Raw genomic sequence first — 72,089 nt, 5'->3', positions numbered from 1 at the left:
CTGGGTGGCACTTATAAATGCAATAGGATGTTTAAAACTTTTCCAGTGTGGTGTTACAGAAATGAAAAACCTGCTTGTTTTTTAAGCTTTTTTTTTGCCTCTTCCTGCACTGTAACATCTGTCTTTTTTAAGCTACTGTATATATTTAATGTGCAAAACAAAGCAAACAATGAAGAAATACAACTAATTTTTCCAACCACACTATCAGGAGCAACTGTCAGTTCATAAATGAAGGAAGCTGTCACTTTGTCATTTCTGTTATGTGTCACACCTAACTGATGCTTTCCTGACCTTAAAAAACAAAATATATATTTTAATAAGCAAAAAATGTAGAGCAGGGACGTCAAAAACCATTGTTCTATTGCTGGTGACATCCCATCTCCATGATAAATGAGGCATTAAAAGCCACAGCTACTTATTTGCCTTTCTTGTAAAACTCGCAGTTGATCAGCAAAAATCTGACAACGCCACATTTGAACGAGCTAACATTAGCTTCACTTATGCTAATGTTAGCTCAATGCACCTGATAGATCCAGATATAGGAACTAAAGTGACAGATATGTATCCAACTTGAAGCTTGAACTCTTCCTTGGATTACATACAAGCATCAACACATTTATAGAAGTCATTATGTCGAGGTATTTAGTGCATGAGTTCACATGTAAACTTCAAAAAACATGCAGTTTTGCACCTTTCATGCACATAAGCTTTTTCTCTTGTTTTCAACATCCCTTTCTCTGCTGGAAGGAAATTAGCCTGCAAAATTCATGTGACTGAAAACAAGCAATTGTGTAATGGACATGTTTGAACACAAGAGAGAAAAGAAGAGGAAAAGTAATATCTGCATGTCTTGATGTCAGTGTTTACTTTACCCAACTGTGCAAAAACAAGTCTGAATGACATTCAGGCACAAGAATGCAGCAAACTGTCCTTCTTTCTGCCAATGCCTTTAAATTTCTCCATTCCTTCTATCAGGCTCCTGCAGCATCTCATGCCAAACACTCACTCTGAACGCTGGCCATGTAATTCATTCCAGACCACTGCAGACCGATGCTGTGGGTTGCATGCCTGCATCGCCATTACCTTGGAGTATTACCAGCCACGGAATTAAAGTCTAATATAGCCTTGTCTGGAGAATGTGGCAGTCTGAGGAGTTTTAAAAAGCAAATCAAGACTGGAGAGCCTTGCTTGACGTGAGAAAATTACCCTTTACTGTAAGGTGCAATTAAATGGAGGAGAATTCTTACCTGCTGCTGGATGTCTGCAGGGAAATCTTCCATTAAGCTACACTTCTCCTTTTCACTCTGTTCGCCTCGTCTTTTCATTCATATCTCAGCGTTTGACAGGCAGTTGTTGACGTTAAATTGCTGCAGTGTTAAGATTTCGATCCAATGACAAAACATTTTTGAAAAAAAGGAAAATATAATCAGATGTTTACACTCTGCAAAGTCAGGATCTTTAACTTTCATTCATCTTCCCAGATATGACCCGCCCACTGCTCATTAGATTTTTTTATATTAGTAAACTATTCAATCATCTATTTTCTAGACTGCTTGGCCCAATTCAGGGTTGAGAGAAAACTAGTGGGTGGGAAGAAGCCAGAGTACCCACAGAGAACCTACACATGCTCCACACAGAAAGGCCACTGTTCAATCCCCCCACCCTCTACCCGAGGCTCCAACCGGCAACCTTCTTGCTGTGAGGCTGCAGTGTTGACCACTACGCCACCATGCAGCACATTGGCACAACAAGGCATGACACATGCCCCACTTCTTTGATAAAGGGATGATTTTTTTCCCAGGGGTGATTGTTGAGCTTCCGTATTGTAAAAATAAACGTGTCTTGCCAGTATCCAGTTACTTTTACATTGGCTTTATCACATCTTTTCATTGTTATTGTTTTCAGAAAAGCTCACAATGTCCCCCGAAGATCTATTTCAGTCTGGAGCTGACCCTGGATACTTCCCATCGGCCAACAAGTCTGGGACACAACTTTGATTTCATATTAATGACAAAGGAAATCTTAAATTTGGCAAAATGGAATGTAAATGAGCCCTTTCTTTAACTTAAAAATAGGACAACATTCATTAAAGAACATTTTGACCTCTCCAGATAATGAACTGGTCTGGCACGATTAACCCCAAACTGGTACGTCATTTCTTCCAATTACGTTTTAAGACCACCGATATTCAGAAGTCCCATAAGGATTAATATAAGTTGGCATTGAGGCATCTCGTTTAATGAAAGATAATACCACTGTCTGGTTTTCACAGAGACCCAGGTGTTTTGCTTCCTCATGCCCGAGTCCTTCACTTAGCCGATTCATATCAAGATGCAGGGGCTTATTATTTATTCAACGAAGGACTTTTTCTTCCTTGCCGTACGTTAAGGCCACAGTCCTGCTGATCTTCACACAACAGGAAGTGGACATGTAAAAGTAGTCTGAGTTTTTTGAAGACACAACTATCCCAATCCCTTACAATATCTGGGACCATGGAGAAGAAAGAAGCAAAAATCTCTCTCCTCAGTAGGTCGCAGTCTATTGATAGACGGAAAGTGTTTCTTTTATGCACATCTCACATTGTCTAGAAAGTACATGACTGTTGAAATGAATCAGGTCCTTGATGGTTCCATGTCAAAGTTTCTACAGCTCCACTTTGGAATTACGTGACAGGAAATGTGAGAGTTTCAGCTTGGAGGCAAGTCCCTTATGTCGAGGTGTTGATCACCTTAACGCTCGCCACGTGTTAGCATGTAATTTATTCTTGTGTGGCCTGAAGGTAATAACAAGATCGTCTGATCTCTCCATCTGTAGTTCTTCGGGCTCTTGTAGCTTTAATCGCTGCAGGCACGACTCGGCCTCGACATCCACCCACGTCTTAAAATGACTCTTAAATCATACTTAGACTCTGCCTCAGTCAGAACTATGTTTAGCCAAAGTACAGTGGTTATTTCCATCTACTTACATGATACATCCTCATTCTCACACACACACACACACACACACACCTCATGACTCAGGCAGCTAGATTTTTTTTTTGTGTGTGTGTGTGTAAGTCTATAATTCTTCCTCTCGTAAGTCCAGAGAAGAAACATCACCAGAATCAGGAATCATCTGTGATCCAGGAAGAGTGATAAAAAGGAGGCTATATATAGACGATGAATTGCTATCCCAGAGAAAAAAAAAACATCTTTTTGAATATTTCATGTGCCAGACCTTCATTTCTGTGATGGAGGAAAAGGAAGAACTGCTTTCCCATCTTCTAGAAAGGATCCAATATAGATAAGTTAATTATTTCATCATCCTTTTTATGTGCCCGCTATGGAGCTATTAGCTCCATACAGTGTGCATACAGTTTAATCATTTTATCTGATGAGTACCCCTACATGTCCCTTGAGCTGATATTTTTGGGGGTTTCCAGATTGAAATGAGCGCAAATTTGAGGCAAAACATCAAAACATAAACAGGTGTTTGGAAATCTGCCGTCTCTTGGCTCAGAGCCTAATTTCCATAATATGATGCATTAACATTTTCTCTGAATATTCAGGCTCTTTCTACAAGCCCCCACTTGTTGGCATTCAGATGAAACTAGGAGAGCAAGTCCACGAGATGGCTGGGGGTCCGACATAGACAAGCAGACAGTGTCAGGAATAGTTCTCATTCATGTGGTTGATTGATTGGTGCACCATTGTCATCTCGCTGTCAGTCACATTTTCCCCCCAATAATATGAGACCAGCAGAGTCAGAGAGTTGTAAGTATAAATATTCATGACAAAGCCATGTGTTTTAAATAGTTTTACTTTGTTTTCTTTATTTGTGGCACTCAGAATAACTTACAGTTTCACTTATTTTTCCTATAATTTATCCCAAAACACAGCGTCTTTGTTAAAGCTTGAATAGACGGCTGGGCGAATGTCGCCCCACTGTAACACACTCTTCATCAGTCTGGCAGAGTAGCCTGCAGTGCAGGTACCACAGCATGAGGCAACCTGTGGAAAGAAAGCTTCATATTCAAGCTCCTTTGATTACACAGCGCTGCTTTAGCACAGCATTACGCAAGAAGTGTATTCTCCTTCACTGCCATGTCGCGTTGGCAGAAGAGCAGTTCACCTGGTGGGCAGCAGCTGGAGGTGTTGTTTGATTAAAACAGCTCCCGTCTCTGTGCATTTCCCTTCACCCACACGGCATGCATGTGTTGAGCATATGGGCTGATGACGGGCTTTTGTAATCCAGCATGATGTAACCAGTAAAGCCCACTCTGCCAACTCGTCTTGTGAGGAAGTTTTAGAGTAAAATAAGGTAAAGGCTGGATATAATATGTCACTTCACAAATAACATTAAGACCCCCAACAGCTGCATTCCCTGCCGGTTGGTTATTAAATGTCACTCAGGAGGCTTTTTGGACATGGATGGGATTCACTATGTGGTTTTGCTCGGCTTGAGGTTAACCAGTGTTCTTGAGTGCACTTAAAAATAACTGCATACATTAAATTAAGGGTTTTAAACCCTGCAGCTGTGCATCCTCAAAGTAGATGACTCACTAATGTCTGGAACTCTAACATCTGGGGGATAGAATTCAAGTCAGGATTAGATGCAATCTGTTTTCCTTTGCTAGGCTATTATTTATTCATACTGATTAGATGATGAGGAATTGGCTGGAAACTATATGTTTAAGGTGTCCTGCGATGACGTTTTAAACTTGGTGCTATACCAGAGGTGCCCAAGTTAGTCTTCGAGCTCTACCATTCTGCTGCATCTAAAAGCACACCCGAATCAAATGAATGATTTGTTAGCAGGCCTCTGCAGAGCTGGATGACATGCAGAAGTTCAGCTATTCGACTCAGACGTGTTGGAGAAGAGATGCATCTGAAAGTCGCAGGATGGTAGATCTTGAGATCCGGACTTGGGCAAACCAGTTCTGTACAAATACAGCTGAATTGGAGTGGCATCACATGAAAACTTGGGTACTCTGCTAGTTTAAAAAAATGCTAACAGCAGTTGAGAGTCCATTCATAGAAGCCCTTCCTAATGGAATTTCAGTTCTTTTACTTGGATTGTGCAGGTCATTGGCTTCTTTAATGCACATCAGAGTATGATTGCTCAGTCTGACTTGCATTGCAAAAAATGCATTGTCTGATATTTAAATAATTAATTGGAAGAATATGCTTTTGATTAGTACACTGCCAGCTACTGATGCTGAACCTCCTGGACAATGCAGATGTTTGAGACTTCATGATGTTGGCGACATCATGGAGTTTCATGCTTCTGTGTTCTGTAGTTTCTGCTGAGCAAACACTTCATGAGAGAAAATAAACAACAACCAGAGCAGCTTCCCTGCTGCAATATATTGAGCTCCATTAAAGGTTGGCTTCAGAAGATGTGCAAAACTAAAGCAGTAACTTGTAGGGATGCAAGCAGTCGCTGCACCAGCGCTGATGTCAGCTGAGGGATAAGCTAGTAAAACGGCTGAGCCCATGTACGGGCAAATGCATTTCCCTTTCAAATACACTAGAACTAAAAAGGAATTTGTAGTATGAATTAAAATTATTTCAAACGAAGAGTATTGCATGATGTCTTTGCATGTGTTAAATGGCTTCATGGTGTTTACATATGAAGCATTTTCTTTACTGATGCATCAGAATATTAACTTTTAAAACTATATCACAGAAAAAGTTTCTACATGTTTAAATCTGAGATGCTTTTCACAGTTGAGGAAAGAAAATAATTCATTCAGTGCAAAGCCTCTCACCGATAGTTCTGAGGCTACACCGTGCTGTTATTTCACCATGCAGCATCACCACTTGTCACAGTGTGTAAAATGTAAATAAAACCAGAAAGCCATAGTTTGGAAAGCTTATAAAAGATATACTCAAAACAGAAAATGAAATATTCAACACTACACATTTTACTATTTCATATAAAATATTGAAAGAAAGCTGTTCCAGGTCCATGTTTCCAGCTGTGCAGCATCCTTCTTTTCCTTCGACAGTATATATGCATCTGGATGCTGGCTGTGGGACCCTTAGGAGAGACCCATTCTACTGTGACAGAAGACTCTAGCTGCTCCTTCATCTTCTTTGTTGTGTTTTGTTTCATGATGCTCCAAATGTTTGCAGTTGGTGAATGTTTTAGACAGCAGGCAGATCATTTCAGCATCCAGACTTTCTACTGCTGCAATCAGCCGGCATGAGGCTGGGTACATCCCGGACAGGCCCCCTGCACATTACAGGGCCGACACAGAGAGACAAACAACCATTCATGCTCATAAGGAGAATTTAAAGTAACTAATTGACCCAGGAAGCATGTTTGTTTGTACAGTAGGAAGAAGCTAGGATAACTAGAGCAAACATGCAAACTCCATCAGTACCCAGCCAAGATTCGAACCAGCGATCACCTCGCTGAGACAATCAGAACATAGACTGTTTATAAAACATGAATGGAGCCTCTGTGACATCACCTGTAGGTTTGTGAAGATCTGAATTGAAGCTCATTGGGTGGTTCCCACCATCACCATCTTGGCAGCGTCAAAGGTAATGTCTCCCGGAAAATACAAATATGAGGGGGGCTGTGAGCGTCATGGTGGATGATTGACGTCCAACAAACTCTGACCTGCCTGTAGCTAAGAGCTAACCCAGAGCTAACAGGAGCTAACCAGCTAACAAAGGCAAGCAGGCTAAAGCTAAATCACACTGGGCTAAAAACTGCAGTTGTTCTACATTCCTGCTTTTTGCAGTGGATATTGGGTACGTGTCAATCAAAAGGACACGCCCCTAACTGTGCAAAATTTTGAGATTAAATTACTTCTAAATGGAGAAAATATTTTCAAAAATTACAGTTGTCATGGAGGTAAACTTGGCCTATTAAAACATGTAAACATGTTTATTTCTGCTGTGAAGTTGGTCTTTTTAACATGGGAGTCAATGGGGATTTGCTCTGTTTTGCAGCCCCTGGTGGATGAAGGGGGTGACTGCAGTTTCTGACACAGGCTTCACTTTTAACCGCTGAAGTTTGCCGTTTGGTTCAGAAGCAAACCTTTAAAATGCTTGAGTACTGTTTCGCCCTCTGGTCACGACGGAGGCTCCACTTCCTCCTCTGTCTTTGGTTTCCACTTTTGTCAACTGTGAGCAGAACGAAACCTGGAACATTTCGTAGGAAAAGTTCTGTTGCCTTCAATGGTTAATGTGGGAATTGCCTCGAGAGCTGCAAAGACAAATGTTATCCATCACTTTGATTAAACTGCTCTTTGCTGGTGTCCTTGGTCAAGCAAGTCTGTGAGAGCGGCAGCGGTTCAACAGTCACACGGACAGTTAGTGGATTAATTAGTCTTGAAAAGTCAATCAGCCTCCAGTTACATAACATCACCATTTTCACTCAGCTGAAAACCTAAAACGCACTCAGCTTTTATTAATTTGTCTTACTCATATTCTGTAGAGAGGTTAAAAGAAAAGATTTCTATTGCAAGATTAATCTTTACATCAGTCCAACTGTTCCCAAGCCACATCTAATCGCAAGCACGATCTCCATCTTTATTGCCCTCGAGTTACATTCAAATTAAATTACTTCACATCAAAGTGATTCAACGTAACAAGCCTTTTAAGATTAAATGCACTTTATTCCTTGATTACAGAATAATTACTTCATTGAGACGCTGCAATCTAGATTAAAAATGACAAAAATCCTATTCATTACAAATATGTTTAATAATGTTCTCAACAGCTGGCAATGTCTTTCCTGAGATACAAAAATAAAAATGTTACAACAACTACAACAAGTGTCCTGTATGCCACAGATGCAAAGAGCTTTGCTTTCAGACACTATGTTATGATTCATGATTACAAAAGAGTAAGAATTTATAGAAAAACAAAAGCTAATAGCTTTTGTCAAAAGGCTAATGCTATTACCATTTTACAAGCAACAAATAAGGATGGATGCTACATGATAATGTTAGCTGTAAATGGATCGCTTAGCTTGATACGAGCCTTGAAAATTCATCCCGGATGGTGATAGAAGGGATCACTTGGGCAGTCAGCATCAGTTGTTGCAGGCATTCGGTGTGATTGATGCATTTTAAGAGAGAATTGGGCTCTACCCGTCGCCTAATCGTGAGAGATGTGACGGCTTTGGGGAAGCTGAAGAAAAGGGGCCCCAACAGATTCAAATGATGATTTCTTCCTTTACTGCTTCCATTATTGCAGATCAACAATCGAGGAGGTTGTAAACATACATTTTGGGAAAAATTACTTTGGGTTAGCCATGAAATGTTCCATCTCCTTTAGCGATCCTCTTCCCCTTTGTCATTAAACTGCCAATCAGAGTTAGGCAGTGGTTCGGGAGCCAATCAATCAAGCTGATTGGGAGTGTCAGGAAGTAGCTGCTTTAAGCAGGCAGAGGTTGCGCCTGTTGCAAACTTCATTTAACCAGCGCAGCATGTTTAGTCAGCATGATAATTAGAGCAGAGTCCTTGTTCATCTTCCCTCTTTAAGCTTTAGACTCAGAGCAATGCAAACTGCAAACAGATCAGGTTTTGGTTCCTCTCTGGTTTTCAAATTCTAACAATGATCCTTTGAACTGATATTTAATTTCAGATTACATGAAACCTGATCAGAATTACATTGTGAAGATCAGAAGGAGATTTGCAGATACAAAATGTTTATCATTGGATTGGATTTTCTATTATTTATCCTAAAAGCTCGACAAACATGCCAGCAAACAAAGCTGTTTCATACCGGTACACATGTCAGCATATCCAGACAAAAACAAGTGCAGTATAGAATTTTTCAAACTTATATGCCGAGTTAGTTTCTTTTAGAAAAAACAATTTGCAATCTAATACCATTTATAGTACAACAAATGGTTTATGTGCATTTCATTCATTTTGCATAACTATCCCATAACAGGAAGTCAGTAGTATTGACCAAGTAAAGCTAGAAAGACAATTTTTTTCCCTCACAAAATGTGTAAAAACAATGGCATAAATGGAAATATTCTTCGTGGGCAAATCATTCAAAAGCGTTGCTACATTTCACGGACTGTAGAGCTCATTTACGCTCAAGGTTAAGTACTCATACAGGTGGTGCCTTTCTGTCCATCCTCTGTTTTCATTTCACACACATTCTAGTTTGTTTTCAGAAAGCAAACAGCACAATACCACTGGAAGCTGTGGGGGCAGTGTTGGGCAGTATAGCTGACTAACAACTGGCCAAACAAACAAAGACGTTGTGATGCACTTAATGGCCTCACTGTGCGACACTATGTACCTTGCTGCCTCTTTTTGTGTTTTTCTGAGAACATACATCATCATGACATCCTTCCTCGCCATTTGCTGCAACACATCATAACTGATGTCATAAGAACTGCACTGTGCTGGATGGATTCCCCATCAATCACGTCAATTAAAAGCACACAGGGCAACGTTTGAAACAGACTTCTCTATTCAAAGGGAGCATACATGAGGCTTCAGATGTTAGACTGGTCTCTGGGACTTCTAAAATGCTAAAATATCTCCGCTTGAAGAGCAAGTGGTGGTTGTCAAAGTTCATTGTTGCAATAGCTTGCAAAAACTGTAATGTGCTTTAAATTTGATTATCAAAAAATGTTCTAGAGACTTCACAGTACAGGTAAGCTGAAAAATGGATGCCAAATTAGCCATTGCCGACATGCACCTCACGAAGAGAAACCTGCCAAAAGTTCTGTGGTACCTCTTTTACCTGTTCCTATGTGCGGTGGGCGGGGCTTAACTGATAAATATGCATTTTACTCTGTCTTTCCATGTAAAATGCATTCCGTGTTATTAAACCGTTTAATAACACGGAAAGTTAAGATTGTTGGGATGTACCTTATTCCATGCTACAATGTGAACTTTACGTTCTGTAAACACTTATTTCCAACCAGTCGCAAATGATGCCATGCTCTACACCAGCAGCAGATGATACTGCAACGATAACAGACTAGTACTGTCAAGACTGTTTTTCCTCATATAAACAGACCAGACCTCCTCTTGTATTTGCTGAAATATTGTCAAACCGCTTTTTCGCCAAGTTTAACATAGCGAGGATGGACAGGACATAGTGTAAATTCAAAGCAAGTTAAAAAAATAGAACAACAACAAAAAAAAACGTTGTCGATGTACTCAGTTGAGAAAACAAAGTGAAATAATTTCTGCCTTTATAATATTCACCTTTAATCACATATTTGGATTAAATCCAATGGGAAACTGTCCCTAAACATATGAGTCACAGTGTATATAGGAATGAATCTTGGAAATTATTTTAATTGGATGAAAACATGACTTTACAAGTTTTGTGTTGTGGTGTTCAGAAATTGCTCATCAAACCAGATACAGAGATTTCTCACTGCAGGTTTAATGTATATAATCGAAGGTCCAGCATCATCTATGGGACCCAAAAACCAAGACTTCGGTTTTAGATAAGTTACCAAGAGGAAAAAAAGTGTCTCAGGGTTTAGCACCTTTTTTCTTTTAACCCACACAAAACCCCTTAACTTTGTCAGTTCTGCTAAAATCATATTTCTGATTTCAACATTATGTAATCCTCTATATAGTATAATGCACCTAGTTTGCTTTGGCTTTTGGTAATTTCTTACAGATTGAAGTCTAACTGATGTATTTCACAGTTACAAGCAGAAATCCCTCTAAACCTGAACCACAAGGCTTCATATAAAACCATAGCCCACAGCCATGGTTTTAAGTGCTTTCTCATCACCTCGCGCTAGACATTTCTTCTTATCCGTGTCAGGGTTTTGATCATTTCATAACTGTAGCATAGCTCCAACAACAATATAAAGGTCATGAACAAGGCTTGTGGTCAGGATGAGACTGGTTTGCATTGATTACTCCAGTGCAGTTTTAGTTCAGAATATGACCCGAAGCCTGAAGCCAGCTCTCCATCATTCCCCCCTCCCATCTCAGCCGAACCAGCGCTGTCTGTCTCCCTGAGCTGTCAATAGAGCCTGATGGGCCTTTTAGACACTTATCAATATTTAACCAGCCTCCCCCATTGACTCAGCAATTACTGCCTAATTGATCTCAGATTGATTATCATTGGCAGCATAATGGTCGTGCCAGTCAGAGAGCAAGAGCTGATAAAAATCCTCCGTGTAAAATTACATAATCTTTTTATGCAGCCGCAGTGTGAAGTGAGGGATGTGTGAGACGAACAGCGGCTGTCGGCATGGATGCGGAGGGTGCGGGCTTCTGCTCAGCTTGTGGTGCACACTCCACTCTCCATCTTCTCCTCTGCAACACCGCTAGCTATGAAAGAGTCACATAGCTCACAGTTTTTGATTTATTTTAAAGTGTGGTTGGGTGAAGTACTTCTGAGTGGTCTTACCTGGATTATACAGCAGTCTGAGCACCCTCATAAAGAGAATATGGGGGGAATTCTGACAGGGAAGCTAAGCTAGCACCTAAGGGACCACAGGAGGGTGAAATATCATTATTTCTGATTACTCATACCTCAAAATTTTAGAATATTTACTTCCAGCAAAAAGCTGTTATAAGGGCAGGATGCACTTTTATCACATCCTACTTTTGATTATACTTTGACCATTGCAAAATTTTGCCTTCAAATAAAGAACTTTTCCAACAGTTCTTTATTTGATCGATGAATCAGTGGATTTGTTTTCAAATATCTGCGTGAATGATTTGTTTTAAACCATCAAGACACTCAATAATCCAAAAATGTCAGATAACTCTCGATTTACCAGTCAATCTACATTCCTACCCTCACCTATGGTCATGAGCTGTGGGTCGTGACCGAAAGAACGAGATCTCGTATACGGCTGAAATGAGTTTCCTCCGCAGGGTGGCCGGGCTCTCCCTTAGAGATAGGGTGAGGAGCTCTGTCATCTGGGAGGAGAACAGAGTAGAGCCACTGCTCCTTCGCATCGAGAGGAACCAGTTGAGGTGGTTAGGGCATCTGGACAGGATGCCTCCTGGACCTCCCTGGTGAGGTGTTCCAGGCACGTCCCTCTGGGAAGAAACCCTGGGGAAGACCCAGGACACGTTGGAGGGATTATGTCTCTCGGCTGGCCTGGGAACGTGCTAAATGTAAACATAGCTAATGACAATGACTCGGGATCCCCCCCGCAGAGTTGGCAAATGTGGCTGGGGAGAGGGAAGTCTGGGCTTCCCTGCTTAGGCTGCTGCTGCTGCGACCCGACACCGGATAAGCAGCAGAAGATGGATGGTTATATAGTTTCTTGCAAAAACCTTGTACCTAACACGGTCCAATTCAGTTTTGCTGTCGCCATTTTTAGGACATCCCTGAAACTAAATATGTCACGTGATGTCCACAAGGTTCAAGTGTACACAGAGACAACGTCAATCCCAGGAATGGTTCAAATAAATGAATATGTGGCCAAATTTCCCTCTAATCTGGTCCTAAACCACCCTCTCTCAGCCGACGTGCTTATATGGAGCATTTTTATTATTCTGACTGGCGTTCTAGCCGACTTAAAGTGCTAAATGTAAACATAGCTAATGACAATGACAATACAAACTTAAAGAGATCTGACTATCTCACCACCTTCTCTAGAAAAGCCTCTTCTGAGCTGCATTGCTTTACTTGTGAGAACTGTGTGAGACCTCTGTTCTGTTAAGCCGAATTGCTGCGAAGCTGCCAGTAATAGCCCTGTACCACAATCCATCTGACTAATCAAAGCTTTCAGTGTGACTGTGAGCGTGCATCATCCGATCGAACAGCCAAGAAGGGTTTGAGGAGACTTTCCAGAGAAGTAGAGCCCCTGAAATCATTCGGGTCCGGGCTGGGCCTTGAAGGAAGCTTTTCGTGGATCACCTGATTCCTTCTGAGATCTTTGTGAAAACAAAAATGGCTTCTGCTGGGTTAGGGTTGTGAGAATTTGGTTGTACTGCTGCTTGCAAGCCTTAGATATCAGTTTAATATGTTAAGATTGGAATGCACACCGTGATGATTCATTCTTTGATCCACACACACGAAGTGTTTTATTCACCTGCTGAGCCGTGGGCTCGGAACAAAGTTATACATCTCCCTCTTTGAACATGACAGCTTTGTTGAAGGGCAGCTGTGAGGACCAATGCAGGTCATAAGCCTGCTGAAATACCTCCAGCTCCGTTCATTTCTGATGTGATTGCGACTGCGTTCAGTTCATTAGAAGCTATGCTTCAGGATTCAGGAGAGACATTAAGTTGTGCTGATTAAAGGCCAAAAAGGGAGGACATTTTCTGTAAAAATACTTCAGGTTGCTGGCAGGGACAGAAGGAACCTTTCCGATAGGGGTGGGAAAAATGAATCAAAAAATTGAAAATTGTGATTTTTTTTTTTTTTGCTTGCAATTTTAGAATCGATTTTTTTTTTTAAAACAAAAATCTTTTTTTTTTTCAAATAAATATAAATAATCCATTATAAATTTTTTTTGTCTTTTTCGTTTTCATTAATCTTTTTACTTTTCTTCTTGAGCATTTTAGCAGCAGAATGATGGTCTGGCACTGTTTTTAATTGAAATCAAGAAAAATTACGTGCAAAAAAACGTTTTATACATTTATTTTGCTTTTAATCAACAAAAATCAGCAATATTGTAGAATTGTGAGAATCGCAATTTAAATCGAATCAGCATCCAAAAAATGGGAATCGAATCGGGACAAAAGCATATCGTCACAGCCCTACTTTCCAATATACAATCTTTCTCCATCAACAAAGACTTTGTCAAAATTTTGACTTTTCAAAACGTGAATAACTAAATGGAACAATTTCATTGCACTACGCGGCTCATTCTGAATTCCTATTTCCTGGTTTCTTAACCAATCACATGTGACTTCCCATGGCTGCCAATCAACAGCGCAGCGTTTGGCATTTTTATGTTGGCAAAAGAGCAGCAGCTTCAGGTGTGGAAGAAATCATTTCATTAAAGCCTAAGAAGCTCCGACATGCTTCTACAGAAGCAGCTGACTGAAAGCAGAGTAAAATGAGGATCAATATTAGAGAATCTTTTGACAGGTGGAGAATTCTGAGAGACTAAATTACTTTCAGGATGGATGCAGAGCTGGAAAGTTTCTCCTCCAATGGTAAATTTTAGCAACACACTGCAACAAGGCTGTCCGAACTTTAGCAAACAGCTGATGAAGCTAATGAACATTGTAGGTAAATGGCTATCCACTCATTTAAAGACATTATCAGCTTTAAAAAAAAACTTCCAGTTTCTTTTTCAATTATATAAACATGAAAAAAAGTAGTTGCATAGTAAATGATAGTGTGGTCATCGCCTTTGCTTGTTATTGTGAGTTTTGCTGGTGCTATGTTCTGTCCTCTCATAAACTGGCAACCTGTGCAATGTTCTTCAAACGACAGTAGAGGGGAAAAACGTTCTCCATGTTTTCTTCGTCTGGACTGCAGCTCCGATTTGAAACACTAGGTGTCCATGTTACTAAACTCTTCTATAGTCATTTAGATGCTAAAAAGCGACTTATTATAAGTGAGAAAAAAACAAGCAACACAGCATTTGTAGTTTCTGCTCCAAAACTGTGGAAATCTCTGCCGCTACAAATTAGAGAAGGCACATCACTGCCAACTTTTAAAACACTCCTAAAGACCCATTTTTATGTTCTGTCATTTTATCCAGAGATTCTGCTTTTTATTCTCTATTATGTACTGCTTTATTGTTTTTGTTTGTCTTTTGATTGCTTTTATCGTTTTATCTTTTATTCCTTTAACATCTATTGTTATAATCTCCCTGCATGTCTTTACTATTCAGCTCTTTGTTGCAGCTGGCGTTGTGTGAAAGTGCTTTATAAATAAAGTTGAGTTGAGTTGAATTTTTTTCCCAAATTTTTCTACTTTAAAAGCAGAAAGAGCATGAAAATTTAAACTGTTTAACTGGTTGCCATAGCAATGCTAATATTACTATTGATATTCAATGTTAATATTGATCATATTAATCATATTAATAATAATAATAATAATAATAATAATAGTAATAAAACCATCCTCCTCCCCTAAAGCATCCAAATAGAAAAGTTTAGCATCATTTCATTGGTCGTCAGCCTGGTAACCTTTTACTTGTTACTTATCTGCTTGCACTGATTTGATTTTAGCCATTTTTCCATCCTTTATATTTTCCAGCAATCCTGCTGCGGTCCTTCACTCATCCATCCTTTAAAAGTCATCTTAGGTTAGCTGGAATGTCACATCGCTCAGGTTTGCCCTCTGGGGCAGCTCCTGTTATTTTAAGGGGTCACGTCCGTTTATCCAAGCAGTGAATAAAGAAGCACCCAGAGGCTGAAGACGGCCATGAATGAAAGGATGTAAAACATTTACCTTACTGAGCTTTGCTGCAAAGAGGAGAATTTTTAAGAGGGGAAAAGTTTGAAGGTAGTTCACCACCTGTCATTAGCTGAATTTTGGCTTGGCTCTGTGGACTTTGGGCTCTTGGCCACGAATCCGAGAAGCCGTCGGGGTTTAAATGCTCTCAGTCGCAGGAAAACAGAAAATTTTCCGCTGAGTTTAAGGGGAACTCTTATATTTGGCTCTTCACTAAAACAAAACGCTATCTTAAAGTATGAAAACATTTTAATTACCTCCAGAAGTATCATCACACACATACACACACACATGCTAGGCACAGAAATAAGCAAGTGGAAGAAAGTGCATCTTTTTTTTCTGGCCATTAGCTGCTGTGTGGAAGGCTTGCAGCGAGCGCAGCGCTCATTAAGCTGTGATATAAAGCACAATCTCATAATGACTAAAGATCTGTTGTCTGGTAAGCAGTAACAAAACGATTGATTCGTAAGCAGAGGAAGAGAGGGGGCCAACAGGAGAAAGAGAAAATTATAATGAGTGTGTGAGAGAGGGGGGGGGGGAAAGGGGGGAGGAGGATGGGGGAGGCATTTAGTTGGCAGACAGTTTCCTGATTCAGCCGGGCTGGAGAGCAGGGGTAGCTGTCTTCTTCCATGTACCTCATCTATCACTGCCTATTTCTAGGAGACTCACCCATTTCTCCCCACCACACACACACACACACACACACACACACACACACGCAGATGGAAAGGAGTGAGAATTCAATCTTTCCTTGCCTTGCAGTCATCTGCAGAAATGCATTCGTTCACCCTGCGCGGCAGGGCCCCAAAACCTGCCAATAATCATCCAGCAGGGCAGGAGAGAATGACTGCAGGTAACCCAGCTCTCCTGTGATCTTTTTCCAATCTGGAAAGTCACATGGGTGGATTAGGGACAAGTGGAAACCAGCTTTAAGAAGTGCTGGTGGTCTTTGACGGTGCAGCCGTTTTCACATGAAAAAAAGGACTTTTTTCCCCTAAATTAGATTTAATTTTAATGTCATCTAGAAGCTAATAACATGATGGGAAAATATTTGCATTTTTGTCAATTTTAAATAAAGTTTTAAGAAGTTTCAGGCTGTCAGCGTGTTAGCTGGGGGCTTCTGAACAAACCGAACATGTCACATATTTATAAAGGCTTAAATATTTATTCTGCCTTGAAGCATCTGTATATGAGGTTTTGACATTTTGATTTGTGACTTTGTGATGAATTATTTCTTATGCCGGCTTCACAATGTGAGACGTAGCTGCCAGACCTCCTGCATGGCATTCAGGCAAGAACTTCCCAGTAAAAACACTGCAGAACACTTGTTTGTCATCATAATGGCCACATTTTAGCACTGATTTGCTTTTTACATATGACTGAATATTGTTATTACGAATAGGTTAGATTTATTTTTTCTAGCATCTCCCATCATTCGTCCACTCCACATTCAGGCTCAGTGATGGTCAGCTTGCAGCCACAGCGGCCTGGGACAGACTGACGGAAACTTTTTCTTCATTTTGTCATAATTTGACTGTTTTGAAGTGAGAAGTGAGCGACTTTCACGTTTCCGCTGACTCCTTGTATCAGATGTGTTGGAGGCATTTTCTTCCACAAACATCTTTTATAGATTAAGATTTTCTCTGCAGTCAAGGCAAGATTGTAACAATAAGTAGATTTTTTTCTTCTTGACTGAAGATATGTGATTCTCCATTAAGCAGGATATGAAACTTTGTCTCATATCATCTTCACATTAACAAAAAACAAACAACGAAACACAAATAAAAGCGATGTTTCGTTAGGAACTGCAGCTCTGTGATGCAACTCTCTGTGTAACCATTGCATGTTTGTGACTGATTGGACCGTGACCTTTCTGCATGTTCTCTCTGCCTTGTGTGGGTTCTCTCCGGGTTCTCCAGCTTCCTTCCAGACATGTGCGTTAGCTTAGATCACCTCTCAGATGTAGCGTCAGCCGGATGACTGGAGAAGAGAATGTGGCTTTCCTGTGAGGGGCCTTCGGTGTCTGAGGTTTAGGAGGACTAAAATCTTTGTTAGCATAATAAAATGCAGTCCAGTTGTTGTTTAGTATTTATTAATATATCCAAACAGAGCCCAATGTGACATATTTGATGACATCATTTTGACACATTTTCATCACTTTATGGTAAAAAAAAAAAAATGAAAATCTTCTTGAACACAGTTACTTGTCTGTTGTCCCCTAATAGTTACCAGGAAGCGGAGGAATACACTATAATGACTGTATTTATTATATCATCTGCAAACAAAACAGTCCAGACCAGAGTCCAGATTAAACATGGAGAAGCAGCATTTAGCTGTTTCGCTGCAAACATGTGGAACAAACTGCAGTTCAGATTAAACTCTCACTGAATGTCATTCATTCATCCATCCATCATCCTGACCGTTTAGTCCGCTGAAGGTTCGCGGTGAAACTGGAGCCTATCCCAGCAGTCTGTGGGTGAAAGGCAGGGTAGACCCGGGACAGCTCGCCAGTCCACCAGCCCCTCACCACATGTCCACACTTTTAAATCTTCTCTCACACATCTGCATGAAATCTGCACAGTCATTTTTAATTGATATAATAAATTATGTAAGAATAATTCAAAGCAATTTTATTGTGATTTTGCCATTTGTGTTGTCCTTTCTTCTTTTTTACACCATCTGTAATGCTTTTAATGTTTTAATGCACTTTGAGTTGTCTTTTATATGAACGATGTTGTGCAAATAAACTTGCAGATACAAAAAATAAAGAATTGAATTGAGGTTTTTTTTTTGTTTTTTTTTTTCAAAATATAACCAGCAGTCATCTCCACAGCCATGCATATTGAGTGATTTATTTACCAGAAAGTTATTCTGTAGTTTTGCAGCCTGACTTCTGCTTTATAAACATCAGGCTCATCGTTACTCTGCAGGCCTGAACTTCTCTGTCGAGGATTTTCCAACCAACAGACACTTTTTCCTGGAACCGTCTGTGCGAGGTCAGAATACGGCGATCACAAGCGGGATCCAAACCTTTTCCAACAAAACTATCTCCCTCTGGTGAATGCCAACTCAAGTTTGCTGACGTCCGAGCTCTTCTTGTCTCTTTCTTCTTCATTTGCATAATCCCTGTGACACTGCGATTAATAACTCCTGTGTGATTTACATATCTGCGTCTGAAACTGAGGACAGATGAGGAAATAATAAACACAGTCCAGCATGTAACTAAAGACATAGGTGGGATAAGGATTCTCCAGAGAAATGTGGAATATTCTGACAGTAAATTGATCACCAACAAGCACAAACATACACTTAGTAACCTGGCAAACATGGAGGGTCTGAGGAAAAGGCAGCCCTTCTCTGACTGAAGAGGGGAGGCAAACTTGGCTTCAGAGCTTTGTATTTGCTTCAACAGTGCTCCCTAGTGGGAGAAAACAGGATGTAACTGGAATTTCTGGTTCATTTCCAGTCAAGTCTTCGCAGAGTTTAGATGATATCAATCATATTTACATCTGTTTGAATCCTGCTTGTTAAAACTGAGACATTTTTTTAACTCAGGATGTCTTTGTCACTGGTTTTATCACAAGAAAATGACAAAAAATAAACATGAAGACCATGAAATTGTGGCTGAAACATTGACAAACGCTCCAGCTTTGGATAATAATACAATTTAACTCCATATTTTCTGTCTTCAGAGGTCTTTTTATGAGCCAAAGTCTAAATGTTTCAACTTCATAATTCCCAAACACAATAAATATATAACACTCTGAAGAGTGGATTTGTCACCGTGGAGGCCATTCATGCTGGGTGACTCAGTTGCACACAAACGGCTGGAAATGACAAGCCTGCGATGAGGTAATGACATTTCCTCCATCGTAATGTGGCCAGAGGCATCTCTGTCTCTCAGACGACAGGGAGGAGATATCTGTCCAGCTCCGGAGACAAGCCCGGCTCTAATCGGCAGGTACAGCTTTCACTGCAGCTCAGGAACCCAACCACAGAGTAGCAGCTAAATTATTTAACAGGTGCAATATGTTGAGGCGGTGTGGGGGGGTTGAAATGTCTGCAGTGTCCTCTGCTTGGGGTATAAGTCATCAAATGCTGGTTTGGGGAAAATGTCAAAGTACTTGCCTCACATTTTGTGGTCCAGAAACACGCTCCTTTCCACCTGACTCCCCCTGAAGGCATCAGCTGTCAGCAGCTGCTCACTTTCACCTCCAGCTGTCAGACTCTCCAACAAATCCTCCTTTTAATCCACATTTTTGGTTTATTGTTGCATTTCTTTTCAAGCATTTGCTTGCTGGTTTCTTAGCGGGTTGCCATGACAACAAATTGAGATGCCATGCTTCTGTTTTACCTTCGTGTGAACAATGGCTTCACGGTCACACCGATTCCCGATTTCACAGGAGAGGTTGTCGGAGTTGGAGAGTGACAGAGCATGTGTGTGTCGTTGGCTCGGTGTGTGTGTGTGTGTGTGTGTGTGTGTGTGTGTGTGTGTGTGAGAGAGACTGACCTTGGGAGACAGTCCCTGTGTAGAGAATAAAAGGGGAGGGAGGGATGGACTCGGCTGAAGCAGGTAAGCGGTCTCTCAGCCACACATGGCGAATGCCACGGCAGCAGTCAGCTGAAACCGACGAGGCTTCTCTGTGAAGGCGAGGCGCTGCCCTCTGACACAAACAACAACACGGCGGTGTACAGCTGCCGTGTGTGTGTGTGTGTGTGTGTGTGTGGACGGCATCTCAGGTAAGAAGGCTTAAAGATGAAGCCCTGCAAACTTGAAGAGGCAAACAGACTAAAAAGCAATGAAAAGAAAAGAAAGTTTGAACAGAAAAACTTAGAAATTCAAAGTGAAAAGAGCCTTCAGTGCTTCAGATTTTCAACATCTGATAAAAAAATCTGCGCCTTAAATGATTAAGCACAACTTGTGCCCTCAGCAGCTACCTTGTGGTGCCCCCAATTAATATTTTTTCTGCTTTTTTCCTGCATAATTTTTCAATAACTTTAGTCTAGTTCAAAACTGACAAACATTTAAAGAACTATAAGGATTCTTACTATTTGAAAACATTTTTCTATTAATTTTCTGTAATATTCTCAGACTATATTGTGTTTACTTCTCTGTTGAGGTGCATTAATACATATATAACCATGTCTGCGCAGGAAACTATCCAGGGTCATGGCAAAACCTCCAAATTGACCTTTATTGTTTGAATTTTTCAGAATAGTTACTTTCGCCACGTCACCATGAAGACGTGCACCTAAACACGTTCGTAGGACCAGACAGCAGACTGCGGTCCATGTTCTGCAAAAATAAATGATCCATTTGTCCATAAAACATTGTTTTATATCACTTTATATTACTATATAAATATTTATAATCAAAAATTTAAAAATGGAAAAAAAAAAAATCAGGCTTCATCAAACATCTTTATTATCTTTTCATTCATCCTTATGTTTGTTACTTTTCGCTGCCTCTCTGTGTCTGGAGATTTGTATTTCCCATCCTTAAAGGAAAGATATGAACATTTGACCCTTCACCTTCCCTAGAAGAGCCACTGACCAATCATACGTTAGCAACAGTAACTAAGTGTTATGATGTGGTACTGTTATGATGTGGTGGTTTGCTTTTTCCTTGGTTCTGGGTTCCTGTTTTATTTTGGTAGTATTTCCTGTTTGGTTCCCTTGTTTGTTTGTTTAGCTTTATTGATTTCCCGGTCATTGAGTTCACCTGCGTTCACTTAGTTAATTTGCTTCACCTGTTTCTTGTTTGGTTTTTCTGTGTATTTATACCCCTCGGTTTCAGTTGTGTTTGTTGGTTCATTGTCATTCTGTTAATTGTCATTTTGTTGCTCTGCCCTGAGAATAAACCTCAGTTCTGTAGACTGGCGCCCCGACTCCTGCATTTGGGTCCACCTCCCTCCAGCCACTGTAACACTAAGGGTCTGGCAAACGTTCACTTCCTGCATTCTGTGCAAAATGCCAAAGCGGTGTGTGTCCAGGTTGGGTTTGGGAAATGTATCTTTCACCTTCCCTACAAACATGTTTATGAATCTGACGGAATGTTTTCATCATAAAAACTTTGAAGTACAACTTCAGAACAAACTTCTGAAGATTCGGTGAACGAGGCCCAATGAGCCAAACATTCAAGAAACAACAGTTGTACATGTTAACTGTTAGAAAAAACAGTTCAAGTGAAGCAGCAGATTGGTAGAAACGGGGTTACTTGCTGAGTGTTCCCATTTTCCTTTTTTTGTAAATTTCATCAATGTTTCTGTGTTGGGAATGGAAAGTTTTGCCAGTACATCCAGTTTTCATGCATGTTCCCCGGGACGCCTTGAAAAAGAATATAAATATGAGTCAAAGTCTTGAATCTCTTCCTTCAATGCCACAGGTTTGACTGCCAATCAATCAGATTGGCTGCTTTGGCAGAATAATATGCTTTCTCTCCAGAATGCCAATCAAAGGAAGCATTGTTGAAACCTCCTCTGGACCCACAAAGGTGTCACAGTAAGCAGAGGTTGTCAGAGGTTTGTCACTGCCGGCTGGTTTGAAAGCATGAAAAATGCCTTCTCTGGGGACGAGAGGAGGACGAGCACAGAGAAGAAGCGGAGTGTGTTGGTGCTGGTGTGTGTGTGTGAGGGTTTTAACTCACTTTAGCCTGTTGAATCAACCCTTGTCAATCCTCCAGACAATAGGTCTCCATCCTCGCAAGTGGACCCCTTTCACCTTCTGGGGTGATGGCTATATTATTCAGCCTGACAAGCACCGCCACAGGGAGATCAAAATCTTTACCTAATAGAAGACTGACAGTTTGGCTTCTTTTACGCTCGGGGCAATATGGAGGCCGATGATGTAGCTGAATGGCATTATTATGGGGTGGAGATTCTATCAGAAAGTCATTATGGGCAGACTGAGGTTTCAGTGTTGGTGACAGCTCTGTCTTAAAGGCAGGATCCGCCTCACAGGACATTCACCATTCTCTTGTCTTTTGTGGGTTTTTCTTTTTTTTTTTTTTTGTCATGTGGAACCATTATAGGCAGCTTCATACACTCACTAGCAACATTATTAGGTACACAAATATCTAATCAGCCAATCACAAACCAGCTCTACTGGGATTTTCACACACAACCCTCCCTAGGGTTCATAGAGAATGGTCTGCAAATGAGAAAATATCCAGAAAATATTTATATATGTATATATATATATATATATATATATATGTCTACAGAAAATGTGTGCTGTACGGAACAACTTCTGGTGGTAAGTATGTGCTATTTGCTAGTGAGTTTTTTTCTTCTTCTGTCACATTTGATAAGAGACCACTAGAATAAATTATGCTTTTCAGAGGTCTCGCCGGGGGATTTGGGGAGGGGGGGGCTTGTTGGCTTGGCTCTGGCTAGAATTCATTTAGTCAGATAGCCTCTGTGGATTGTCCCTGTTTTCAGAGGCCTGCATTTCTGACAGGTCATTATTGTGCATCACACTGGGACCCTCTGCAGAGAGCCACACATAGCGAGCTCCTCCATGCGTCCAAACCTCTGCTCAGCAGTAACTACTGACACACACATTACCAAACTATTTCAGAGATAACGGACTTCCTGCTGGTCTGCTGTGTCAGTAGCTCAGTGATGGACCTGACTGATCTCATGCCCTGGTTCTCCATGATCCTCGCTGCTGTGTTTGCGACGCAGGGCTAGAGAGCATTCACACCACAAGCTGCAGGCTATGAAGTGAATGCTTGATGGAAAGATCCAACTTTTGCCTCTAACAGGAATCCAGAGTGAAAAGAGGTGAGAAGGCTGAGGTTGACATCTATGTTATTCACTTACATTAAATCCCAATCAGCACTCTGAACTAGTTTCAGATGAACAGATATGTATAACTCCTGTTCCCCTGCAGAGGAACGGCCTGAGTTCCCGTGCAGATCGCCCTGCTCGTCCATGCTGCAGAGACACAGTCCACATCTCACTTGTTGCACCTTTAAAGCTGAACCTTGACTTCTATCTAAACTCGGGAGGATGCTGCAGAAACTCAAGTATAACCTTTAAATGTATCAATGAAACTGCATTTATTTTATGTGCTTCAGCCATGAAAAGCAACGGCACCGCAAACCTTTCAGGCACAAACAGGTCCACGTGGAAATGACTGAGGCCTCATCTCACATTCAAATCTTTTATTTCGTTTTTGTTTCCAGAAGGGTTGCTTCGAAAAACACAAAAACAGGATGTGATCATTTGCAAATCTCCATCAGTCCATTTTCTATACCTGCTTAATCCATTTCAGGGTTGAAAGCATCTCAGCTCCCATCAAACAAGAGGCAGCGTTCAACCAAGACAGGCCACCTGACAAATAGGCAGACATGCTAACAGTGACTCCTCGGGTCAGTCTAGAATGAGCGGTGGAGCTAACATGCAGGTTTTTCTGGATGCTGGGAGGAAGCCAGAAGGTCCACACAGAAAGAAACGTGCTGAGATTTACACCAGCAGCAAGTGAAGCAACATGAAGGAACCACCAGCCAGAACAGAAAACAGAAAATGCTGAAAAGGTCCAGGAGGGAAACTCAAACACCCCTCTGTAACTAATCCTGGGGAATCCTGTAGCGTTCGCACGCCTAAAGCATGTATCCTGGGTCTTTCCTGAAGTCCAGTTGTGTAGGCTCGAAATACCTCCAAAAGCATTGCATGCGGATCAGATACCACCTCAGCTGACTTCTTTCAAACCAGAGGATTCTCCAGATTCTCAAACTCCATCCCTTCTTCTTGAAGCTGAATCCTGCCACCCTGGACGATACCGGCACACCAGTTCAGCATCCAGATTCTTCTACTACAAAGCCATTCGTTTTCTTAACCCAGTGCTCCAATTAAGGGTTGCGGTGAAGCTGGAGCCTACCACCTATCCCCGCAATCTTTGGGCGAGAGGCAGGGTACACCCTGGTCGGGACACCAGTCCATCGCAGGGCCACACAGAAACAAAAAACCATTCACACTCACAGGGACAATTTATATTAATCAATTAACCAAACATGCATGTCTTTGGATGGAGGGAGGAAGGCGAAGTACCCAGAGAGAACCCATGCATACATTGGGGAGAACATGCAAACTCCACACAAAAAGGCCACCATTCAAACCAGCTGAGACTTGAACCAGCGACCGTCTCGCTGTGAAGCCATCATGCCAACCACTATGCCACCGTGAGGTCTGGTTTAGCATCATATAGTTAAAACATGCAGGGCCTTACCCGATAAACACACCATATGGATAACAACAGATTTTACGTAACTTTTCTCCATTTAATTTGCATTGTCTTGCTGAAGTTTGCAATGCCTTCACTGGAAAGCATGTAGTCTGCATGACAGCACTTGCATAGACCTTTAGCATTAAATATCATTGCATCAATATAATATACAAGGCCTTTAATTTAAGAATTAAAAAAAAAAAATTCAACTGGAGCATTGAAAATAACAATTGCAAAATATAATCATAAATCGTTGCATGTATAACTAAACAATTCCCTGCACTGTCTGAACATTTTGGGTGGGAAATCATGTCTGCAGTGGTAAGGAAGGGTGAATGCACAACAACAGGTGCATCTGAGACTTGGTCAAATACAAGATACAAGAATGCTGGAAGCAAATGGAAGCGTGTTTACTTTGTCACAGCACTAAATCAATCAGCATAACCTTCAGTAAAACAATTCAGCCAAACAAAACTCCATTTTACCTTTTATAAGCTCAAATGTTTGAGACTTTGACAAAAAAAAAAACAAAAAAACAACTGTCTCACTGCTAATGACGATTTGACTAAAAAGTGTGTTTTACCGCACCAAAAATTAAGGCAACCACAGGAACAACAGCTGATGGCTACTCGTGTCCCTGAAGTCAACAGTAACCAATCCTACTGAGGATATATGTCAATGAGAGTACATACTTATAATCAGTCTATTAACAAGTGACCTGACTCCCATTAACAAGCATTAGATGAGGATTTCCTGCTAATTAGTGAGTGTTGGCAGGCTGTCCATCAAAACCAAGACAATAGAGCGGAATAACAAAGAGCTGCCATGGGAACGAGGGAGCATCCAGACAGGATTATGTTAACAAGGAAGAAATTGTTGATGATGAATTTCCTGCCTGCCGAAATATGTTGCAAGAAAGTAAATCATCCTTCAAAAACTCTGAGCACACATGCAGGAGGAACCGAGGCACCTGTTGAACGGTGAAATGAGAAACCAGACTCCCTCTGCTCGATCATCGTTTCTCCACCTTACAAGTAATTATTCTTGATACAAGGAGTAATATCTAATTCAACGCTTGGCCTGCATGACTCTTTTGTTATTAACTTTGCTACAAAGGGGAAGCCTTCCAGGATTATTTCAATTCAATGATGACTTTGAGTCTTAGAGGGTGATTGCAGGCTGGGCCGGTAAGTTTACTCACCACATTGATTTCTTTGCCAGTATTGAGGGTAGTGCTCTCAAGACATATCACCCTGCTCTCCCCGCCGTTCTCTCCATAAATCTTATTAGAGATGGAAGCTGACTGAGGCTCCTTCATTGCACGATGCCGTGAGGAGCACAAGGTTAAAGGAAGACAAAGGTTCAATAGAGGCTGAAAGATGTCTCCAACTAATATGAGCCCTAAGAGGTATTGAAACCTTCACTCATAATACCGAGTGGGAAAAAGAATAAATGAAAAGACTGCTGCGTTTGCCACAGAAATGCTTTTATTTTACTTCTCTGTTTTCTGCTGGTTTGATTTTTTATTGGTGGCATCTACATGAATGAAATATTACCTTGTGTATAAATGTACAGTATTATACTTTAGATTTGGTGTCTTTTTCAGATTTCTGAGGCTTTTTTTTTTTTTTTTTTTTTATAAAGCTAACTTTAAAAAGTTCAAATAGTTTAAATGGCATTTAAAGGGTTAAAAGTCTAAACATTCTTGGTAGTTTAGAGCGGGGCTGAAGGTGTTCAGGTGATTTGAGGGAAAAAGAAGCAGGAAATACAGATATATGCTGATTTAATCATGTTTTGTGCATTGTTTTGCCATGAGGGGACCAGATGGAGTTTCTGACACAACATAAAAACTTAGAGATGGAATCAAATCACTTATGTTGCTAAATGATTGCATATGCTCTCGCTAATTTTGGGGGTGTTGGGACCCAAGGACAGAGAGGCAAGAGGTGGGATCCAGGAACAGGTTTTTATCCAAATGTTAAACTGAACAAAAGACAGGAAGGGAACATCACAGGCAACTACAGACAAGCAAAGGAGCCAGCAAGAGAGAACAGAAACCAAGGGGTATAAATACGGGGAAAACTACGAGGAACAGGTGAAATGAATCAGTAAATCCAACCCGGTGAACTAATGAACAGGAGGCAAATTGGGCATCGAGACACAGGGGAACTTAACTACAAAACAGGAAACCAGAACTAGAGACAACACAAACTTTACATCATCCCATATGCAAGAAGTTTGGTTTGGTCTTGTTTTTTTGTAATAACTGTATTTCAAATGTTCACACTGGTATATAAAGGGTTAAAATCCTAAATATGATCAAAATGTTTAGGACGTTTGAGCAGGACATAAGTTGTTGAAATGATTCATTAAAAAAAAGTAAGAAAAATATCGGGCGAAACAACCAGTTTATGTCAAACACATGTGACAATGATGTTATAAAATTATTGTTGGTGTAGAAACATTGCAGGATTTATCACAAACAAATCCCAATTGCTTCCACGCCAAGACTTACAAACTTCCTAACTTTTCCATGTTTTCCTCACCTCGCAGAAGCTCATTGGAAGGAATCAATGGCTCCACACATCGAGGAACTGAAGTTATTTGTCCATTTCTCAGATAAATGAGTTTGACATGTAAATTGAATAATTTTTTCTTTGACCTATTAAATATAGGCTGCACGGTGGCAGCGACAAGGTCGTTGGTTTGATCCTTGGCTGGGGGGGAGGCTCAGTCAGTGGTCTTTCTGTATGGAGTTTGCATATTCTCCCCATGTTTTCTTGGGTTCTCTCCGGGTACACCGGCTTCCTCCCACCGTCCAAAGACATGCATGTTAGGTTAATGGTTACTCTAAATGGAGTGTGAGCATAAATGGTTGACTCTTTGTGTTGGCCCTGCGATGGACTGGCGATCTGTCCAGAGTCTAGACTCCCTCTCGCCCAAAGACTGCTTGGCTCCAACTCTCCCCTGACCCTAAATTGAATTAATCAGAACTGATAATGAATGAACGAATGAATATTAAATATAATCAGTACTATTAGTAACACAAAGCCAAAGAATAAGAGTTCCACTACCATGGAGACCCAATCGCTGTGCCATGACATCATTCACCCCATTCATCCAGTTGCATTGTAACCACATCAATCCACGACTGTATGCAGATAAGATCTGGCCTCTTTTGTTTTCATTCACAAGACTTTGAGACAAAAGACATTTAAAAGCTTCTCTTAGTCTAACTCTTACTTTAAGGCCATATTTGTGCAGTTTCTGATGCAAAGTTGACCATCATGCGATAGCAATAACCTTACTATGGTTTTTTTTTAACCAATCCGTGGCTTTGATTTGTCAATCCTGAGAGTTTTTTTCAGAAACCATTCCAGGCCTTTCAGACCTTTAACCTTAGCCCAACAGCCAGTTTTGCATTTACTTTGCAAATTAAGAAAATGGTGGCTTTTTTTTAAATCACAGCTAAATGCAGATGAGATTGTAAACATATCTGAAATAATGTTAAAAGGTCTTTGGTAGGTCTGTGCAGCCACAACCAATACTGCCATCCTAATAACCCTCCATGTTTGCACCAACTCCATTTCCTTTATTTTCTAACATACCCAAGTATGAGCTTACATTTGTTTGAAAAAGCAAGGACAACACACAAGTACAAACACACCATTTGCTGAGTCAGGTCCCTGTTGGGTGTTAGCTAATGGTACCAGCTCGTGGTAGATGGATTACCGGGCCGTGCCTCACTTCGGAGGCGAAGGCCAGCTTAGCCATATTAAAAGCACAAAAGCGTCGCCATGGCAGTGTTTGGCATGCTGCTCGGCCTCTGTGCGTTAGTCACACAGAGTCACCCGGGGAATACTTTCTACCGCTACTGATCACCGGCCGGCATCTCTTGGCCCTGAGAAATCAGCAGCCAGGATTTATAGATTTACCTTAGATTGGCTGTACCGCATTTGTTCCCCCATAAATACTTTTACAGCTTTGCTAATGCCACTGTTGGGAATAAACAAGGTTACGGGAGACAAGATGAGGCTGAGATTCAACTGGCAACTCAGACGGTATAGGGCAGAGCAATGAGAAAGGAGGCGTGATGACAGAAAAAGGAAGAGAAGATGAGCAGGAAGCATTTTTACACACCAGCACAGGCTTTACATGCAGCCACTGAGAAAGATCTCGCACTACGTTTACTGCACAACTTGGAAAGAGAGTTTGGAGCTTAAGTGCAGTTTTTCTATCACTCTGCCCGAGCGAAATGAATTTCCATCAATAAATCTGAAAACATAAACAAGTTAAATATGCAATTAAGATGAATAAATAAACACCTTGGCTTAAATAAAACTGATGACCTTGGGCATACTTCTTATCAAAGACATTACTAATTAATTATTCAAGCACATTACTTCACTTCAGTTTCAAATGCTTCTCATTCAGACAACTTCATGAAACTTGCAAGATTTAAAAGCATGAAATATGCATGCTCGTGCCATCACTCTTCATAATGAATAAGCATACATTAGAATTGACACATTCGCTCTAGGTGAGACTTGTAAGACTGTGGACACGCATACACCGTGGAGTTGACTAAGCAGTGCGTGTCATCCCACGATTTCCACTTTCGAAGTCAGCAGAAGCACACGGTTAAGTTGTTCTCAGCAGGAAGACATTTCACTGAGGAGCATCAATTGTTTATAACGCATTCAGTTCAAAAAGGGGTCAACAAGGGGGGCAAAGTGATTGTTTGAGAACTTGTGTACATGCTACTGCCTGATTTGTCTCCACAGACTAATGTTCAGTCAGCAGTTTCATGTAGTCGTTCAAGATAAACTTGCTAAACTAAATTTATAAGAACAACTAATAAATGATTCAGAAGTGTGACAGAAAAAAAGAATAAAACAAAAATAAGAGAACGGATATATAAACATGCATCCATTCTTTTATTTTACTAAAACAGGGTCAAGTATATTTCAATTAAGCTGAAATTAAAAATCTAAAAATACTTGTGTTGTTTCAACAAAAAGCAACAAAACAAAAATTATTTAAAAAGAGAAGAAAATTTCACACTAAAAAAAAAAAATTATTTAAATGAATATTGTACCACAAAATAAATGAATAAGTAATTGCACTACAATTATTTAAATTAAACAATTCCTAAATATATCACATAGTAAAACAGAAAAGTGAAATTTAATTACTTAAAATAGAATTAATAAATTTAGAAAATTATTAAAATAAATTAAACAAAAAACTATCAATCCCTGGAGGAGCATTGAATAAATAAATAAATAAATAAATATCCATCTTGGGTTTTTATTTTAAATGAGTGCACCTCAAGTAAACTACCAATTTGATTCCAGTATATAGCTGCACCTTAGAGGTGGGAAGTGAGTCCGGTCATGCCTGTCAGTGGTTTCTGCGGGCTTGGCCAGTATAAGATTCTGAAGTAAAAGCAGGGTTAGTAAACACTGACCACAGTGTCCTATTTAATGATGAATGTTTGCAGCCAGAGATCACAAATGGTCAAGGAGATCCAAGGCGTTTACACAAAACACACATTAATTACTTTTCAGCTGACAGTGTATTTAAGTTGCCTTCATATGTGATAAAATATTGCAGACATACAATGTTTTTAAAGCAAAAGTTTTTTTTTAGATTAGAATCACAGTAACAAAAAAAAAGATATGTTTAAGATGTATTGCGTAACTTTCTGACCTTAAAACTCCACATTTCTGACTTGTTCGATGACGCAGTGACATCTACCGTGTGTTTCTGGTGCCACTTCTGCGTAGCAGCGTCCCGAGGCTGAGAAACCGCATGATACAACTTTTTCATCTGGGACGCTGCGTGATGTTGCAGCAGTTTTGGTTCACGCTAGAAAACACACTTGCTGTTTTGAACATGCAACATTGCTGATTCAGCAAAGAAATGCATCAAAAGACGGAAAGAGACGACAAAACAAGAGTCATTGTAAGTTTGTCTTTTGCCGGGTGCAGAGAACTAACCAAGTGGCGACTTCCGGCAGTTAAAAGTGCCAAAAATTGCAGTCCCCTCCTCACCCACAGGGGGTTCCAAAACAGAGCGAATCCCCATAGACACCCATGTTAAAAAGACCAACTTCACAGCAGAAATAAATGTGTTTACAGCCTGGTTCCAAAATCCATTTTAGGTTTAATAGGTCAGGTTTACTTTCAACTGGGGAGTGGACTTTTCTTTTCATCTCTTCCATTTATAAGTAATTTCATCTCAAAATTCGGCATAATTAGGGGCGTTTCCTCTTGATTGACAGGTACCCAATGTACCCACTGTAGGAGGAATGTAGAACAACCGCGGTTTTTAGCCGGTTCACAGTGTAACCTAGCTTCAGCCGCTTACCTCCATTAGCTGGTTCGCTCCTGTTAGCTCCGGGTTAGCTGTTAGCTACATGCAGGTCGAAGTTTGCTAGATGTCAATCATTCATAACACGCTCACAGCCCCCTTCTCAGTTCTACCTCTTTGCCCATTTTTGGGTTTTCCAGGAGAGACAACACATTTGAAGCTGCCAAGATGGCGATGGTAGGAACCTCCCAATGAGCTTCAATTCAGCTCTTCAGAAACCTACGCGTGACGTCACGGAGGCTCCGTCCATCAGTTTATGTGCCTGCCTTGTACACTTCGGAAACTTTTTTTTCTTGACAACCTTCCCAACGCACACTAAACACACAGCGTCTGGCACCTCATACAGATTCTCAGGTGATAACATCAACTTAGCCCCTGTTTTAAATATCATTTTCACTACTATTAAGAACTCTGATAGCAGAAGGAATAAAATTATTAGAGTAATGATTTCCTTTCCTCAGACATGCATGATAGCATCATCCTCCATTTTTTTTTTTTTTTTTTTTACAAAAATATTTTGATTCACTGAGTCCTCATCCGTCCTTTAAATGGACACCAAGGATCTTGGAGTAGGCTATGACGATGTTGTGTACACTCTCTTTCACCTGTGATCTGGTAATGATTCCATACATCTCTTTCCACAGCGACACTCTCCAGTACATTCTGCAGATCCCAGAGTATTTCCCAGGCCAGAAGGGGTATATTCCATCCAGCATGTTCTGGGTGTGCCCAGATCTTCTTCCAGTAGTGTCTCCAGGAACTCTTCAGAAACCTACAGGTGATGTCACGGAGGCTCCGTCCATCTTTGCCGTTGATAGGGAGAGCATGACGGCAAAAGTGGCAAAAGTTCTGCAGTGTGTCTTTAAAACAAGGTGAATAGAAGCTTGTCCATTTTCTACATGCTGTTAATCATTGATGTTCTGAAAGCTCCAACTTACTCATCCAGTGTCTACCTCCAACAGAATAAGTGTTACTATGACAGCAAGAAGAGATGACATAAAACTGCTTCATACAGAGGCGGTTCAAATATGCACAACTATCAGCACAACTACAGAGGCAACTGTGAGGCATGTTTATGTTTTCTTACTCAACCACAGACACACACACATACACACACACACACACACACATTAAGAATTTGTTCTTAATGTTTTGCCTGGTAAAATGTTAAATAAACACATTAAAACAGAAAGAAAAGAAAATTTTCCATGTTAACTATTTTATAAATCAAATAATGGTCATTCAATGGCTTTTAGTCATCAGTGGCAGCTTGTAAAGATTAAAAATAAAGGAGCTGAAAATTGATCCTTGTGGAACGCCACACTTGATTTCATGGATTTTTAGGAGCATGTAGTCATCCTGGTGACAGTGGTTCTACAGGTGGGGGAGGCCTTACAATTTGCTGAGTACCTGCATGACACCCCTCCACAGCACAATACCCGAAAGCAGCAGATGTGGTTGTTCTGTTCAGGTACTTAAACTCAATAGGGACATGGACAGGACAATGCAAACCTTAGAAAGTCCTCATGTTGCATCTGATGATGGCATTGAGGACTTGCTCAAATGTGATACCTTGTTTTAAAAATGGCTTTAGTGTCTCTTTTTTCTGCAGTTCAATTTGAGGGGTGTGGAAGGGTTACCTGAAAAATTGGGATGTTCACAAAAATTTTTTTTAAATGTAGTTCATTTTGTTTTCCTCCATTTCTTCTCTGCTTTCCTGCAGTTCCTTTTCTGGACTTTAATTTCCTCACTTCTCTGTGGTAGTGTGATTTCGCTCTTATATCTTTTGATTTAATTGGAGCTGCAATATCAATGGTTGACCTCCATGTGCTGTTGAGATGCTTTAGCATCAACAAGCTGGCTACCTCTGCCAAGGAGGTTATGTTTTACCCGGCGTTTATCTGTTTGTTTGTCTGTTTGTGTTCAAGATAACTCAAAAAGTTTTAGATGAATTTTTATGACATTTTCAGGAGTTATTGGAAATGTGAAAATGAAGAACTGATTTAATTTTGGTGTTGATCTGAATCATCATTGGGATTTAGGAACTTTCTAAAGGCCTTGGTCGTGGTTTCTGCTCTCCGAGTACTTTTCTAGTTTTAAATGGATCCAACAGCGGATTGTCAAGTTCTACATGTTGACCTATTCATTTGAATCAGGTGTGTTGAAGCAGGAAAAATCTAAAAAATTACAAGGCAGTGACCAAAATTTTATATCTCCGAGTTAGGCTGATCTGTACAAGTTCTGATCATCCAACATGCAATAAAAACCAAAATATGTAGCCTAGTAAAAGGAATGTTAACAAGGACTTTTCTGGGATTTATGCTTAGAATTTAATAAGAATAGAGCTTGAACTCTTGTCTTTATATTAAAAAGTTCTTAAAAAGGAGAAGCCACCATATTGCGCAATGCTACAGTAGGCTATGCTAAAGTAGGCTATGCTATGGTATGCTACAGTAGGCAACACTGTGCTATGCAAAAATATTGAAAGTGGTATCGAATGACCCCCCATTGATTTCGGTAATTTTTCAGGCAGAATCTATTTTTTCCATGAAGAGAGCTAAGCTAACATAAGCTAAATTGGACCAAAGAAACACAAAAGACAACTTTTTGGGCTGTATGTGGTCTGATTTAGACGTAATTGCAAAATTGCAAAATGCATGATACATGGCAAATGTAACAAATAATTCAATCCTCAAATGTAGAGCAACAACAGAACAGGGTGTAATAAATAGCTAAAATGAGCTAACCCTACACAGCTTTTACACAACACACGCAGACACAGATTTATACATGAGGATTTTGACATCTTTGGCTGAAAAATGGAAGATAGAATAAAAAATAAAATAATAAATGACATAAATCAAAATTCTGACTTCAAGAAACTGAAAACAAAAAAGCACAGAAATACCAAAAAGAAGTAAATGCGATTTGTTCTACTTTGAAAATAATGATCTATTGGACAACATTGAATGCTATTTCTTTGGTTAAAATGACAAGTTAACTGTAGCAGAAATAAAGGAAAATTAAGCTGTGGCCTAAAAGAGATCTTTATTACCCAGCAGCTTCAGGGTATCACTCTACTGACTCCATATTAATTCACTCACAATAATCCACTTAGAACCGCTGTAACGTAGGCTCACTGTCAGTTTTAATGCCATCCAGCAGTTAGTTTTCTGGTAACACTGATGCAGAATGAAATCATGTGTCACTTTAACCGAATCCAGCTCAGGAGGTCTCTATTTAAATTCAGATTCCACTTTACTCTGTGAGGTTTGGCCAATTTTATATCTCAAGTAGCGTTTAAAAGCTGTGCCATCTGGAAAAGCACCAACATTTGAGCGAATCCTACTCGTAGTTTGAAACCATTTGTAAAATAATAGACGTGTTTTAGGCCTGTGGTGTGTTTTATAATGGCTCAGCATACAAGAAGCCTATGTTAACTGAAGAATAATGCCCTCTGGAGATCATTTAAAGAAAAGAATTGGCTAAACACCTTTTTAAAGATCTATTTGGTAACTTGCATGTGCTGTAATGACATTTTATGCATATTCTGTTTTATGCACATTATGCAGTTTGATAAAAACAGAAGCATAAGCTGAACCACTGATTAATAAGATCTTTTAATAGTCTCTTTAAATATAGCACAGACGTCCAACATGGAACAGAAAATTAATAGCAGATTAGTTTGAGAGGATTATTTTTATGTCTCAGGACTTCATATAGTTTGTACAATGTTTCATAAAGTTATACTGGAATCCAAAAAGTCATAAACGCTGGTGGAAAGGCACTAAAGGAGGTCAGAGTTTAAACATCTTCAGATTATAAAGCTAAAATGTTTGTATTCAACCCAGCAATGAGGTCTTTTACAACGTGATTTCCTCAAATGTTTGTGATCATCTAAGATTATTTTAGTGATCTTTTTTTTTTTTACATGTAGTTTCAGCATCTTATTTGTTTTATTTGCTTGATGCCACTAATCTGACCCTTTTTAAAACAGCTTAACATCTTTTCCACAACTACAGGAAGTGCCTTCCAACATGGTTGTTTCAGAGAAAGCTTCTCAAACTGGGATTTATAAAGTAAATCAGGGATTTTTACCAGGGCTGCCAAATAAGCCAATAATACAGAGATAAATATCTCAAATTTGCACCTTCTCCACACAAACGTTGTACAAGTTAGATTTAAAATCTGAATTTATAATTATCTCCATGAGAGAAGCAGACTTTGGGCATGTAGGTGTCTTTTTACACCAAAAACTACTTTGTCGTCCTTATTTATGAAGATTCAGACAGTTTTCCAGTTGCACATGCAAGATAACCCATTAGATATGTCACATAAACCTCTAAGTCATCACATGGGAGGGGGGTGGGGATTGCTAATACAGACAAATGTTATCTTGGGGTTCACAGCTCAAAATGTTTGAGAAATGAGAAGCTTGCTGCATCAGCTGGGGTTAAATAACTTTCACCCAGCTGAAACATAATCATCCATCCAGTTTTCATCCAATGGGAGGCTCACATCTATTTTCTTAGTTAAAATCAGGTGGTGACTTTTCCTTTTGTTTGTTTAGGAGGAGAAATCAACATATACGCTTCATAATCTGGCAACTTTCCTGACATGTTTCCCACTAAAGCATCCGACAGCAGTGTTTAGCTGTTATAATTGTTCTGATGATGCAGCATCCTTCTGCGTTTGCCTCCAGCTGAAACTTTCCGCCTTAACGAGACAAACGAGCGCCTCAACTCGAAGCAACACCTTTAACAAGCTTGGAAAAACTCGGTGATTCATGCTAACTCACGGAGGGATTCAGCTGCTGCAAAAATCACACGGTTTCATGGCTTAAAAAAACTTTTTACAGCACCACAACAATCTGAGTTTAGTCAGATTCAGATGTTTTCATAGGCGGTTTCAGGGGACAGCAGTTGGCCAGAGGCATGGTAATGCATGCTAATGTTGCCCTGAGCTTTTCTGGCATTCCTAAAGTTTTAACAAGAGCAGGTGAGCTGCTTCTCAGTTTGTGCAGCAAACTTAAAAAGCTTGAGTTGTATAGAACAGGACAGATGGATCCAACCCACAGCCTGTTATACTAAATGTCAAAAAGTGGACATATGTATCCAGCAGTCACTTCCCGTCCATCGAGCAAACAGACTGCACACCTGGTTAAACCCAAAACAGAAAAAACATTATCATGATATTCCTCCTGCAGTATTAAACTGAAATGAAGCCCGTGCAGAGGCACAGCATACGTCTTTATCTGTGTCCACTTACAAAAGGTTATCTTTCATTTTGCTCAAATGTTACCTGATAAATGTCCTGGTAAGTCTCAATATTTCCACTGCAGGTGGCACATTTGTCATCGTTGGGATGGCGGGCACAGATGGGAACTCCTCCCTCATGCTGGCGTTGACGTATGAGCTCCATGTCCAACCAGACGAGCTCGTGTGATGGATAACTCCTTGTTCCTAGGTCTTAACCAGAGAGGCAGAACTGGTGGGGAGGGAAGGGACCTAATGAGCCACAACGGACATGCAGCATGTACCGTTTTGGGTTTGCATTTGAGATGTTAAAACCTGGAATCTTCACCTGAAATCAGACTATATGTGTCTTCCTGCAACATTTACAGCTAATCCATTGTCACAAAGCTCAAGTCACAAAAGATTTTTAAATGACTGTAGGGGGAAACACATGAACCAGCTGCTGAGGTGTGAAAAGACTGATTTAGAAATAAATACACCTAAATAATATCTGTCCACATTCTCTATTCTAATGAAACCAGAGATATGTTTATCAATACTCTGTTAACGATCCATTGAAACCTGGCAGGTAAATAATCAGATTTGATCCTCTTGAGTCTCAACATACCACCCTGCTGATACAAAACTTGCCATTTGTTGTCATTTCTGAGAGTTTTAGACATAAAACTGCGTACAAAGCCCAGAAATAGTGTATTCCTTCTGTATCATACGGTCACGGCAGCCAATCAGCTGTCATGGTGCTGCTGCTGTTAGCGATGATGAGATTTAGATTTTATATTTTCCTGGTTTCATGCAGCTTGTTGCACATTATGTTGTATTTTATCACGTTTTTTATTTTACATTTTATTTTTTTCCATTTAATAAATGTGAATAATCTCATTAATCTGCGGTTTAATTATTTTGATCATTTTAAAACAATTTATCTTTGCTTTAATTTACTCATCAGCATAATTTCTTATTGTTTGAAAAGCATTTTTTTAAGTACTGATGTTGTTGAGTTTTACTTATATTCCATATTGTCCTTGCATTAAAGATATGAATGTACACTATGCCACTGTGATTTTCCTTTAAGGAGTAAGAAGTGTTGATATTGATACTGGTATTAGTGTTAATAAAAAAAAGTATCATATTCTAATGGTATGGTTTCAATAGGTATGATTTTGGTTATCGCCCATCCCTGATTGAAACATGCACAAAGATTATAAAGCATTTGAAGCAAAACCACTTTTCTCCATCTAACAACCTTCAAATCAGCAGTTTGAACCTTTTTAATACAAGTTTTCCCTTCCTTTCTTTTAGTAGTCTTCTCCAGACCTCCCAAAGCTCTTTGGATGTTTCTGCCTTTGTTTTCCAGATGATCCCACATCGGTTCGGTAACGTCGAGGTCTGGGTTCTGGGGGAGGATCCACACCTTGATCAGACCTGTTACCTGTTACTGAACTTTCCGTCCAGTTCTCTCATCATGTTGCATTCCTCCTTCTTCTCTGATGAAGCTTCAGCCAGCGGTTGGTGGATCAGCTGAAGGGCTCCCATATTTCATTTACTCTTATCATCCATCCATCTTTTACCGCTTGTCTGGAGTCGGGTTGCGGGAGAAGCAGCCTAAGCAGGGAAGCCCAGACTTCCCTCTTCCCAGCCACATTTGCCAACTCTGCGGGGAGATCCTGAGGCGTTCCCAGGCCAGCCGAGAGACATAATCCCTCCAGCGTGTCCTGGGTCTTCCCCGGGGTCTCCTCCCAGAGGGACGTGCCTGGAACACCTCACCAGGGAGGTCCAGGAGGCATCCTGACCAGATGCCCTAACCACCTCAACTGGGTCCTCTCGATGCGAAGGAGCAGCGGCTCTACTCTGAGCCCCTCCCGGATGACCGAGCTCCTCACCCTATCTCTAAGGAAGAGCCCGGCCACCCTGCGGAGGAAACTCATTTCAGCCGCCTGTATACGAGATCTCGTTCTTTCGGTCACGACCCACAGATATTATCATATTTCTGGCTAACTCATATAACACATAACACATAGTTTGGGGGTTCAGAGTTATGCAATAATCTTATTTGTGCTGCATGCTGTTCCATGCTGCAGGATGCTACGTCACAGTGTGGTTAGTGTCATTTATGGTTGCTACGTGTCTGGACTGTTTGCATGACGTTGCAGCCTTCTTGCAGTAACAACAAAGTCCATCTCATCATATTCTCTGTAAACCCAGACGGTTGCATAAACACATCGTGTTGGATGTTTACAAGCAGGCTGTGAGTGTTTTTTTTTTTTTCATTTTGAAGTCCTGAATCTCAGCCATCATAAACTTTACCTGAAGATTAAAACCCTGCGCATGTCCTGTATCACTTATGCGGTTGTATGTCTGTCTGTCTGTCCGTTATCACATGGATGGGACCATCAGGGACCGTAATGATTCGCTTAACAAGTCCCAGCACTTTTCCACAGAATGCATTTATTTTTTCTGCAGTTCTGACAGCTCAGCATCTGCTGCAGAGCTAGTTTAGATCTCACACATCATCACTGACAAGACTGAGTCCTGGACTGAACATAATCCGTCATGTTTTGGCTGAGCTGAACGCCCGATCCGAGGCGTGTTTAGAGTCTGCCATCACAACAAAACGGGACAACAGATGTTTTAATAAAATACTTTTTATTGAAACAAAAAGGAGACCGCCTCTGAAGACCGCCATCTGAAATTCATCCTGAAAAAAAGAGGTAGAAGTCAGTGTGAAGAATCCCAAACAGAAGCAAAGACCAACAGGATGAAACAAGAGGCGACATGAACAAAGCAGCGCTCGGCGCTTTTTAAGAAAAGCTCCGTCGGTTCAACAGTCACTGTAACGTGCTTCCATTTGCTTTAACGTTTTAAAGGATATGTCAGAGTAAGGATACAAATGGTTCTGCTGGGCCACAATATCAAGCCTTGGCATCTTGAATAGATAAAGTGTAAACACAGTTTAGGTTTGGTGCTGCAGAAACACTAACAAGCTGCTTTTTCTGCTCTCCTTTGGAAACGGCCTGAAGGTTTTGCAGCCTCGCTCACCTGTTGGCTTCACCGCTGCTTTGCTCCTTTCTTGCTCTCTGTGTTCTCCTGCTTTGGTCTTGCAGATCGGGCGAATTGCTGTGATTGTACAGTTAAGGTGTAAACATCCTTCATCTGAGCTCGTTTAACTGAGATCACGTTTCACATCAACAAACAGCTTCAGTCATGACTGAACAGGATTGCAGTTGTGGATGCAAACCGAGCTGCACACAGTAAATATGCACTGTGTTGTCTTTTTTCCCCCAAACGTGCACGAAGCTGCTCGAAGCCTGCGAGGCCTTCGCTCTTCTGACACCTCGTATGAATTTAATTAGAGGAAAAGTCACAGCTGTTTCCTGGTGAATGCCAGAAGACTACAGGCTAAAGCTGACCTTACAGGAGCCGAGGCCTCCTGCTTTCCCCGAGGTCGGCTCCACTTACTCCGTGCACTTTCTGCCAGTCACGCAGACGTACAAAGTCCTGGTAGCGAGTCCAACCAGACGTGTCAAAGCCTGTCACTGAAGTTCTGTTTGGTTCTAAAAACCAAACGTTTCATTTATTTATCTATTTATTCTGTTCAGACAGAACAATCTGTTGCTGCGAACTGATGAGATCAAGCCGAGCGTCGGCATGCGGACCGTGCACCTCCATGGGCATCGTTGCTAGGGAAGGTCGCTACATGTTGCTTGTAAAGGAAACATTTCTGGGGTTTTAACAGCAGAAAGAATTTCATCCTTTTTGGGGCAAAGATTTTAGTGATACTGAGGGATGTTTCCAAGTGTTGCGTGTGCCATGGTCAGCTGTTTCACCTCACTGTTTCCAGCTGTGTGTCATCATGTCTTTTATTTCCTCTACAGTGATTGGCTGGGATGGACATAAGGCGGGGGTGCGCAGTGTTCAGGCAGAGGTCACTGCCAACCTCCTTTTGGTTGTTTTAAGTTGGGAGTCTCTGGTAGTCCAGTTTTCGGTTTGGTTCTTTGGTTTGGGGAGCGGCCCAGATCCTTCAGCCCGTTGCGTGGCTGCTCTGTGACTGCTCCCTTTTTTTGCTTGTTTTGGCTCCTTTGGTTGGTTTCTTTCATAACCTTTTGTTAAATATTGCTTGTTGGCAGTGGTCTCTCTTATATGTTATGGTTCCTATTCTTGAGCCGTATCATTGTTTTGTTTAGGGAGCGTAACAACAAGCATTACTCACACACTAGTATGTTAACTTTACAGCTGGAACTCATGCACATGATCCGAATGCTTTTATGTACACACTAGGGGTGAGACGATATGCTTTTGTCCCGATTTGATTCGATTCCGATTTTTTTGGGTGCCGATTTGATTTAGATTGCAGTTTCACAATTCTCCAATATTGCTGATTTTTGTAGACAAAAAAAATGTATAAAACTTTTTTTCCTCATCATTTTTCTTCATTTCAATGAGGAAAAAAACAACACAGTAACTAGACCATCATTCTGCTGCTACAATGCTCAAGAAGAAAAGTAAAAAGATCAATAAAAACAATAAAAATGACAAAAATGTTTTAATGCATTAATTTTATTTATTTGAAAAAAAAAAGGATTATTTTAAGAAAAAAAAATTTTAAATTGTGAAGAAAAAAATCACGATGTTTGGATTCGATTTCCCACCCTGAGTACACACCACATTACGGTGTGTCATAATTTACCTGTTGCACAAACCAGAAATGGGGGATTTTGGTGATTTTTTTTTTATTCATTAACAATAAAATAAATAAAGTCAAGCTTTCAGCGACTTTTAGCTCTTTAGCCTGTTTCCATTTGCAGTTTGTGGTGAAGCTAGCACCAGCTGCTCATCACACTAACAGCTGCAATTAAAGCAGTTTGACTTTTGTCATCTTTATTATTAACGTGCTGTATAAATAAATTAGCTGCTGTTTGTGATTCTGTTTTCAACAAAAGAAGGAAAATAGTCCCTGAAAATGACACTCCAGGCATCTGTTCCCGCCGTGGACTAAACGTTTGCAAAGCCAACCCGTTGCAGGAGGCACATTAAAACCCGATCAAAACACACACTCTGTTCAGATGGACAAGTTCAAAAGGTATCCGCGTAGAGAGGAAGGGGAGCAGCTGGTGGTTCGGAGCTGTCAGACTTTCATTTCATCCAGCTGAAGGCGCTGGGGGCCGAAGCCAAGCGCGCATCTGCCAGAGGTGGGATCAACTTAATTAAACCAAAACACACATTGCGTCTTACCTTCCCTTCTAATATCCTGTCATGTGATGAACATTCACACCCACATCTGTTGCTGCATCTGTGTCTGGAAAGATTATTTCCCACCATCCCCGTTTGCACCGGGAGGAAGTGGAGTGAAAGGATACGACGACGAGGGGTTTGTCGTACAGAACGAAGCCGTTGGTTTCCCGCAGGGCTTTCTCAGCACTCTGCTCGTTGGGGAGTCCGACGAAGGCCTGCCCTTTCATCCGGCCCTCCTTCATCAACACGATGTCAAACCTGAGGAGGGAAGCAGGGAGACGGCGCTCAGTCGGCACAGCAACGAGGCTGAGTTAGCGAGACCCAACAACCTGCAGCTTCTCACTCCAAACAACAGATTTTTACCGGGCAGCTATTTAAGCCAAAAGAAACTAGGAGGATGTAGCTCGTGCATCGTTCAGCTCCGGACGTGCACTTTGAGGGACGTGAGCCGAGCTGAACATGTACGATAGCAGCACCAACATGACGTGCTCTAACAACTGATCCGGCTTTGCTTTGAGGATTTCTGACATTTCAGACGTAGTTCAGGAGAAGAGTCCAGTTCTTCTCTTGGATGAAACTGCATGAGAAAAGGGGTCGTATCTGCTTTATTAACATTATTTATGAAAGTAGCTTTCATCTGAAAGATGTTGGCAGCAATCATTCAATGCTCACCAGGTCTCTTATGTCACGACACCTAAAGCAAAGCTACGACAGGAATGAGTTTTTATGGGTCGGAAAGGCAGCGGTGGTCTCAGAGAGGCAGCTGTTACGGCCCATCGGTTTGGGAAAGGCCAGTTCAGTCACTCTGCTGAGATTATTCCATAATGGGAAACATTCAATCTTCCCAGGAGTGAACGTCCCAGAGACACGGACTACATCGCAGACTGTCCAGGCCTCAGCTAGCATGTAAAAGTTTCTAACGGTACCGTCGTTAGAACACTGAACAAGTCGAGCTTGTTTGGAAGGCTTAGCACAGCTCAAGCTGGATACTTCTGGACGTTTACGGCATGTTAGTGTAGGTCTGCAGAGGTCAGACGCACCTCTTCCACATTACATGACATGTAATAACTTTGTCGATTTTCCGTTAATGTGTTATGAAGGTGCCAAGAAGGTCATGTTTTACCTGACATTTATCTGTTTGTGTTCAAGATAACTCGAAAAGTTACGGACGGATTTTCATGAAATGTTCAAGAGTTGTTGGAAATGTGAACTGGTTTCATTTTGGTGTTGATCCGGATCACCGTTTGGATCCGGGAACTTTTTAAAGGCCTTGGCAAAGGTTTGTGCTCCTGGTTTAAGGGCTTCATCTCTGCATTAATGGTTTAGTTATGACAGCCCAGGAAATCCCACATTCCTTTGGTAAATGTAGGTTTTCTATGTTGCAACTCTGAATGATCTCCCAGTTTGAAAGCCACTGGTTTAGACGAGGTTGTATTTAAACCATTTGTAAAGCTGGAGGACGTTTGTTTCCAGGTGACTGTAGACAAACACAGCTCCGTAAATTCAGTAAATTTCATGGCGCAGGTGGAACATTCCTTTAAAAATACTGCTGATGCTCAAACACAAAAACGTCCCTCATGATCTCAACATCAGACGAGAAAATTATTAATAACACAAGGCAGAGTCAGCATGAATTACCAAAAACCCTCAAGAGGAAGGGAGTAATAGCTGGGATCAAAAATAGCTCATTGAGGAGAAAAGAGGCGCAGTGGCAGTCAGGTTGGATCAGGAATAAAATGAAGTCCAAATGGAGCAGATTTCTGTTTACATACATGTTCCTCTCAGTTTCCGATGAAGGGTTGATGTATCGCCCATAGATGTACTTTAGATCCTGGGAAAGATTGAACAAATTAAGCTTAATTAATCCGTTTACTTAGATTAACCTAAACTGTTTCATATATGTCAATAAAGGATAAATAAATAAAAACCTTCTCTTCCACTTGCTTGGCGATGTTCTTCACGTACAGTCTGCAGGTTGGCTCGCCCGCTTCATAATTTTTAAACACGGACATCCTTTTTATCTCTGTTTTTAAGAGAAAAAAAAAGCAGAATTGATGCAAGGTGAATTTCAAAAGCAGGTACAAAGGATCAGAGAGAGGCCTAATTCAAAGTCACTGCCACTCAATACAGTTGCTCCATGTTTTATTCAGTGCAGAACGGAGGAACCCGGTGAAGAGACATGGATGCATGTTCGAGTCCAGCTTCTGGCTTTGTTTACCTGGATGGATCGTGTCTCGGTCGGCTTGTTTATTTGGAAATGACTCTGATGTTTATCCAAACGGACTCATTTCATGTTTGCACCACTAACTGCGTTAAAGGGTGCAGGTGAGGTTTGAGGCGGAGCCAGACTTTTATTTACTGCTAGCCAAGCAGACTTTTAATTTCTCCTTGTTGCCACGGAAACCGCTGCCTCATTCTTGTTTTTCTGCATGATATTTATGTGATTTTTACACCAGCAGTAGAAAGCTGGATACACCAGAGAACAAAGCCAATTAATTCTGTTCCTACCGTCAGTAAGTACGCTAACATTCAAGTATGTAGCCATGACAACAGCAGTATACTGGTTTTATTAAACCACATTTTTATACAGTTAACTAATCTAGCTTATTAATTCTGACCAGGCAGCTTGCAGACACTCTCAGGTCTTGTTTGGCCTTCATGTGAACGTTACATGTTTACATGTGAGAAAGTTAGCGAATTCCCCCGGGGGTTGTGTTCCTTCTGATGCTGCAGCGTGTTTTCATACCAGCAAGTGATGCAGGTTGGAGACATCGTTATGGCATTCAATTTGCACATTTTAGCAGGTGTTGGGTTATTTTTTCCATCAATATTTAAAACAACATTTAAATTATTGTCAGGAGCAGCTTCAAGATTGAACTTTGAGCTGCTTTAGAAAGTCAATTTTCCATCTAAAAAGGCAATAAAACAAGTGTGTTGATCAGTTTTGTTCATATTTTCTTGAGTTTATTCATGAACCGCAGCCGGTTTGTATTTCTTCTTATATGATATTTTATTAGCTACCTTTAGTTTGGTCCTTAATGATAATAATTTCATTCAAACTCTGCAAATAATTGTTTAATGAAAATGGCCTTAATTATTTATCTCAAACAGCCTGTAAATTAAATATTTTCTTTTTTAATTATATTTAATTCATGTTCCTGGTCTTAAACTCCTCATTTAGGATATAGGAATTTTTTATTGATTTAGAAAACTTCTGTTATTCTTTGTTTTCCCCGCTAGTCTGTGGGGTCCCTGCTGCTGATGGAACCGAGGACCCTCCCTGCTGTGAGGTAGCTGTAGTCTCCTTTACCGTCTCTGGACAGCCGTCCTTTCTCCAACTCCTTCCTGGAGATGATGTCTGTGGAGAGATCCTGCTCATCGTCGCTGCGCTCGTCTGGCTGTTGGGACGCCTGAGCGCTGGGGTGAAGCTTCCCAAAACCTTCAGACGTCACCGCATCCTGATGGCTGCTGGAAGCAACGTCGCGCTCATCTGCTCCGACCAGAAAAATCAGCAGAAATGTTGCAGGTTAAAAGCGATTTCTCAGATAATTACTGCATGACTTCTGAGAGCAATTCATGATTTTCACTCATTCTCTTCTCTCTGATTGTAACCTAAAGGATCTCTCCCAATCAGTTTAGATGTTAACATGTAAAACCGGTCACCATGGCAACATCTGCATTCAAGCGTGCAGATCCGTAAAATGGAGAAAAAGCTCTCAGCTGCAGTAATGGGTGGTAAATGATAGACACTGGTGGATTTAAGGTTCAAATACTAGATTTTTTAAAAGGTAACAATTCTACTTTTTATATGTTTAGTAAGTTTTCCAAATCTTGTAGAAGCACTATGAGAATTACAGATGTTTTCAGGGTAGGAATCCTAGAAACACAACAACGGAAACAGGAACCAAATTTGGTTTAATCCCATATTGACACGCTGAAAGCTCTTGATCAAACTGGAAAAAGGAGGCAAATACAAGCCTGACAGAAGACTGGCTAAACAGGCTCTCACCAGTCACTCCATTAGGAACACTTGTTGTATGTCTTAGTAGCAAAAATTTGTAATGAGTCAATCATTCATAAATTTATGGAATGAGCTTCAAAAAGGAGTTAAAGAATCAGGAACAATCAATGTATTTAAGAAAAACATACAAAGAAAAATATTAAAGATTTATGAAGAGGCATAATGTGAATTACCTTGAATAATTACGATGGTGTTACATTTTGGATATCTGTAAATGCTTTTAAAACTACAAAAAAGAAAGGAATGTAATGGGTAATTAATGCAAATTTTGGAACAACTGTATGTGAATATTGTAAAATGTATAATAGGAATGGACATAAAATGGTTATGAAATCAATTAAGGGGCAGATATAAGATTTATCTTCTTTCTGCTCCTTTTCATTCAAGCCAAATTAAATTGGCAGTCTTATTTAGTTTAATTTATTTTTATGTTGTTTTGAATTAAATAAATAAATGAAAATCACAAAGCAGCAACTTTATACATTCAGTCACGTCGACGTGGTCAAGATGACTTGCTGAAGTTCGAACTGAGCATCAGAATGAGGAAGAAAGAAGATTTAAGTGACTTTAAACGTAACTGAGACTAAAACTGGACAATAGAAGATGGAAAGACGTTGCTGGTCTGATGAGTCTCCATTTCAGATCCACATTCACATGGTGGAAACATCATGAAAACATGGATCCATCCTGTCTTGGATCATCGCTTCGGGCTGCTGGTGGTGTGAGGGAGTTTTTTATGACCCACTTTGTTGGACTTTTAGTACCAACATGACATGGTTTAACCTCCAAAGCACTGCCTGAGTGTTGCTGCTGACCATGTCCATCCCTTTCTGAGCACAATGTAGCATCTTCTGATGGAAACTTCCAGCTGGATGATGCACCATGTCACAAAGCTCCCATCATCTCCAAGCGGTCTCCTGATCATGACAATGAGTTCACGGTATTCCAACGGCCTCCACAGTTTCTGGCCTCTTGTACCAGAAACAAATCTAGCTATGTGTAATATTTGTTTTAGTCTTTTTTTCTATGTGCACAAAGAGATAAAACGTATTATTTGTTGTTTAAAAGAAAAAACGCACTGCCTCAAGTACACCAACTCTGTGAGATGTGTGCTTTCACCTTGTGTTGGGACAGATATACAATCAGTCTCAGATTTGTCTTAAAGACTTCACCATAGCAGCAATTCTGTCAGTTTTTTATAAGATAAAAGCCATACTTCTCAAACTGAAACAAACTACAACTTTCTACTGAATGGTGTTTGACGCATTAACCGTAACTTATGTAAAATCTCGTTTCGGGTTCTGCCAGGTTGCCAGGTTGCCACGTAGTGTCATTTCAGTCTGATCCACTTGTTGGGGAGGAATTGGCACAACCCTTCTCCCTCTCTTCCCTTTTTAAATTCAATGTAAAACTACTCCTCCATCTACCCACACGGCACCACCTTTACCTGAAATAAACAGGTCACATGACCAATACGTCACCATCGTCTCCGACTTTTTAGCGATATTTGAATTATGCGAAATGTAGCTGTTTCCATTACCACTTACTTGGCGCGATACTGGTGAAACAACATGCTCTTTTAAGCTGAGTTCCTTGTACTACCCACAATGCAACTCTTTTACACGTTTCAGTGTGTGTCAGTAAAAATCTCCATAAGAGTAAAACAGATCCGTCACTGTGGCTTCTGTACAATTTAAGCATTTTGTTGGAAAGATTTCTTCAGGGTTCGATACACCAGTAGAGAACAAACAAAGAAGAAACTGGTGCCAAAGCTGAAGAACTGGAATGAAAATCCAATGCAGGAGCCTGAAAGGCAGCAGGAAGGATAAGTCTGAATGAATGAACACACACACACGCGGCAGATGGAGGTCCTGAGAGCGGTGAGTCCGTACAAATCTGCAGAGGTAAAAAATGAAGATTGCCATCCACGTGAGGTGTGTGTGCGTGCGTCGAAGCAAGGAGCGATGGGGGAGCTTTTCTAAAAACACTCTGCAGAGAACTAGATCACTGCTTTCAAAATGATAGACCACCTTATCTGCCACCCCCCCACAGAACCTGCTTTCATTTAAATAGCTTGTTTATCGGATCCTCACCCCCTCTTCCCCAAAACAAGACTAATCCAAAAAGCCACCTGTCACAGTTTATCTTCCCCTGCCTTTCGGAAATCCTTTGTGTTCGACTTTGAGATCTATTTTACTTCACAGGGACTTGGCAGGGAGTGAAGTTGTAGCTACAGAGAACGCAGATAAGGCGAAGCAGGAACACACAGCTGACAAGAAACACAGACAGTGCCCTCAATGACATTTGCTCATACAGATAATGGAGAAAACCATTCTGCTGTGATGTACCGCCGTGTAACACTTGGCTCCAGCTCCGGTCTCTGGAAAGGCTTGAACTTTCCGTCGATACGAGAAACAAACCACCTTCCGCCCCCGTGTGATAATAAATACGACGTAGAGAAGCTGAACACAGAGCAAAGCCATGTGTTCAAACTACAGGATCTGCGAATTACAATCACCTCCACTTATTTTATATAACAACTGATAAGTCTGGATCTATAATATCATTTACTGATTTCCTCACAAGACTGTTGGTGTTTGTTTCAGCCTCGGCTGTTTGTGCCCTGTGATTTCTACGATGCTTCAAATACAATCCGACTCAGAGAACTGGAGTCAAAAATGCTGAATCGTGTGGAATTTTCTCAGGTGTGGGCGTGATCTTTTCCCCCCGATTAATACAAGAGTTGTTTTTAAAGCGTGGACAAAAACTAAATCATCAGAGAAATAAAGAACTCTGCACAAAAAGCCTCCAGGAGAAAAAAACAAAGCTGTTAGTTTCCTGGCGAAGCCTGTAAATCGAGGAGGAGCAGCAAGTGACATGGAAGCAGAAGCTTCTTCTTGGGAAATAATATCAGTTGCTGACAAAGTCTACTGACATATATTTGAAAAAAAAAAAAAGAATATTCCAAATGAGATTTTGTGGATCCACTAAATTCAGGGAATTTGGGAATCATTTAAACAGATTTCATAGTCATGATGTTTATTTCCAGTTTCAACACAAACGGCTGCAACTTCAGTCGCTGCGGCTTTCCTTCCTGATTTTTCATGTTTTTTCTTTATAAAACTGTCCCTTGGCAAACAAAACTGCATGAAAACAAAAAGAAAACAAGAAATACCGTGAAACTGTGCCACAGACCATGGTAACCAATTTTGGTCAAAGCGCCCAGAACTGGTCTTTCAACATCTGCTGCCAACGCCTGAAGTTTTACCAGTTTGTCATGGCCAGCCTCCTGTTCTGCGGTGGGCAGATTCACCAGCTAATCGATTCATCATCATGCAATACGATCAATATCAATTCATAAATGTTCAAAAACTGTTATTTTTCAAAATAATTCAATTCGACAACATACTTTGCAGCTACTGTTTCTTAATGTGGGATTTACTCACCGGCTTTAAAGTTTAATGTTTGTTCTCATGTCCGTATTGGAGTGTTACGGTAACAAATTTTGCCGTGCGATTAATTGTTTCTGAAATTATTGCGATAGAAGATGATATTGCACTAAGCGATTATTGTTGTAATTTTGAGATCATTTTCATCTAAAATAACAATAATGCCATAATATTGCAAGTGCTCCCTTTCAGAGATCAACAAACTTTCATTTCTAAGGAACATTTAGCTCGATGTTCAGACTAGTTTATGCTCATCCAGTCCCCAGTCTGCTAAACACATCAGGATTTCTCCTGCGGTTTTGACAACGTGGTTATCTGGAACATATGGTCTCTAAACACCATGTAGCACAGTTACATAGTCTATGGTAAAGCTCATATAAGGGGACATGTGTGGACTTGACCAGAGGTGGAATGGTAAAATGTCATTTTCCATGTTATTGTAAAGTTGTGAAGTTGCCGTTTGTAACATGTATGTTCATCCAGGCAGTTCATACTTAGGCTGTGAAAATGTTTGCAAAATTTTTCAAAATTTCACCTTTTTTAACAATATTAAAGGGCAGCATGGCTTTACCAACCACGCTGTCTGAGTGCACACCATGTTGCACTGTTCTGTTGATTAAATACCCCAGTGATCGTGGACTGTTGGGAAGATGGCGCCAGCCTGGTTGGTAAGGTCTTTTTTCCCAGCTGGGAAAACTACCGTTGATGGTTGTGTTTTAAGTACAGATGGAAGCTAGTTGTTTGGCCGTGTTAAGTTAATATTGTCTTAAAACAAATGCGACACTCATGCTCAAAAGAAAGACAATTGAAAATGATTGAGTCCGCCAAACTTATTGCGCGCATTTTTTCTTATTGTGCGATTAATCCTGATGTGTTTTAGCAGTTCTGAATTTCCCCTTGGGGATGAATAAAGTATCTTTGATTGATTAATTGACTTATTGCGTCAGGCCTATGTTTGTAGAAGGCAAACTGTTACCAGGCGCAGACTGGACAAGACTTACTCCAAACTGTTTAAAGCCAAAATATAACGGTAACACTGCACACATGTATCTGCAGATCATGCGTTCCCTGGTTGAGAAAAGGCCGCCGGGGTTTCTGTTGTTGCTCATTACGATCACTAACACATCTTTCCTGTAGATTCTATAGGAAAATATCAAAATAACACAATACATACATTTGATCTGTGTTGGAATTATTTCTGAATTGACATAAATAAAAAATAGTATAGATAAGTTTATACTGTTACTTGAATGGATACGGCCATGCGCCCCTTCGGCTAATCCAGCAGCCATCTTCCATCCTGCCTGACCTGTTAGCTCTCTCCAGCCTGCAGAAGATGAGCTAATGATGACTCTTGTTTTGTCTCTTTCTCTCTTTTAATCTACTTGTGATTCTTTGCTGAATGAAAAAATATTGTATGTTCAAAACAGCCAGCTCCTTATTATATCTTGAAGCAAATTGGTGCGTCCTGGATGTATAGTGTCAGTTTCTCAGCCTTGGGACGCTGCTGGGTGCCAGTGGCTCTAGAAATGCATGTGATAGATGTCACTGTGTCATCGAACAAGTCAGGGGGAGTTTTAAGGTCAGAGAGTTACGTAAGGGGTCTTTAAAGTACAATGTTGCCACAAAGTGAGAAAGAAAAACTTATAAATTACATTAAAAGTAACTGAATTAATAATCTAATCAAACCTTGAGGTACCAGAGATGGTACACTCCTACTGGGAACATGGATGATTCAACTTTATTTGTATAGCGCCACTTCACAACAATGTTGTCACAGGACATTTTACATACACGAATCAATATACACATCATTTCGAGCCAATTCATACATATCCTATAAGAAACCAACTGATTGCATCGAGTCATGACTTTGATCCAATCCCCCATCCTGAGCTGCACACGGCGACAGTGGGAAGGAAAAAACTCCCCTTTAACAGGAGGAAACCTCCAGCAGAACCCGGCTCTGGGAGGGCAGCCATCTGCCTCGACTGGTTGGGGTGGAGAGGACAGGAAAGACATGGGTAGAAAAGCCTGGCTCTGTTGTTGGGACTGACCTGGAGCGTTGACCAATCACCACAGCAGAAACATTTTCATGTTATGCCAACACACACAGAGACCAGGAGGCCTCTAGGTGTTTAACTCTGCCCATAAGATGGGTCTGAACACCCAGCACTTCAACAGGCCCCAACCCAGATGCTCTCCCCCCCGCTGGCTTCATTAGCCCTTTGAACAAACACTGTTTGGTCACCTTTAGTAATGTCTGCACTCTTATGTAAACACTCGTGGACACCTTCATTTCCCTTTGGGACTAATAAAGTATCCATCTGAAAGCTCCGGAGAGATGCACTAATTATGCTGGATCCACATTATAACAGTTTTTTCTTGTTTGTTTTCCCTCCTATTTCCAGTCTCAATGGAAATGTTTGTTGGCTTAACATGATTTTTATTTTAATAACAAAAAGTTATGTTAATTTGAGAGAACTAAGTGTAAGGTAGAGGGGCTTGAAGAGCTCAGTGGGGGGGTGCAGAGATGGTTCCCTCAGGTGATGTCCTCTTTATTTTAAAACATGAAATTTAAACCCTCATTAATCTATCTGTGACTGTTTAAAAGCCTTCAACGTGTAGAAAAACGTTGTTTTCACTCACTACTGTCTATCGTCGGTGTATTGTCACCATTACCACACTTCACACACCTGTCTGAGCTGTTTGTGACATAATGTGAGAAAACTGCGATGCTCGTATCTCACGTGAACGGCGAACGCAGCATGAAGCGCAGCTCTTCCTGAGATGTTCACATTAACTGAGGTTAATTCACACAGAGGGTGTGAATAACAGAAAACTGTTTCTGTATCATTTATTATGCGTTTAAAGGGCTTCAGGTTCCTCTTTATGCAAAGGAAGACCAAACTTTCAACTGACTGGATGTTTCCTCTGGAAGGATCGTTGCTAAATGTTCCACACTGAAAGTTTTTGTTCAGTCAGAAATACATTTAATCAAGAGTAGAAATCTGCTTCCACATTAACATCCTCCTCCTGCCATGTGATTGGCTGAACGTTATTGGCTGAACGTGATTGGCTGCATGCAAGTGGCTGAATGTATTTGGCTGAACGTGATTGGCTTAACGTGATTGGCTTCATGCATTTGGCTGAATGCATTTGGCTGAACGCGATTGGCTGAACGCGATTGGCTGAATGTATTTGGCTTAACGTGATTGGTTGAACATGATTGGCTGAACGTGATTGGCTGAACGTGATTGGCTGAACGTGATTGGCTGAACGTGATTGGCTGAACGTGATTGGCTGAACGTGATTGGCTTAACGTGATTGGCTGAATGCATTTGGCAGAACCTGATTGGCTGAACGTGATTGGCTGCATGTGATTGGCTGAATGTTATTGGTTGAATGTGATTGGTTGAATGTGATTGGCTTAACGTGATTGGCTGAATGTGATTGGCTGATGGGATGCAGGTTTTACTGTATCTGGTGATTGAAACATCCTGTGTAAATCCTGGAGGTGGAGCCTCACCTTTGCCTTCATCGCCGGGCTGACCGGGCCGGTTTCCCTCGACAACAGCCGTCACATCTGAAACTGAGATGTGAAACTCGATTTTTCTCGGACCGGCGGGGTTCGGCTGCTCGAACACGTCGGAGGGCTGCAGCACCGGCGCACTGAAGACAGCAGAGACACACACATATATCAGCCTCAGTCAGCCGATATTTCCCAGCATGCAAACCTGAGTCCGGGGAATGCTCTGAATAAAATTACGACTCAGAAACACAGTTTGTGGTCGGCTGTGGAGGAATCTGGGGTGAAACAAGACGTTTCCGAGCTGCTGTGTTTATGAGACATTCCCTGTCCGGGGACCTTCGTGCTGCTTTTACCGACATATGAACACAGTCTGCAGGTAAACGCGGGCTTTCATGTACCTCTGAGAGTCCGCTTTGGGAGCAAAGAGCAGATCCTTGATTTTGGGCTTCTTTCTTTTTGAAGCTGTTTTTGGTCTCAGGGGTCTTTTACAAGCCTGGTTGACCAGACCCATCAGACGGGCAATCCTGGAATAAACCCAGAGGAAAAGAAAAAGTGACAACCCCCCAAAAATAGACTTTTTTTTTTTCCTCTTTCATACGTCTCTTTATGTCTGACAGTATCTGCTCTTCACCTCTCTTTGTCTTCATCATCACCACTCTCATACTCCGACTCCTCCTCACTGGACAGCTCCATCTCCTCCTCTGGTAAAGGCGGGTAGTCGGGAGGGAAGGGGGGAGGCATGGGCATGGGAGGAGCAGGAGGCAGGAAGTCATACTGCAGGAAGTGAGAAACACACGGATCAGATGTTTACATGGAAAGTTTTTCTGCTGGCATTAAAATGTCGGGAACTGATCTCGATCCTTTGACTTTTTTTAACGCCACAACTTTTAAACATGCACATATTATACATGAACTCTTCAGCTACGTCTGCTCTCACTCAAAATGTCCATATATGAGATGTTGAGTAGTTTTTCAGATACGTGTGTTGCTAAAGATACTCTGGCTTCACATTTCTGAGCCAACCTCCAACACTAAGACACGTCTACCGGCACACACTTCCTGATATCATCCAACCGCGCCGTCAGCTGGAAGTAGACTCATCTACACGTTTTTGACATGGAATTATTTCTCCAGACATGATGTTTGTCGTTTGCAGTGACTGGAAAGCGGTGGTTATGCTCAGAGGAACCAAGATGTTACGTTACGTGTCGACAAAGCTGCTTCATCCTTCATGTTATGATCAGGGCTTTAAGTGGAACGGAATAAATGGTGGTTACTCCATTAATGGCATGCTGTCAGTTTGCCGTGCAAATATGGGACAAAAACAAAAACATAGCTGATACTTATATGTAGATCTATAAATTTATCTGTAGATTAATAGTTTTGTAGCACAGAAATGACAAAAAACAAACACATCAAGTTCTGAATTAAATCCACATTTGCCAAATTCAAAGTGCCATGGAGACACTTATGAACTTCAAGCCTCATTGGTGGACATTAAAAATAACAGTGGAAAGTGTATAAATAAACTTAAAGTTCATTAACCCTTTATGCATGAATAAATAATAAAACAATGCAACATTTTTCACATTTTTGTAAAAAGAAAAAAACACTGAAGCTGTTTGTTTACAAAAATACCCTCCTCATTCCTGAATATGCAAGAAAAAAGCTTGTAAATAGGTTCCCACTAAAGGGCCACGATGCATGAAAGGGTTAAAAACAAAAAAAAGTTCTACATTTAGACTTATTTAGCTTATTATCAGACTAATTTAACAATGGATTACTATTCCACTTTTCCTCTGTGAAATATGTTTATCCCAGCATCAGGCCTAATCCATAACACTTAGTAATATTATCTTATCTTTAATCTAGAAATAATCTTCAAAAACTCAAAACATTGACCAGCCGAACACTTAGTTTGCAGCATCTGACCTTCATTGTCTGGTGGAGTAAATGACTGTTAGTAGTACTACTGTAGTAAATGACTGTTAAGTAGTACTACTGTAGTAAATGACTGTTAAGTAGTACTACTGTAGTAAATGACTGTTAAGTAGTACTACTGTAGTAAATGACTGTTAAGTAGTACTACTGTAGTAAATGACTGTTAAGTAGTACTACTGTAGTAAATGACTGTTAAGTAGTACTACTGTAGTAAATGACTGTTAAGTAGTACTACTTTAGTAAATGACTGTTAAGTAGTACTACTGTTTAAACGACTGTTAAGTAGTACTACTGTAGTAAATGACTGTTAAGTAGTACTACTGTAGTAAATGACTGTTAAGTAGTACTACTGTAGTAAATGACTGTTAGTAGTACTACTGTAGTAAATGACTGTTAAGTAGTACTACTGTAGTAAACGACTGTTAAGTAGTACTACTGTAGTAAACGACTGTTAAGTAGTACTACTTTAGTAAACGACTGTTAAGTAGTACTACTGTAGTAAACGACTGTTAAGTAGTACTACTGTAGTAAACGACTGTTAAGTAGTACTACTGTAGTAAACGACTGTTAAGTAGTACTACTGTAGTAAACGACTGTTAAGTAGTACTACTTTAGTAAACGACTGTTAAGTAGTACTACTGTAGTAAATGACTGTTAAGTAGTACTACTGTAGTAAATGACTGTTAAGTAGTACTACTGTAGTAAATGACTGTTAAGTAGTACTACTGTAGTAAATGACTGTTAGTAGTACTACTGTAGTAAATGACTGTTAAGTAGTACTACTGTAGTAAATGACTGTTAAGTAGTACTACTGTAGTAAATGACTGTTAAGTAGTACTACTGTAGTAAATGACTGTTAGTAGTACTACTGTAGTAAATGACTGTTAAGTAGTACTACTGTAGTAAATGACTGTTAGTAGTACTACTGTAGTAAATGACTGTTAAGTAGTACTACTGTAGTAAATGACTGTTAGTAGTACTACTGTAGTAAATGACTGTTAGTAGTACTACTGTAGTAAATGACTGTTAAGTAGTACTACTGTAGTAAATGACTGTTAAGTAGTACTACTGTAGTAAATGACTGTTAAGTAGTACTACTGTAGTAAATGACTGTTAGTAGTACTACTGTAGTAAATGACTGTTAAGTAGTACTACTGTAGTAAATGACTGTTAAGTAGTACTACTGTAGTAAATGACTGTTAAGTAGTACTACTGTAGTAAATGACTGTTAAGTAGTACTACTGTAGTAAATGACTGTTAGTAGTACTACTGTAGTAAATGACTGTTAAGTAGTACTACTGTAGTAAACGACTGTTAGTAGTACTACTGTAGTAAACGACTGTTAAGTAGTACTACTTTAGTAAATGACTGTTAAGTAGTACTACTGTAGTAAACGACTGTTAAGTAGTACTACTGTAGTAAATGACTGTTAAGTAGTACTACTGTAGTAAATGACTGTTAAGTAGTACTACTGTAGTAAATGACTGTTAAGTAGTACTACTGTAGTAAATGACTGTTAGTAGTACTACTGTAGTAAATGACTGTTAAGTAGTACTACTGTAGTAAACGACTGTTAAGTAGTACTACTTTAGTAAATGACTGTTAAGTAGTACTACTGTAGTAACTGACTGTTAAGTAGTACTACTGTAGTAAACGACTGTTAAGTAGTACTACTTTAGTAAATGACTGTTAAGTAGTACTACTGTAGTAAACGACTGTTTAGTACTACTTTAGTAAATGACTGTTAAGTAGTACTACTTTAGTAAATGACTGTTAAGTAGTACTACTGTAGTAAACGACTGTTAAGTAGTACTACTGTAGTAAATGACTGTTAAGTAGTACTACTGTAGTAAATGACTGTTAAGTAGTACTACTTTAGTAAACGACTGTTAAGTAGTACTACTGTAGTAAATGACTGTTAAGTAGTACTACTGTGGTAAATGACTGTTAAGTAGTACTACTGTAGTAAATGACTGTTAGTAGTACTACTGTAGTAAATGACTGTTAGTAGTACTACTGTAGTAAATGACTGTTAGTAGTACTACTGTAGTAAATGACTGTTAAGTAGTACTACTGTAGTAAATGACTGTTAAGTAGTACTACTGTAGTAAACGACTGTTAAGTAGTACTACTTTAGTAAATGACTGTTAGTAGTACTACTGTAGTAAATGACTGTTAAGTAGTACTACTGTAGTAAATGACTGTTAAGTAGTACTACTGTAGTAAATGACTGTTAAGTAGTACTACTGTTTAAACGACTGTTAAGTAGTACTACTTTAGTAAATGACTGTTAAGTAGTACTACTGTAGTAAATGACTGTTTAGTACTACTGTAGTAAACGACTGTTAAGTAGTACTACTTTAGTAAATGACTGTTAAGTAGTACTACTGTAGTAAATGACTGTTAAGTAGTACTACTGTAGTAAATGACTGTTAAGTAGTACTACTGTAGTAAACGACTGTTAAGTAGTACTACTTTAGTAAATGACTGTTAAGTAGTACTACTGTAGTAAACGACTGTTAAGTAGTACTACTGTAGTAAATGACTGTTAGTAGTACTACTGTAGTAAATGACTGTTAGTAGTACTACTGTAGTAAATGACTGTTAAGTAGTACTACTGTAGTAAATGACTGTTAAGTAGTACTACTGTCATCACTCAACTCTGCTCCAGTTAGTAACTTTACAGCCGCTATAGTTTCTTTTCTCCACCTTTCCTCTCATCCAAAGCCCGTCCACTTCAGTGTAAACACAGAAGCGTGAAACAACGTGACCTGCGGCGTGACGTGGGCTACAGCAAGCACTGTGCGTCTAAACAATACATTTCTTTTGAGGCGACTTTTTTAATTAAAATCAACAAATATAAGTTGTAATATGTGGTGAAGTCGTAGTTGTATACGACTATACGACTATAGTCGTATAGTCGTATACGACTATACGACTATGACTTCACCACATATTACAACTTATATTTGTTATAGTCGTATACTGATAGCTGAAGAAAGTCGCTAAAAGTCCCGGTATGCACTATACACGTAAAATAAAGTTGCGGTACGCAAAGGGAAAGAAATTAAAAGTGCTGGTACTGCGTGCCGCTGCATATCGGCCCACTTAGAGCACTGGTTATGATCCAAACAAAAGCTGCCAAGTCAGCTTCGACAACAAATACATTTGTCTGAAATGAATCTGGTACAATAGCGGAAAGTTGGTGTAAAAGTTAATTCCAAGCAAATGAAAACTTTGACAGATCTTCAGAAAACTGAAGAAATGTTGATCTAAACCACTTTGACAGATTAAAACTCATCAGATGTGAGGAAACGAGCGCCGGATCAGGACCGCATCACTAACCACAAAACCGAGACGTAGCCAGGAAGCCAAAAACAGCCTGTCCACACTGCTGTTTCTTTAAACATAAAACAACAAAATAAAGAGAAAATTCTCTTTTTAATGTCAAATATCTGACATTCTTCTACCTGAACAGAGCATTTCTGTCCAGTGCAGAGCTTACCATGGGCGGTCTGGCCGTGACGGGGCCGAAAGGACACGGTAAGTTCATCTTGTTCATCAGATGAAGGACCTGGAAGTCGAAACACCAGCAAGAGAACCGAGTCAGGATCCATAGAACACACTGTTGTATGTAAAGCAGGCCGAGGCTGGAGAACTTCTGCGTGGAACACTAGCACCACCCAGATGCTGACGCAGGAAACAGCACTGCATCCAGGCTGCGGCGCTTCCAGGGAAACGTTAAAGCCATAACTCATGCTTCTTACTTCCAGTTTAATATTAATACCTGCTACACAAACGGAAACCTGAGAAGCAAATGTTTGCCGTCTGAGCTTTAAAGCTGTGGTGGCGTCTAGGAGCCTCCATTTATACTTTACAGACTGAACGTGGACATCGGATGTCCTTCACTTTCACTTCTACCTACCAACGGCTACTTTTCTAAAGACTGAAGGAGAGAAGAAAACACAGAGACCAAGATCCTCCACATCTGCATGTCAGGGATAAACTGACAGCAGAGAAGCTGCAGTTACTCACCTGATTGTAAAACTTTGGCACACTCATGAGGGCGTGCGTTATGTTTGTCAGAATGCTGCTGGAAGGTGGTGGGTATAAATATTTCAAGGTGGGATTTGACTGAAATTTCAACCTGGAGGATTCAGAGAGAGAAGAAGAAGAAAAAAGTGTTAAAAGCAAACTGTGCAGCTGTCTGGAAAACCAAACTCTCCGCGCTTCAGACAGTCCCGTTCCTCCCAAAGAGACTTTCCAGCAACTTTCAACAATAACTACAAATAAAACAAACAAAAGACAAATACAGGGGAAGCAAATATATCCACTGGAAATACGGTGAAGACGTTATCTGAGAGCATTCGGCCTGAATACTAAGGGCTTCATCATTTTAAAATCAATTTTTTTTTTAAACAAAAAAATCTTTTTTTTTTCTTCTTTCAAATAAATAAAAATAATCCATTATAAAAAATTTTGTCTTTTTTGTTTTCATTGATCTTTTTACTTTTCTTCCTGGGCATTATAGCAGCAGAATGATGGTCTGGCTACTGGGTTGTTTTTTCCTCACTGAAATCAAGACAAGTAACGTGGGAAAAAAAGTTTTATACATTTATTTTGTTTTTAATCTACAAAAATCAGCATTATCGAAGAATTGTCAGAATCGCAATTTAAATTGAATCGGCATCCAAAAAGAATCGGAATTCCCGATTGCGTGAAGAAACCTCCAGAAGGAGCAGAGAGGCTGAACGTATGTAGAGATCCGCCTGCTGACGCGCTGAAGCTCAAACTGAACATCAGACTGAGGAAGAAAGGAGATTTACGAGCCTTTGAATGTGACATCTGTGGTGTTCACACAGAAAAAAGAGAAACTAACCAGCCAGTAGCAGTTGTCTGGACCAGAATGGGCAGACTGGCTGGAGGTAATGGGAAGGCAACAAATAAGCACTGGTTCCAGTCATGATATGCAGAACAGGAACATCTGTCTCAGCCGTAGTCATACGTAGCTGCATTCATGCTTCCACGTCTTTTACGTTGCCACAGTTATGTCCATACATCCACTAGGGGGCAGTTCAGAGTTTACTTCCGTGTTCGGACAAGTTGTAGAAAGTTGTTTACGACAGTCTAAAAACACCAGAAAAACTCAACATCTTCTGCGTCTTCGGCTTTGTAATTAACAGCTTCTGCATTGTTTTCTTCTTCTCTGCTTTGTTCCTTTAGCTGGTTGTGTTTCAGCTACACAACTCAACGATGTCAAAACGATTTCTGGTCCCTAAGGCGCTTTGAGAACGGACCAAATTTCCCAACCGACGCAGGAGACGGATGAAACTGTCTGTGTCGACCATAAATGGGCCTGAAGAACGAGTCTGGTGGGAGCAAAGAGAAGAAGAAGCTGCAGGACTTACGCAGCAGAAACAGAGCAGCCTTAAAAAAACAACTTAACATTCAGACTATTTCTTTTTCTAAAAAAAATGCAGCAAAATGCAAAAGAAGCACGATGATGGCACACTGGAGTCACCGTGAAAGGTCACGTGATGAATCCTCGTTTCAGTAACATTTGTTACAAAGAGGCTCGGGTCACATGACCCCCAAAATCAGTGCTTCCCGGTCCCGGAGAACTCCCTTCATGCAAATACAGTAAGAAAAACCGGTGAACAAATTGGCTTTGCCAAGAGGAGTTTCATGGGTACAAGGCTCATCTTACTAATCAGCTTTTTTATAAAAAGAATAATTGTTAATGTAATAACTGTTTTATAACTGAATTTACATACTACTGCTGGACATGAAAAGGGGACAAGAAGGATAAAAAGAGACCAGAGATAAAAACATGGAGACAAACTGAATCCAGTCTTAGACTCAGGTTGGGTCCTGTCTGCTCAGGTCTCACTGACGCCGAGTAAAGCATCCAAATGTCTTCTCAGGACAAAGACTAGAAGCCAGCGTAGCTGCTGGAAGGAGGAAAGCAAAGCTGATGTGTGGAAAAAAACATGAAAGCATCACCAGATTTATGTTACATAACGTGTCATAAAACCTTCCCCAGAGGTGTTCCTCTGCCTCAAACGGGACACCCAGCAGCGAAGAGAGGAAACAAACCACAGAGACTGGAGACGTGGTTGCAGTCCCTGCAGCAGTCCAGACTGTCACTATTGGACCGAGAGGTATCAAAGACCACCTGGTCCTGCCAACTGGAGAGACAGACGGCCTGTCAGCCTGGCGATCTAATTGGACACAAGGCTGCTGACAGCTTTCAGATTCTCCTCCAGGTTTCCTGTCGGCTCGCCTCCTAGAGGCAAACCGACTCCACTTTGATGAGTTGAAGAACAAGAGTCCAACGAGCATTTTTAACGGTCCAAGCTGGACTTTAGGGCGCTCATGACTTGCAGTGGTTATAAAAAGTAAACACACCGCCAGTAAAAATACCAAGTTTTTGTTTTGTTAAACAATGAAACCGCAATAAATCCCCTTAGAGCCTTTTCTATCGTTAATCTGACCTCCTAACTCTGGTAGGAGTTTACCAGCATCTCTCATCTGGGGAATATTTAGAATCTGTCAGATTGTGAGAAGAGCCTGGTTCAGTCCACTTCAGGACAAACCAGACGTTCTATCGGATCGAGGTCTGGCTCGGTTGTTCCAAAACATTCCTTTTCTTCTGGTGAAGTCGTCTTCTGTAAACGAGACGACCGCTTGAAGCCACTGTCGTGTCAGAAGGTGAAATTCCTCCTCAGCTTTGGTCTTCTAGCAGAAGCATGAAGGTTCTGGGTCAAAATGACCACTTCACTAAAGCCCCAGCTCCACCTGCAGAACAGCAGCCCCACAGCATGATGCTGCCGCCCCCATGCTTCACTGTGTCCCACTTCTGATCAGGTAGTTTCATCTCTTTTGGAATTGTGGTGAAAAAGTCCAACCTTTGTCTCATCGAACAAGAACATTTTGCTACTTTTTAAAACATTCGTTTAGTGTGTTGTTGTTGTTGTTTGTTTATTTTTTTTCAAACTTTAGATATTTGATTGTATTTTTTTTAAGTAAAAAAAAAAAAAAAAAGGCCTCCATCTTGCAGCCTTATGACACTGCAAACTGATAGACGGATTGTTTCATGCAGTACTCCACCAGTACTCCCAGTACTCCCAGCAGCTCTCTCAGCACTGCTGCAGATCTCTCTGCAGCCCTCCTGGACAGTTTTTATCTCCTCCTCATGTCAGTTTTGCAGAAGACATTCAGCTCTTTGTAATTTCACATATTTTCTCGGTTTTTGATGAATGCCTTCAAATTGTTTTGCAACCGTTTCATGACTGACACCTTTTAACAAGGAAAAACGTTTGGTTCCTAGTTTCTCTATGAATCATTGCTATTTTAGCAGAGGTGTGTAACTCTTTTGTGTCCGCTGCAACAGGCAAAGGAACAACTAAAGCGCCTGGGAATTAGGCAGAATGTCACGTAGTCTCTTTTTCCATTTAAGAAACAGAGCAAAAACAAAAGAAATACTCCACAGTGTGAGCTGAAGTGATAAACTGTTGCATGCTTTAAAGCTTACCCGAGGTTCGGTGCCACGCTGGTGTCTATGAGGGGGATATTTGGCTGTTTGCTGTCCTGTGTCTTCTGTTCTGCCTTGCCTTGTTTGTTACTGTGGAAAAAGGGGGAAAAGCTTCACACCACATGTAAATGAACTCGCAGGTGCACTTTCTATGTTGTTGTCTGCTGGGGAAGTGGCACTACAGACTGTCGACAAGCTGATTTAAAAATGCTGTTCTGTGGTAATCAGATGGACACTGCTGGAGCAGCGTGTGAAGAGGACACTGCCGGTCATTAAAGACAATATTAATATCAATATCAAGCTCCTACTCCACAACACTGACAGGACAGAAAGGCAGCAGTGAAAGGCTGATCTCACTGCTCTGTAAGGGTGAGAGGTTCAAGACAGCATTTGTAACCAAAGCTATTGTAAATTAGACAGTGACTGGTAGGGGTGGGAAAATCGAATCGAAAAATAAAAAATCTGGATTTTTTTTTTTGCTTCACAATTTTAAAATAGATTTTTTTTTGTCCAAAAGAAAAATCGATTTTTTTCAAATAAATAAAAATAATCCATTGTAAACTTTTTGTAATTTTTATTGATCTTTTAACTTGTCTTCCTGGGCATTAAAGCAGCAGAATGATGGTCTGGCTACCGTGTTGTTCTTTCCTCACTGAAATCAAGAAAAATGAGGAGCAAAAAAAAAAAAAATAAAAAGTTTTATACATTTATTTTGTTTGTAATCTACAGAAATCAGCAATATCGAAGAATTGTGAGAATCACAATTTAAATTAGGATCACAATGAAATGACAGCTTTATGCACGGTGTGGTGTTTTGTCTGCTCATGAAGCCAACATACCCGTCTAACACTGGTGGGTCCTTTAAAACTGTGATGTTGTCTTGGCCCTTTGCAAACTCCACAACAAGCGTCTGATCCAGAATCTCTAACTGATGGAGCCTGCTGAGAGCCTGCAAGAGATGAAGCAAGCATCATCAATACTTGCAGTAAAATGACATGAAATACAGTTCAGTTTGTGCGTTTAAAAGTACAGTTAATGCGCTCACCTTTGCTGCCACCTTTTCACTCTTAAATGTTGCAAAAGCTGCATGTTTCTGTGGGGAACAAATCTGTTCAGACTGGACAGCAGCTTTAATTTATTTCTGGATATCAATGCAGCTAAAAACCTACCAGACGACCCCGATTTGAAAAGACCCGGACTGATTCTGCTCCAAAGTACTTCAGCAGCTCCTCTTTGTCGTCCTGGCTGAGTTCGGCTGGTAGATGTCGGACTAGCAGCGTTTTACTGCAGTTTGTCTGGTCCACGTCTTCATTCATGTCTATTTCCCTGTTAGAGGAAAGCAACACTTACAGCTGTGTTTGCTTGCTGTGTATGTGACAGGGTAAATCACTCAAATTAAACATCAGGAGAAATTTACAGGAGCTGTTTTAGGAATTTGTGTTGTGTGGCCAAACACAAACAAGAGCAGACAAGTTAGGGATAGTGTTAGTTTTACAGATTATTTATGTAAAACACACACCGTCGTATCTGTTTTGAATAAATATCGTCATTTATGTTGTAAATTGTCTGGTTAAGTAATGATTATGGAGGCAAGGGATCCTACAATGAATTAGCAATTTGCTAACGTTCAAGCTAACTCAATATGACTGAAACTCATTGGATGTGAGGCACATTTTCTTCTGGTATCTTATATCTAACCAGAAATGAAACTATAAATAAAAAAATAGCACACATTAGAGCGCTAAACCACAATAAAGCCAAAATTCAGTGAAGATATTTCATATCGTACCCGCCTCTGCGACAACAGCCTGTAAACAAACAGACTTCCGGCTACTTCTTCTTCTTCTGTTAGGTTTTACGGTAGTTCACACCACCATCGTTGCTCTACTGCCTCCCTCTGGATTAATTCAACCTTCAATTCAATTCAATTCAATTCAATTCAACTTTAATGGCAATGCCATCTCAAGACGCTTTACAGACAGAAAAAAAAAATACAATGAAAGCCAATTCATAATAGCCTTTATTAGGAAATCAACAGACTGAGTTGGAGGGTCCAACTCAGCCACTACCAACTAATATCAAATCACACTGCAGTATGTATGTTTTTCAAGACTGGTTTAACCAATAATCAATGCCTTGTATGCCAAATGTTTTCCACAAATAGTAACAAAATGTTTCAGCATTAACACTTTCAATAAAATGAAAGGAGTAAAAACACTTTATCATTGCAGCCAAGTCAGCTGTACATACTTTATTAATATTTTTTATGCAACAGCACAATCTCTTTACTGCATTTACAGATAACTAAACAACTTATTTTTAAAAAAAAAACCTGTAATGCTAGCTAAAACTAGTCCGTTTGCTACAGAGCTTATTATGAATGTTCCAGTAATTATTTGAAAGATGTACTTTCCTATTTTCAATAAATAAGACACATTTATATTGCCAGTTGGTGTTGAAACAAAAAAACTGACAACTAAACATTTCATGTAAGATTAATCATGTAAGGTGAAAATGTATTGACCACACATGTAGGCCTATTGACTTCTTGGACTGGTTTAGTTTAAACTGTATTACTTGTTTTTTTTTAAATTTTGTTTTAAAGACATTTCACCATCTTACTTGTCAAAACATTTGCCCCTTCACACAATGAAGCAAATGCTTTCTCACAATCCTAGATCTGAGCTGAAGAACCAGGTTTCCCTGCTCTGCAGCACCCTACCAGCAGATGTCAGCCAAAGCATGTTAAATAAAAGCTGCTCCTGCACAGAGGTGAAATTTCAAAATACTGTATGTGTGGTCAAATATTCTTTTTCTGGTCCCTTCAACAAAATTATATTAATGAAACAATTAATCCTCAATAAGTATGAAGTTTTTATTATTTCAACTGAAGTACGACCACACCTTTAGTCATCATTTATTGTATTGGAACATCTCAGATTTTCCAGAAGACATAGTTCGGACTCCACATTGGATTTTTATCATGGATTTTATCTGTTAGTTAACAGTGGGCCTAAGAGATTGCAGGCCAGCCTTTCTGTGCCTTATGAAGCCCTTCATCGTTCCATTCCAACCCCCGAGAAAATCTGCTTTACACTTCTCGAGATGCCTCCAAATTCCTGGCCAAATGAAGCCTTTTCTTTGACGAGCAAAGCAAGGGCATTCCTCGTCAGGGGGACACAATACCCCCTTTCACCATGGCCTGGCTCTGAAATTTCACAGGTGATGGGAGGAACGGTGGACACTCGATCCTCTTTCCTCCCACCGACGTAACACATCAGACCAAAGGACAGGGAAAAGGGAGAGAGATGCTGATCGGGAATGTGATGGCTGCTTAGAGAGAGCAAAAAACTGAGCTAGGGGTGATGGAGGATTGACTCAGATTCTGGTGACTGGAACAAAAATAGCTAAAGCAACTGATACTTGTTGCAAATTAAATAAAATAATATGACGTATGTAAGACACTCCATTCACTCTCATTCTGAATGAAAGGTTGCTTCCAGCCCACATAGTGAATAGAAGAGGTGGGACTACGAAGGATGAGGGTAGAGTAAACCCTAATAGGGTTCATAGTTGGTGAAAGACACAGATGAAGGATTGTTACGGCCTCTATAGGCAAGCTGAGGTAATAAAAACAGCCTGTTCTGTCAGTGAGACATTATAAAGCACAAAGCAGTGGCCACGATGAAGGTTGATTTGTTTGTGGTTCATGTTGCTCCACCAGCATGGAGTCTATGTTTAATCCCAGGCAGCAGAATTCAGGAAAATGTGGTAGCCTTTTGTTACTTCCCCAATTTTTATAAACAGATTGACTTACACTTCACAAACTGTTGAGGTGAAATGTTTACACACTCAGCTGTGTTCCTCCAGCTTCACACAAAGACTGTGGTTTGTGAATTTTGCTGCATTTTTTATAAACCTTTGCATCTGGATTTGCTCAACATATAAGTTGGACAGCTGGTTCCAAAGTCTTTCGTTTCTGAGGTGTTGTATTTTTTTTTTTTTTTGCTTGGTAAAATTCCTTAAATAATATCAGGCAATGGAGTCAGGCATCACAGAAATGGTCAAACTGGTTAAAATTCTATGTAAAAATGCTTCAGTGCTGCTTTTCTAGTCTCCAAACTGTTCCTTGATTCCTTTTGGCAACTACAGTGAAATGATGGTAAATTATTTTCATCCAGTTCTACCTGTCATGATGCATGGGGAGGACTACGATACAGGAGGCAGGCACAAACACAAACACAAAGCGCTGCTAAGGCAGGATGTTTAGCTGAGACGAGCATAACAAATGTGTGTTTCATTGCTGAAAAACATCTTGTGTTTGTGTTGTCTTTAAACACTTTCACGGCTTAAATGACTAAAACAGTGAAGTTACTTCAGAGTTAATTGAGAAATCATCAAATAAAAGGGAATGAAAAGATGTCAAGAAAAGCATCTTGTGACCTTTTATAGGAGTAAAAAGCCGCATGTCCCAAAGCAGAGCTTCAACCATTTCCTGGGTAAGACAGGGAACATTGAGTCCAAGTGGGCTGTGTTCTGTGCCTCTGTTGTTGAGGTGGCCAGTCGGAGCTGTGGCCATAAGGTCGTTGGTGCCTGTCATGGCAGTAATCCCAGAACTTGTTGGTGGAAACCAGCAGTGAGGGATGCCGTCAAGCTGAAGAAGGAGTTCTATCGGGCCTTCTTGGCCTGTGGGACTCTGAAGGCAGCTGATACGTACCGAAGGCAAAAACTCGGGGCATAGGAGGAGTTCGGCGAGGCCATGGAGAAAGACTTCCGGCTCGCTTCGAGGCGATTCTGGTCCACCATCCGGCGGCTCAGGAGGGGGAAAGCAGTGCTCCGTCAATACTGAATACCATGGAGATGGGGATCTGCTGACCTCAACTCGGGACATTGTGGGTTGGTGGAAGGAATACTTCGAAGACCTCCTCAATCCTACCATCACGTCTTCCGATGAGGAAGCAGACCTGGAGGACTCAGGGGTGGACTCTCATCTCTCTGGGGCTGAAGTCGCTGAGGTGGTTAAGAAGCTCCTTGGTGGCAAGGTCCCGGAGGTGGAAGAGATCCGCCCGAAGTTCCTTAAGGCTCTGGATGCTGTGGGGCTGTCCTGGCTGACACACCTCTGCAGCATCGCATGGACATCAGGGACGGTGCCTCTGGGCTGGGGTGGTGGTCCCCCTTTTTGAGAAGGGGGATCGAAGGGTGTGTTCCAGTTACAGGGGAATCACACTCCTCAGCCTCCCTGGAAAGGTCTATTCAGGGGTCCTTTAGAGGAGGGTCTGTCGGATAGTCGAATCTCGGATTGAGGAGGAGTAGTGTGGTTTTCGTCCTGGTCGTGGAACAGTGGACTAACTCCATACCCTCTTTGGGGTCCTTGACCAGGACCACTCTATATGTGTGTTGTGGACCTGGAGAAGGCATTCGACCATGTCCCCTGGGACTCAAGAGGAATCTTTTTTTCTTTGTCTTATCGCCATCATCAAGAGCACATTAGGAGAATATCCACCTTGTTGTTGAGTTGCTATCTTAGCGTCCTACCATGACCAATCAGAGGGGACTGCCCTCCAGGAAAAGGAGTTTCGAGACAACGATGGTAGTAGAGCAAAAATGAAATGTCAGACTCTGTTTTTACAACTGGAAAGGCCGATATGAAGAGCCAAACTGCTCATTACCTCCAGCAAGGAGGCGGTGGAGGTTATGTTCTGTGAGCAAATTCCCACAAAAACTACCGAGTGGATTTTCATGTTTTCTTTACTGAGAATGGGTCTTGGTGTAACTTAGATTCCATTCAATTTTGGAAGTGATCTGGATCACTATCTGGATCCAGGAATTTTTTTAATGATTACCATTGCGGCATAGAGCCATTTTCAGCAGTGGGTGAAGGATGAGAGCTCTACATCCTGAGGTCCTGCATGCGGTACTGACATTGTGACAAGAGATGGTGCGAACCATGTGTGGTGCTGAGAGAAGCTGAAACATGAGGGGTATGTTAAATTCTGAAGGGCCCTCCATTACTTTGATCAATTGTTATAATCTAAGTAAGTGCTAAAATATTCCTGATATTCTCCTGAAAGACATATCTGTTTAAGTCCTATCAAATAAAATATTATTTGATTGCAAAAGTTCACTTCAGGACTTTTCTGAGGGAATATTTATTTAGAAACCTGGCTGTTGTAAAACTACTGCTAACGCCAATCTAAAGCCAATAGAGGGTGTTACAGGAAGTCAAAAGAGGGAAATAAGTATTCTAAACTGGATTAAAAAGGAAGGAAAAACATAATAATTAATCATAATTACATCATGTTTGAATGTGTCCTTGATAAATCTATTTTCCAGCCATGCTCAAACTAAAGTCAACACTTAAAAGTTCTTGTGTCTCCCTTCAGTATCTTCAGTATTTTGCCTCTCCTTCACTCTCTCTGTTTGTCCACAGCAGTATTTTCTAGTAAGTTTGGAAGAAACCATTGGCAAGTCCACATATACAGAAAAGAGAGAAGTCTTAACCAGCATTATAGGCTATCATCCTAACATTTTTAGCTGGTTTTGAGGTCTTTGTCCTAAAGCTCATGGACAAAATTATCTTAGCTGCATAACAAACAAACAAAAAAAAACAAAATAATCTCCTCTTAATAAAAAAAGAAGGCCCCACAGTTCTCATCGAGCCCCTACGATGAACATAGAGGAAGGGCAAATACACCTAGGACAGTAAACTCAGGTCATGTCCAGACTAAGCTGTAAAAGGAGTCTTTCATTGTTAGAGCAATGAATGCGGGCAGTGGGGGGCTACATGGTAGGAGAAAGTGAATATTCATTTATCCACATGGAAAAAACAACATGTCTCTGTTGTGCTGATAGAAATATGTTAAATAAGATTAACTTTGTTTGACTGGAAAACCAGGCGAAACTTATCTTGTCTTAATTTCTGGTATTAGCGTGCTTCAGAGATATATATAGTTTTGTAATGAAATAATTTATTATTTTCTCACGGGGCATGACATGGATAGCTGCAGCCATGATCATGGAAAAACTTGGTTATAACATGCTATATCTATATGAGCTAGTGGGCATGTTTGATCGCCCTTGGACTGGCTGCTCCCTTTCAGACTCTGTGCGATGCTAAGCTAAGCTAATTTACGCTAATCAGCTTGTTGTTTACTATGCACACATAAAAATCAACATATTCAACACATTTACCAACTTATCAACTATTTCTTTAATGACGGCTGCAGCTCGCTGTACGTCTTCCTTTTCCTGTCTGTTAAAAACCGAGTGTGTGTGAATCTGCGAGTGTGTGTTTGTTTGACAAAGACCCTCTCTCAGATTGGTGTGGAATGCTTGAACACAGTAAGCTGGGAGATGAGTCTGCACTGTCTTCCCCCATAAAGCTGTGATCCTTTTCTGTGGCTCATCATAAAACAGAGCTGAACCAGCTAAGCTAAGTGTTTCAACAGACTAAACAGATATTTACTCATAGTAAGTCAAAAAGAAGCCAAGGTTACTTTTATACAACTGAATGTTTCTGTTATGCTGGTCCATAAAACATAAAATAGGTACGCTTGTCTGTGTGTTCAAGTGGTTTCACTGTGGGCAAAATGAAAAGAGACAATGTCTCCTAGAGCAGGAATTCTCAATTTACTAATAATTACATTTTTAGGAGCACAGAGTATAGTAACCCACCTAAACCAAAGACTATCCTGTATATATCTATCTGTTAAGCACTGTGCACTGAAGGATTTTGGGTATTTTTTTCTACACAAACAAAAAGACAAGCAGCCCTCCAAAAGGGTAGCAACACCTTGGAGCCATCCATCCATCCATCCATCCATCCATCTTCCACAGCTTATCAGTGTATCTTATCTGCCTAAACAGGGAAGTCAAGACTTCCCACTCCCCTGCTATATCTGCCAGCTTGCCCAGGGGGGTCCTAAGGCTTTCCCAGGCCAGCCATAAGACATAATCCCTCCAGCGTGTCCTGGATCTTCCCTGGGGTTTCCACCTGGAGGGACGTGCCCAAATATTTCATTTCACCAGTGAGGCATCTAGGAGGCATCCTGACCAAATGCCTGAGACCCCCGGCTGACCAACCTTCTCACCTTATCTATAAGGGAGTGCACCACCACTCTGCGGAGGAAACTCATTTCAGCTGTTTGTATTGACTATCTGGGGCTGCATGGTGGCCTGGTGGTTAGCACTATGGCCTCACAGCAAGAAGGTCCCTGGTTCAATCCTGTGTGGAGTTTGCATGTTCTCCCCGTGTATGCGTGGGTATTCTGGCCTCCCACTGTCCAAAGACATGCATGTTAGGTTAATTGGTTACTCTAAATTACCCATAGGAGTGCGTGTGAGTGGTTGTTTGTCTCTGTGTGGCCTTGCGATGGACTGGCGAGCTGTCCAGGGTGTACCTTGCCTTTCACACAAAAGACAGCTGGGATAGGCTCCAGCTTCCCCACGACCCTTCATTGGACTAAGCAGTTAGGATAATGGATGGATGGGTATTGACTATCCCATTCTTTCAGTCTCTACTTATGGTTTGCGACAGTAGGTGAGGGTAGGGACCACGACAGACCAATGCCGAGCTGATGCGTTGTTGATTTTATGCTCATTGGTTTAAAGTGAAATTAAGCCAGGAAGGCCTGACTCTGGCAAACTAACTGATTTCATAATAAACCAGACAAAGAGCCAGAAATGTTGCCAAGAAGAAACAAAACCAAAAAGCACCTATAGGTTTAGTTACTCCATAGAAAGCCTCCATGTGTAAGTAAAAACATAAACCAAGCAGTTGTGTGTTTTCTGGAGCTATTTAGAAGCATGGTGCAGATATATGTTTGGTCACTAAGAGTGCAGTATTAAAGTTAAAGTCTCCTATGCTGACGGTATATCATGGTTTGGGCCTGTCATAAATTTCAGTTTTAAACAAAGACAATGGAGTGTCTGTTCACTAAAGCTCAAAAAGAAAATGGTCGTACAGGTAAGACAATTGCCATAAAACACACCAAAAATATTTAAATACCAGGACTACTGGATGTTTTCCCCAATCTGTTGATTACTGTATTAGCTTTATTTGGTATTACATGTTAGAATGGGAATTGCCAATGACACATGCTCTCTGCCTGAATAATATCAGTTTGAGTTTGAAGTAATTTTAATGAGCAGCACAATTAAACCCAGACAACCTGGATCCAAACATAATATTTAAGTATAGTCACCTGCAACTATATCAGGTCCTCCTGTGCAAATGCTTGTTTTCACAAATATCAAATCAGCCAATCACAAGGAGGCAAATCAGTGGCAATGCAAGAATTAAAAAAGTGCTGAAGGTAAAAGGTGGTCTAACCTGCAAGATAAACCTGATAATAGTAAGTAATAAGAGTTTAACTGTACTTGCTTGTCGTTTCTACGTGCAAGTTATGCTGGCAGTGGCTTCTTCTCCATGACTTAAATGACTTGCCCTTGATTTATAACACAAGACAGTTCTCTTTTTATGTTAAAAAAAAAAAAGAAAATTAAAATTACAATATCCCAGAGATACAGTCTATGGTCCCGGCCCAAGTACACATATGAATTATCTTTGAGCCAGACACCACACACATGACATGCTGTTTGAATTGTGTTTAATTGATGTCAGAACAGATTATAAATATATCTAAAAACTGAAGACTCACATGGCCTCCAGATGTTGCAAACTGAAGGTAATAATTATTATCCTGTTTCCAAACATTTTGGCCATGTTTTATACGTCCTCTTTGCACAGCTGCATAGTCAGTCTACTTAAATCAAATGACTCTGCTCCGTTGGATTGAAGGGAAATTTATGTTTTGCTTTAAACTTAAGCAATGCTTTTAAAAAAGGGAGATGTGGCATGGCCACTTAAAGCTGCAGACTGTAGTTTGCACAGGTGGATAATCACAGCACAGAGTGGATTTCAGCCTCTGAACTAACCTCTAATTCTACATGTGATCAGAGTCCAGGCAGACGCAAAAATAATATGAACTGAGCTTGTCTTTGTTTAATCAGCGTTTTACAACAAGCATTTGATAAGTGGTGATGTTGAGGAAATGGCTGAGTTCATCTTGTTAGGCCTACATGATAAGCAGGTTCAGAGTCAGCCCAAACAAGTTCCTCATCCTCATCGCAAGATAATTGTGCCTTTGAAACTGACCTGACATCTGAGAGCCTAAAATAATGCAAACCTCATGCTTCATTTGATGCCAGAG

At 40.5% G+C, this 72,089-nt stretch overlaps 1 protein-coding gene across 2 annotated transcripts; it reads right to left on the bottom strand.

Annotated features, from left to right (window-relative positions):
• Positions 1 to 38,800: 38,800 nt before the first annotated feature.
• On the bottom strand, positions 38,801 to 63,742 carry rnpc3 (RNA-binding region (RNP1, RRM) containing 3). Of its 2 annotated transcripts, none has more exons than XM_079259393.1 (16): positions 63,668 to 63,742; positions 63,048 to 63,204; positions 62,924 to 62,971; positions 62,718 to 62,827; positions 61,879 to 61,968; positions 58,380 to 58,491; positions 57,850 to 57,918; positions 53,035 to 53,177; positions 52,802 to 52,927; positions 52,401 to 52,543; positions 44,712 to 44,891; positions 43,330 to 43,424; positions 43,174 to 43,232; positions 41,527 to 41,659; positions 39,209 to 39,286; positions 38,801 to 38,867 (listed from the first exon to the last, which is right to left on the bottom strand). In XM_079259393.1, the coding sequence occupies exons 2-15, from the start codon at positions 63,192 to 63,194 to the stop codon at positions 39,218 to 39,220; spliced, it is 1,524 nt and encodes a 507-aa protein (XP_079115519.1). In that variant the 5' UTR covers positions 63,195 to 63,204; positions 63,668 to 63,742; the 3' UTR covers positions 38,801 to 38,867; positions 39,209 to 39,217. The 2 variants fall into 2 exon arrangements, with proteins under 2 accessions (XP_079115519.1, XP_079115518.1); XM_079259392.1 differs by having other exon boundaries at positions 38,827 to 39,095.
• Positions 63,743 to 72,089: the final 8,347 nt, after the last annotated feature.

The sequence above is a fragment of the Telmatherina bonti genome, assembly GCF_933228915.1.
Source record: "Telmatherina bonti genome assembly, chromosome: 20".
In the NCBI taxonomy this organism is placed as follows: domain Eukaryota; kingdom Metazoa; phylum Chordata; class Actinopteri; order Atheriniformes; family Telmatherinidae; genus Telmatherina; species Telmatherina bonti.
Note: the sequence above shows the minus strand (reverse complement) of the source record. Positions and strands in the feature narration are given on the sequence as shown.

Excerpts from the sequence above, each read along its gene's own strand:
- rnpc3 (XM_079259393.1), bottom strand. The coding sequence starts at position 63,194 with ATGAATGAAGACGTGGACCAGACAAACTGCAGTAAAACGCTGCTAGTC. Across the intron at positions 62,972-63,047 it reads TTTCAAATCGGGGTCGTCTG|AAACATGCAGCTTTTGCAAC; the intron begins GTAGGTTTTTAG and ends TGTTCCCCACAG. Across the intron at positions 62,828-62,923 it reads GTGAAAAGGTGGCAGCAAAG|GCTCTCAGCAGGCTCCATCA; the intron begins GTGAGCGCATTA and ends CATCTCTTGCAG.